Raw genomic sequence first — 72,089 nt, 5'->3', positions numbered from 1 at the left:
GAAAGCTCCATCTGTTTCATGTTGCCTCAGGCACTGTCCAGTTCCCTCTAAGCTCCCCATGCACCAGTCTCCTCTTGCTTGCCTTAGAGCATTTCACTCTCTCACACATATCTGGTTTAGATGATTCCTCCATATTGTCTTCATCTGACCATGTAGCTTCTCTACCTGCTAAACTCCTTTCAATTTAGAAGAGTCTAATTAAAGAATCTAAGACAATATTCTAAATGCGTTTAGCAATAAGGAATAGAAATGAGTATGCATGTTAGCATTCAGAAGTGATGTATTAGAACCCTTTTATTGCAAGCATCACTAGTGCATAGACCCCGAAAAGCTATACGCCAAAACATAAATTGCACATATAACAAAATCCTAATATAAAATAGCATGAAAACAGATATTAGTCTATCTCTCAGTAGCCACGTTAAGAGGCTGAATAGTCTGTGATGACAATGATAGACTTGTAATCATGAGCATTTGTCACCAGTCTACAGATACAAAATGCATAGTTCCTTTTTTGGCTTTGCCATTGACAGTTCTTATGTAAGTAAATTAACCTCTGTGACACATGACTTGCTACCTTTCTGTTTCACGGTAAGATTTTAAAGATTTGGATGAACATAAGTTAGTAAATCTTTGTTTATTAAGTAGCTAACATTCAAAAATGGAAGATAGAATATAAAATAATGCATTCCCAAGTGTGATAATCAACTATATTGCATTCTTGATAATTTTGCAAAGTAGTCATTGATGGCAGAATTTTTTTAAGTTTTGGTTACTTATTTTTTTATTATTTATTAAAGCAATTCTTTATAAATATCTGTATTCCTTTATTAACAGATCACATTGGATAATAAAAATATTCTGTTGAATTTGAATCAATGTAGTAAGAAAATAAGTTTTTACCTAAAAAGAACTAGCATTGATTTACATTTATAGTTAAGTACGTCTATTGATATAAATTTGCTTGGCAGAAAACATTTTGTGTTTTATCCTGATCTTATATTTGGAAATTTGTGTAGATCTACCCTGAACCTTATTTAGGTTAAGTTTTATTCTTCAAAGTTGTAAATAGCTTCTTTCAACCTGTATATTCAAGGTTACTAGGTGAAAAATTTAAAACAAAATCCATAAAATATTTTCTTCTACAGTATAATAAATAGAAAGTGGGGGAAACATATTTATCTCTAAATATAAAACTTTAATTAAAAGTGGTCATAAAGGTTTTATTTAGAAAAATATGCAGAAAATTATTCAATGTTGCCACCTTCAGGACAAATTTTAAAATAGCAGTGAAAAGCATAGGACTTAAGTTTTTTTTTTTCTTTTTGTCATGATTAAGTATTTGCTCTACAATATTGATGCAAGGTTAACTACTTACGCTTTTTAAGACAGCGAAACATCTGACTTTTAAAAACTGTTCTCATACTCAAATATGTGTCTGAAAAACTTCAACTAAAGTATACTTATCTATTAGTTCCCTGCTGATAGAAATTTATTTAATATTTAAGATATATTGTTTGAGTATTTCTATGTATCAGGCACTGTGCTAGGTGCTGGAAATACAAAGATGACTTAAACATTTAAAAATTCCCAAGAAGTCTACATTCCAAGAAAGGGAATCAATAATACATAAATAGAATATTCCACCAGCACGATAGGTGTTCTGATAGACATAAATAGACAATTTTGGGGGAACATGAGCTATACACCTCAGCCAGGAGAGTAAACAGAGGGACAGCAGGAAAAGTCATGCTGCAGGTGACAACCAAACTTAGTCTGTTATTACAATAATTTTGAGAAATAATTTAGAGTAAAGTTATTTAAACTGTTTTCCATTTGCTTATTTCTATTAACCTAAAGAAAAGAGAGGGAGAAAAAAAAGAGTGCTAAAACATAGAATAAAAAATAAAAAAATAAAAAATTATCATGGAGATGACGTTCACTGAGGTAAATTATTGCATAATACCTGATGTAGTTATTTTCTTACTTTTTTTGTTTCCCTTTGCTGTTCTTTAACACATTTCCAGCAGAGTCTTCTTCATAGAGCAATCCTGGGGAAAAAATGCATTGTCATTTTCCCAGTTCATATTCTAACTACAGACAATACAGCAGAATTGTAGGTTTTGAGTTACTGATTTGCAGATATGTCTTTCTCAAATGCTCCACAAACAACAACATTTTTTTTCTAAGATACAGTATGATATCAGCATTTTTTTCTGTAAGAAAATCTTTTGTTTAAAAAGAAAACTTGGTAGAAAATTTCTATTCCTACTATGTTAGTATTGTTTTACATCTATGCATATATAATTGTTACATAAATAATTGCTTTATGTATACATATATGTATATATGATCTATGTATAAAACAGGAAAATTATGTAGCATATGGAGCCTGTCAAATATCCTTTACCTGAAAATTTGCTATACTTCCATCACACAAGGCAGATTTTGATCTACTTTTGACTATAATACTTTCTCAGAAATGTCATTGCAAGATTTTTAAATTGAAATTATCATTATTATTACTAGAAATTGAGCTATTTATATCAGAGAAAATTGTAATAGTAATGTTGGTTGAAGAAATTACATTGGTGGATAAGTCCTTAAACTCACTATAGGAAACAAACAGCCTAATTTAAAGTCATTTCTACTCAAATTCAAACTAAAGGAGAAAGAAAAGCAGGGTACAGTGCTGAATTATGTCTCTCCTATTTTGGTAGAACAAAAAATAATCCAAATCTGAATAAAGTAATCTATATATATCCTAGTCAAACGTCACCAGGTATGCTGATTGAAGTGCAAGCTAGTTATTTTTTAATTAGCTACTTATGAGGTTTCTGTTCAAGTTTTAACACTCTAATTAAAAACCTAATTGCACATGTAAGCAAACAATGTTCCTCTTGAGGTACTATCTCTGAAAGAGTATTATGGATGGATGTATTTTTATCCTGGATTTAGCTTTGTCTTCCATGTGACCATGTCTTTCCTTCTAGAAATATTTACTATAGGAATAACTTGTGCTCCAGTTTTATATGGCAAATGATGTAAATAATTTAACTTTAAAAGTCAGCTTACACTGCCTCAGAGACGACAGAAAAATTACAATCATTCTATCACTTTATTAATGAGAAATCATAGTTTTAGAATTGAATGGGTGATATGTGGTTCTAAATTCGGCTTGTGTTACAAAAATAATACTATTTTTTTTTTTACCATGATATTATAAGCAAATAAGTTTTAACCACCAAAAATGTAGAAGGTATGTGATTTTAAATTAAGGATGTCATGTTGAATGAAATAAATTTACCTTTATTTAAAATTCACATTTTTCTATTAACTTTACCGCAACTCAAGAGAAAACTCTCATGGATAGGGTTGGTCTGTGTAAGACCCGTGAGAACCATGATCCATTCCAACTCTGCATTTCCCCGTGTCAGCATTCATCTGACATTTCTGCTTAAATGCTACTTGTTTATAATAGCCTCTAATTTTAATTTAGAAAAGATGCTTAATATTAAAAAATAATGGTTTAAAGTTTATTTCAAGTATTTTCCATGTTTGTTATCAAGAAGATTTAATTCAAATCTTAGTTGAAGTCTCAACTTTGTAAGTTTAAAATATCAACTTTGTCCATTTGAAAAATAGAAGTAAGATCAATTCCATCAGAAACAAGATGAGGCAGATACGTATATAGAAATAAATGACATAATTCCATTCTCAAGATTCAGTTTAATGGGGAAGACAGAAAAATTATTTAATATCTCACAAAGATTTACTTAGGTTATATGTGATCAGATTTCAGAAGCATTTTACAGACCTTCAATTCTGATTCGAAGTTATATAATTAATGTTGCACAACAACATATGCAACAATACTGAACAGCTTAAAACACTTGCTGTAGTCTATGAATCTCGTTTATCAGTAGTATCCAAGCAAAGTATAAATACACTTCCTGTTTCCTCCTACTGCCCCTGTTCTTGGCACATAGACAGAAGTAAGTCTCCTTAGAATCCGAGCCTATTGACTTTCCTCTTTTACAGTTACAGCTCTTGGTGGCAATGATCTCAGGAAGATAAGTTATGCATACAAAGTCACCACTCCTGCTCTTGAGCTTTCAGAGCTCCCAACACCATTTCCTGCTACTCACAAAACTCATGTTAGCCTCACAGCAGACCAGAGCCCCATAGCCTACTCACAAAGTGAGGCAAGTCTCCTCCACCAGATCATTTTTAAAGTCAGTTACTTGAGCCCCCAAACACTGGGTTCCTTCTTATCCAAAGTCTTCAGAACTCTAACAAAGGAGCTCTTTTCAATATTTTTATATTATTATTTATTAATTTTATTACACATACAGAAAATCATACACAGCATATATGAACAACTTAAAATGCAAATAAAACATACACCAGCCTCCTGCTGGGTACATTCTATACCTCCAAAGTCTGTCCTTTATAGGACTATATTCTGAGATAGCTCTTGGCTATCTCTCTCCCAATGAGGAAAGAAGTTTCTAGGGCCAAGAGAACATTCTCACCCGAAGCCCAAGTGTCAATTTCTCTGGGCACTCAGAACCCTACAATTTCTTGCCAACGTGTTTTAGGTTTTATGTAGATTTTCTATCAATTTTGCTAATTGTGTTCAGCAGGAGAGTTGATCTCATGCAAGCCAAACTGCCATGACCAAAAGTTAGTATCATATTTGGACTGAAATTTCATAGTGGATGACTTTCATATTTCATCGATTTTGCTAGGCCCTCAGTGGTTGCTTCAATATGGAACCTCATAGTTCTCCATTCACTCGTTGAATAACTTTTGTATAATGTCCTCCTCTCTATTTTCTATGTTTATCTTTCTGAATCTCTTGTTATTCAAAAGTTGTACATTCTGAATAGGTCTTACAGTTTTCTACTATTTATTATTTATTTATTTATTTATTTATTTATTTTAGTTTCCAAGAATTGTTTTTTCTTCATTTTTAAATAGTATTTTGTTTTATTAACAAAATAAGTTGTCTTGTCTCTTAAAAATATTGCTAATAATTATTCTTTTAGTTTTTTTTTTTCTGCCAATTTGGGGTGTATGTGTGTGTGTGTGTGTGTGTGTGTGTCTGTGTGTGTGTGAATCTTTCATAACTGAAGCTATATTCAGAAGTCTTATCATCCCTGGCTCATAACAAAGAGTGAGATAACTAAAATCTCATTTGTAGTTTTGAGCACGTAGATTCAATTTGTCAACTTTGAGTTTCAGTAAAGTGTGGAGTAGCCATGTAAATCATTGTCTAAAGTTTTGAGATTAAGGAGACACTGTTCATATGTCAAAACAATATGCATAAACTAGGACTATACTGGACAAATCAAATTGTATGTTGCTTTATTTATTAGAGAACTCCTAATCTTTTGTGATCTTCTTTGAGACTGGTGAGATTCCTCAGATAAAAATCTTTATAAATCTTGCCTAGAGAGTCTGATTGACTGTACAGTGGGGATATAGGAACAAAAATAAGGCTGACAGGTCTTTAAATTCACATTCAGCATGGGTGGGGGGGGGAAACATTTCACTTTCCTGTTTTGGAAATTTCACCCACAATCTAAAGTTTGTATCATGACCCAATTCCTTCAATTCAGAGACCATGTGATGAACTTTCTCTTTCTAGTCAAACTTCAGGTTTTTATTAGGGATTATAAAGTCAGAGAATGTAAGGATTTGACTTCTCAAGTAGCTTTCACTCTAGTGCTCTATATTTTACCTCATACCCAATTCATTTCAGTCCTATATGCTTGGTTCCCTTAGTTTCTGAGACTTTTGCTGATCCTACAGTGTAAATCAGGATGATTTCACCTCTCCGTATTGCCATTATGGAATTTGGGTTTGTTTGGGTGCTATGCCAGTTAATCCTCCTCCATTTATATTATCTAGATATAAATTTTGTTACAGTCACCACTACCCCTATTCTTCTATCCTTGTCAGCGTATATATTTTTAAATGTTCTCACTGTAGCTTTAGTGGAGTACCAAAAGAGAAAAAAAATTCAAAGTACACTCAATCTATGACCTTTACTTGGATACGCTCTTTCCAGGTTCATTGCTGATTCTGCCTCTCAGAATCTGGATATAAATTTGAGAAACATAGAACATATCGCAACCTGATTAAATAATAAAGTTCTTCATTAAAACATTCACTAGCCCTCTGACATTGAGTCACTTCATTTGGGCTCATTTGCCCTCCTTTTAGAATTAGTACTTTCTCAAATCTAACCTGACGTCTTGTCAAGTAGTCCGTGATATACCCCCTACACTCTTCAGATATGCAAAAGATTAAACACAGTTGAGGCTACAGCGAAGATCTCTACTTATTTTAGCAAAGTGTTGTTATACCCATAATTCAGGTGATTCTCCTACACAAAATTATTAATTCAGAAGACATTTATTAAGGGTTTCTTATGGAAACCATTTCATTGATATCCATAACTCATAGTGTTTCTTCATATATTAGCAAGTAAACAAACTACCGTAAAGCTAAGAATTACTTGGAGACAACTACATCTAAGGATTAGAGTCAGAAGGATGCCAAGGACTACCTAGGCTTCATTTTACAAGTGAGAAAACTAAAACACATTCAGCTTTAATAATTCAGAGAGCTGCACCCTTATTGGGAGTTGATGAAGTGTCCTGGGGGATTTCTAGTCTGGTCAACCCAAATTGAAAGTCAATGGAGTAATTTAGGGAAATTCTACATTAAAGTAGAAAATCAATTGCCTATGGTATATGAGCTAGCATCTTGGGTAAAATATAATCCTCATGTTCAAGTTAGTCATCAAATCAGTTTTGAACACACTCCAAATGCCTTATTCTAAGCAGCTGCAGTCAGTGCTGTAATAACACCACTCCTGCTGCATTAGCCAGAATGCAAAGGCTCACTTTAAAATTGCTCAGCCTTAATGAAAATGGCAAAATGTTTAAAGTTATGCTATACATTAGACATGGACAAAATTTCACTGCAATTTTGCCTGATTGAAAATTTAGGTAAGAATATTTGTTCTACCTTTTTCTTGCAATCCCTAAGTCGATAAGTTTCAAGCCACATAATGTTCATCTGTTTCCTTAATGCCACCTTCTGATACCAGGTACCTTGTTGGATAGCCATAGTGTTGAATAAGTGCCACTATTCACAGAGGTGATTCAGTGCCATACACAATAGCTCCTTTATTAATGTACAAACAAATGGATACCATGAGGCAAGCATATTGTGCAGAATATGCTGGCAGAGGGTAAGATCTTTGAATTGGATGATGTCTAGGTCACTTCCAACTTTCAGCTGTAAGTTTCTCAGAGAGTATTATAATGTAAATGAATATTATGAAGTCCTAGAAAGAAGTTAATGATGTGCTTTTCATTAATGCTTCATTAAAATGTCTTTACAAATATATTGCTGTAGTATGTACTTCTTTTATATTATATCATGCCATCCTAATAAATTTATATTATACCTACATAATAAATTGTGTGCTATATATCTGCACAGCATGAATGTATTTAATAGTAATATGAATTGAAAGCAAATTTTGTTTTAGCACACAAACCTACATATTCCAAACATCATGGATATTTTTATAAGGAAAAACAAGTTCTGACAAAGTTGAGTTAATAAATAAATGCAATGATGAATATGAGAAATAGAGATAACCCAAGGAATGGTTCCTTCCCTCTAGGATTCCATGACATAGAATGAGAGGCTTCCATTTCTTGTAAAAGTAAAATCACTTGACTTGAAGTAAAGACAAATCCACAGTAAGCAGTCAATCCCTTGAGTGCACTTCACAAAGTCAAGCTCTCGTGGCTGAGGGGTAGGTAGATGCCAAGTCAGCATGAGACAGGAGTTTAGTGACCTTTAATTCCATGGGCACAAAAGACTTGCAGCTGGTTTCCTAACTCCATGGTTTTTAGAAATGAATGTGTGTTTTCCCTTCTGTGTACCTCAGCTGCAACCAGAGCCATTATCTGCCCCTAGAATATAGTTTTAGACTTATTGGACAAAGAGTAAAACAAAAAAAGAAAAGAAAAGAAAAGAAAAATATCCTAAATGTTTCCATTGCAATAGCTAAAAAACAGTTGGCTAATGCTCTTTTAAATTATTTTTGCTGCACCAAAAGTTTTGAGATGTTTATAATTATGAAACATCAGCCGGGCGCGGTGGCTCAAGCCTGTAATCCCAGCACTTTGGGAGGCCGAGACGGGTGGATCACGAGGTCAGGAGATCGAGACCATCCTGGCTAACACCGTGAAACCCCGTCTCTACTAAAAAATACAGAAAACTAGCCAGGGCGAGGTGGCGGGCGCCTATAGTCCCAGCTACTCGGGAGGCTGAGGCAGGAGAATGGCGTAAACCCGGGAGGCAGAGTTTGCAGTGAGCTGAGATCCGACCACTGCACTCCAGCCTGGGCGATAGAGCGAGACTCTGTCTCAAAAAAAAAAAAAAAAAAGAAACATCTGCAGAAAAAAAGTCACATACTATATTTCAGTTTATAAAGTACAAAACAATCGATCAATAAATGTTAGCTAATTTGTTAATCATCATGTACAAATGGTCAGGTTAATTTCTCAGCAGGATAGAATGCCATTTAAGCAACATGGACAAAGGAAAACAGAACTGACATGACAAGATAATCAATGAATTAGGGATGGTAGATGCTCGGTGAAAGAAGATATGAAAAAGGGAGTTTGAAAGATTGAGCAAGTTTGAGGACCCGAGTTTTGTTTGCCAGAAAGGAGAAACATCATTAGAGAGCAGAGGTGAAAAAAACACAAGGGCTTTGTGATGGGCAATGAGGGAGGAAAGCTAAAAGAGAACAAGAAAGTCTGAGGGAACCAGAGTCTCCATGTGTGCAAACAGCAAAAGGTAAGAAGGAAAAAAATGAAAGTGAATTGGCATGTCCTGACCAACCAAGGACATTTTTTGGCAGATAATGTGATACCATTAAAAAGTTTTCACAGAAAATTTAAGACATAATCAAAGCTTTGTTTTAGGAAGTTCATCCTACTAATTGTGTTTAAAGAGGAGTGTATGAAGAGGAATTGACGGGCAAAGAATAGAAAAAGGAAGCATATCTAGAAACCCCTGCAGCATTTCAGATCTCCAGGAACCAGGGCTTAAACCAGAGATATTTTGTGTTTGAAGACACTAGAAGTTATTGGTTAATGGCACTGTGAGACGGCACAGTGAAAATTGACATTAAAGATGACACGGAGATTTTAAGTCTTATGGATTTATAGAAAAAAATAAGTAAAAAGAGAAAAATGTTATGAAAGGCAATGTAAAATACTGTTTACAGTCATAGGCTCTAGAGTGGAAAAGAGCTGAGTTTGAATTGCAACTCCAGAGCCGACCAGCCCCATGATCTTAAAGAACTTATGTAATATCTCTATGCCTCAGTTTTTCCATCTATACAAGAGGGCTAATAACGTGCCTACCACAAAGGGATGGCATGAACACAAAAAACAATGTATGCGAATAAACATTGCCTTATACAGTACAAATATGAGTCAGCGTTATTGGTAATATTATACTATTTCAAGCAATACAGATTATATTTCTTAATGTTAGGGAACTTACTAGTATTAAATAGGTGATTAGAATTGTGGCATTCGAGCTCTAATAGAAAGCAGAGAGAGATGTACAAATATTTGAAACTCTTGAAGTCGACTACAGGATATCACAGGATTCTCATTTTCTAGTCTCTGAGACCAAACTTGGGCATGTTGTTTGAGTCTCTGGTAGCCTTGCAATACCATATAAATTTGTGTATTTCCAGATTCTCAGTTTATTGGATATCTGACCCATGTGCACCAATCAGAGTTTTAAAACAAGAATTCAAAACTGATTTGAAATTGGAGAAATCTTTGAAAATCATAGTCAGCTATATAGGGGTTCAACAACTAATGACAGGCAAACGTACACATTTTCAAAAAGAAAGAATATTGTAATTTGAAAATTACAAATAATAACTTTAATAATAATCCTTAGGAACTTTGTACGAAGGATAAACAGAGGATTAGTGTGTGTGTATAAGTGTGTGTGTGTGTGTGTGTGTGTGTGTGTGTGTGTGTGGTTATTTTAATCATTAGGAGCCTGCATAGGTTCACTAAGAAAACAAATTTCAGACTAACTAACATCACTTGAGAATTTTAATGAAGTTGTATAGGAAATTTGAAATTTTTTCATAAGCTGACATATTTGCAAGACTTCATCAGACCCAAAAGAGTGATGCTTTTTAGTAATGCTTTACTAAAAAGAGAAAGGTTGCAGTGTGAAAACAAACAAACAAACAAAAAACAGGAAGAGAGTTCAGGCAAGCATTAGAGTTCCAAGAGATGCCACATATGCAAACTCTACAGCAAACTTGTCCAACCCATGGCCCATGGGCCTCACTGTGGCCCAGAACAGCTTTGGATGTAGCCCAACCCAAATTCATAAACTTTCTTAAAACATTGAGATTTAATTAATTAATTAATTTAAAATTTATTTTTCTTTTTTCTTTTTTTTTCTTTCTTTTTTTTTTTTTTTTTTAGCACATCAGCTATGGTTAATATTAGTGTATTTTATGTGTGGCCCAAGACAATTCTTCTTCCGATGTGGTCCAGGAGCCAAAAGATTGGACACCCTGCTTTACAAGGTCCTTTTCAACACACTCAAGGCACTTCCTATCTTTATTAAACCAAGATCTTTGGAATAAATCTTGACTTCAGGAGAACTGGAGTCATAAATTGCCAGGACGTCTTTTTAATCAAATAGTTAAGCCAAGCTGTCTAACTGCTTGTTCTGAGTGAAAAAAATGAACAAACAAAATAGCCCAGGGAGTCACCAGAATATTTCAGACTTTAAATTATACTCTCCTTATTTTAACTAAGAAGTAACGCCAAACATCCAGGCAACTCTAAAGTCTAGAGAGTTTTCCAGTATAGCGCATATCAACTCTATCCTACACACAGGTGAGAGGAGTTCACACATGGAGAATGTTCTAATTTCAATGATAAATTTGATGTTGTGTCATATTAAACTGTTATAAGCAAGATGAAGAAAATTCAATGAGATAACACTATGATTAGTCTGATTTATAGTTGGAGGGGTAAGTTACCCAAAAATGTCAGTTAGTGGAGTAAAATTACCTAGGAAGTTAATCCTGTTAAGCAGTGAATAAAGCCAGCAAAACAAAAACTGTGTTTTACAAATATAAAGTCTATGTTTAAAACACCTTAATTATTTGCTAAATAGTTAATGATCAAATCAACAGGACAGTTTATGTGAGAGAAAAAAAAAATCTCAGTGCTTTCAGTGAATCAGTAGGTTCAATTTAAGTAGATATGACTTTATTTGAACACACACATCCCTATTTTAGGCCTAGTATAGTATGCAATTTAGGAAATTATTGGACCTACTCCACTCTGTTGTGGTTTGTATGGGCAACTGGCTCTATTTTTGAATGTCAGAATCATAACATTATGGTATCATATTTATTCAATACCAGAGTAGGCTAGTCTAGACTAGGAATCCTTCACTGGATAAATATAATACTCCTTTAAAACTAAGTATCACAAAATTTATTGAGCATATTTTAAAAGATAAAAATAAATGTACAAAACTAAGTAGACATGAAAGGTTACACAGGGAAGTTTGTCTACCTAACTTGTGTTCCCTAGTACCCACAGTTTTTCTGCCACCACTGTCTAGCTTCTAGTTACTACCACCACCACTGCCAGAGAGATTTTATGCATATACAATCAAATGCACATTTTGAACAAATGATCACATACTATATGCGTTATTCTGAATCTTTTTTGTCAACATTTCAGTATATGTTGGTTAGTTTTTCATTATCAGTACATAAAAAATTGGTCTCATTCTTTTCAAGGGCTGCATAATATTGCATTGTATAGATGTGCTGTAAATAATTTGACAACACCTATTAATAGACTTGTAGATGGGTTAAAACACTAAAAACAATGTTTCAACAAGGAACCTTTATAAATATTTCAAGCATGTTTCAGTTTATTGAATAATAATTTTTCTAAGTAGAATGTCTGGGTGAGAGTGAATTTTATCTTAAAATTCTAATCTGTATTTCCAAATTGTTCTTGTCATTGTTTTTACCCTTTTTTTTTTTTTTTTTTTTTTTTTTGAGGCGGAGTCTCGCTCTGTCACCCGGGCTGGAGTGCAGTGGCCGGATCTCAGCTCACTGCAAGCTCCGCCTCCCAGGTTTCCGCCATTCTCGTGCCCCAGCCTCCCAAGTAGCTGGGACTACAGGTGCCTGCCACCTCACCCGGCTAGTTTTTGTATTTTTAGTAGAGACGGGGTTTCACCGTGTTAGCCAGGATGGTCTCGATCTCCTGACCTCGTGATCCGCCCGTCTCGGCCTCCCAAAGTGCTGGGATTACAGGCTTGAGCCACCGCGCTCGGCCTGTTTTTACCCTTTTATATTATCACGAGCAAAGTACACAAATGCTCACTTTCTTTCATCTTGGCCAGTAGAGTGTTTTACAAAATTTCTCTTTTTCAAAGTGGAAAATTGAATCTTGTTGCATTTTTAATTAATGTTCCCCATACTTTCATGTGTTTAAGACATGTTTGTATATTTCTTTTGTGAAATCTCTTTATTTGCAGTGCTGGATGAACAAGAGGCAAGGGAGAAAAAGGAATACACTGATTCAGGTAGTGGGAAAAGTACAAGTATAAAGTGTATGCAAAAGTCACATATATGTCAATATTTTATAAACATTAAATGGGAAAAGAATAGTGGTACAAAATGAGGTTAGAAGCATGACAGGCATCAGATCATGGAGAATCTCATGTGTTTACTAAGTAATTTAGACCTTAGATTTAGCTGAGAGTTTATTTCTAAAGAACCCCTGAGATGCTTTTAAAGTAGTCTCAGGATACTGCCCTCAGGATTATAATTCTACAGGATTAATGCAAAAAGCAAGAGCCAAGGTCAGACAGTGGTCCTTTATAAGGTCTGCAAATCAATTCAGTGGGCTTACATAGTAGTGTTTTGGGTTTTTTCTTTGCCTGTTGTTACTGAAAAAAAGAAGAGAAAAGAACAAAATAGAAGCAAAAAGAACAGGAAATAAAAAACAGAGGGAAAAAGAATGGAAGAAAGAAAAGGAGAGAAAAGAAGAAAGAAAAGAGAAGATGAAAGTGAGGAGAGGAAACTAAAAAGAGGGGATAAAACATTACAACACATTGCTGAATACATGACACTGATTTCAATAAATATGTATGTTGACATAGTGAATATGGGGTTTTGTCGACTGGTGTTCTAAGAAGTGATGAGAAAATGTAAAATGTAATTCTTGCTGTGATCCATGGCTTAAAAAGTTTAAAAAGGACTACATTAGCCTAGGTGGTACCATTGAAAGATTTTAAACATATGAATGGCATCCTCTTTGAATTTTAGATTCATCTGTCAGAAAGCCTTTAACACATGATCTGAGATTTTCATTTCAACATATTGAAAGCAAAATTCTTTAATTTGACATGCAAATGAGAATGCATATTTTATACATATAAGAATGGCAAGTTTCCATGAGGGTCTTTTCTTATTCAACATTTAATTAATTCATTTACGTAAATATATTTATCTAGTACCTGCACTGGTCGACCCCAAGCTGCTTCAGCTCTACTATCCCAGTTGTAGCCACTATGTCACTGCAACAGCGTGAGGCACTCAGAGTCAGGATGATCCAACAGAGCCCTTTCTGAGAGTCTGGCTCAGAGACCACATGATAGTTAATAAAATGATTATGCTTACTTTGAGCTACTAATTTTTGATGTGATTTGTTAGCCAGCAATAAGTAAAGAGTTATGCTGACAAACCAATAAATATATAATCAAATCATGATTAAGTGCTAAGGAAAAAAAAATAAAGAAGAATATGGCTAAGAGGTATAAGAGAAGTGGGGAAAAAAAGTACCATACCATAATAGCTAGTCAGAAAAGACGTCATTGATAAGGTAATATCGGAGCAGAGTAAGGAAGGTAAAGGAGAAGCCCTACATAGATTTAGGGAAAGAATATTCCTGAGAGAAGATGCGGTAGATACTAAAGCTGAAGCCCAGAATGCTTGGTATGTTAAAGGAACACCAGAAAAGAGTGAATAAGAAAGAGGGTATGTTATTAGTCTGTTCTTGCATTCTAAAAAGAAATACCTAAGACTAGGTAATTTATAAAGAAAAGAGGTTTAATTGGCTCATGGTTCTGTAAACTGTACAGGAAACATGGCAACATCTGCTTCTGGGGGGGCCACAGGGAGTTTTTACTCATAGCAGAAGGCAAAGAATGAGCAGGTGTCTCAGATGGCAGAAGCAGGACCAAAAGAGAGAGGAAAAAGATGCTACACATTATTAAGTAACTAGATATCATGAGAACTCACTCACTATTTTGACAGAGTACCAAGGGGAAAATCCACCCCCATGATCCAATCACCCCCACCAGGACCCACCTCCAACACTGAATATTACAACTCCAAACAATATAATTCCACTCCTTACCTCTCCAAATCTTATGTCCTTCTCACATTTCAAAATACAATCATCCCTTCTCAACAGTCCCCCAAAGTCATAACTCATTCTAGCATTAACCAAAATATCCAAAGTCCAAAGTCTCATCTGAGACAAAGCAAGTCCCTTCCACCTATGAGCCTGTAAAATCAATAATAAGTTAGTTACTTTCAAGATACATGGGAGGTATAATCATTGGGTAAATATTTCAATTCTAAAAGGAATAAATCAGCCAGAAAGGAAGGGCTACAGGAACCAGTGGAAGTCTGGATGAAACCCAGCAGGGCAATCACTTAAAACTCCAAAATCTTCTTCTTTAATTTCATGTCTCACATCCAGGCACACTAATGCAAAGGCTCCCAAGGCCTTGGGTATCTCTGCCCCTGTGACTTTCCAGGCTTCAGCCCCCACTGCTGCTCTCATGGGCTGGTGCTGAGTGCCTATGGCTTCTGCAGGCAACAGGTGCAAGCTGTGGTGTACCTACTATTCTGGGGGCTGAAGGATGGGTGCCCTCTTTTCACAGCTCTAATAGGCAGTCCCTTAGTGGGGACTCTGTGGTGGGGCTCCAACCCAACTTTTCCCCTCATCACTGCTTCACTAGAGGTTCTCAAAAGAGGGGTCTGCCCCTGCACTAGGCTTCTGCCTGGATATCTTTTTTTTTTTTTTTTTTCATACATCCTCTGAAACCTAGGTGGAGGCTCCCAAACGTCATCTCGTGCCTTCTGTGCACATGCAGGTTTAACAGCATGTGGAAGCCACCAAGGCTTATGACTTAAACCATCTGATATGGTTTGAGTCTGTGTTCCAACCGAAATCTTATGTTGAATTGTACTCCCATAATTCCCACTTGTTGTGGGAGGGACCTGGTGGGAGATAATTTGAATCATGGGGGTGGTTTCCCCCATGCTGTTCTCACAGTAGTGAATAAAGCTCATGAGATCTGATTGTTTTTATCAGGAATGTCCAGTTTTGCATCTTCCACATTTCCTTTTGCTGCCACCATGTAAGAAGTGCTTTTCACTTCCTGCCATGATTCTGAGGCCTCCTCAGCCATGCAGAACTGTAAGTCCACTTAAACCACTTTTTATTCCCAGTCTTGGGTATGTCTTTATCGGCAGTGTGAAAATGGACTAATATAGCAAATTGGTACCAGTGGAGTGGGGCATTGCTGAAAAGATATCCAAAACTGTGAAAATAACTTTGAAGCAGAGGTTGGAAGAGTTTGGAGGGCTCAGAAGAACACAGGAAAATGTGGGAAAGTCTGGAACTTCCTAGAGACTTGTTGAATGACTATGACAGAAATGCTGATAGTGATATGAACAACAAGGTCCAGGCTGAGGCAGTCTCAGCTGGAGATGCGAAACTTGTTGTGAACTGAAACAAAGGTGACTCTTGTTATGCTTCAGCAAAGAGACTGGCGCCATTTTACCCCTGCCCTAGATATCTGTGGAACTTTGAACTTGACATGATTTAGACTATCTGGTGGAAGAAATTTCTAAGCAGCAAAACATTCAAGAGGTGACTTGGGTGCTATTCAAAGCATTCAATTTTATAAGAAAAGCAGAGCATAAAAGTTTGGGAAATTTGCAGCTTGACAATTTAATAGAAAAGAAAAACCTATTTTCTGAGTAGAAATGTAAGCCAACTGCAGGAAAAAATTGCATAAGTAATGAGGAGCCAAATGTTAATTGCAAAAACAATGAGAAAAAAATATCTCTGGGGAGGCCAGGCGCGGTGGCTCACGCCTGTAATCCCAGCACTTTGGGAAGCCTGAGGCGGGAGGATCACGAGGTCAGGAGATCGAGACCATCCTGGCTAACGCAGTGAAACCCCATCTCTACTAAAAATACAAAAAAAAAAAAAAAAAAATTAGCCAGGCGTGGTGGCAGCACCTGTAGTCCCAGCTACTCGGGAGGCTGAGGCAGGAGAATGGTGGGAACCTGGGAGACGGAGCTTGCAGTGAGCCCAGATCGGGCCACTGCACTCCAGCCTGGGCGACAGAGCAAGACTCTGTCTCAAAAAAAAAAAAAAAAAAAAATATCCGGGGCATGTCAGAGGTCTTCACAATAGCCTCTCCCATCATAGACCTGGAGACCTAGGAGAAAATGGTTTCATAGACTGGACTCAGGGTCCCCATGCAGTGTGCAGTCTAGGGACTTAGTTCCCTGCATCCCAGCTGCTCCAGGCATGGCTGAAAGAGGGTTGGGCCATGGTTTCAGAGGGTGCAACACAGAGCTTGGACTGTGGCTTCAGAGGGTGCAAGCCCCAAGCCTTGGCAGCTTCCATATGGTATTTAGTCAGCAGGTCCACAGAAGTCAAGAACTGAGGTTTGGGAACCTCTGTCGGGATTTCAGAAGATGTATGGAAATGCCTCAATGCTGAAGGGGCAGGGTGCTCATGAAGAACCTCTGCTAAGGCAGTGCAGAAGGGAAATGTGGGGTCAAAGTCCCCCACAGAGTCCCAACTGGAGCATCACCTAGTGGAGCTGTGAGAGAAGTGCCACTGTCCTCCACACCCCAGAATGATAGATTTACTGACAGTTTGCACCGTGTGCCTGGAAAAGCCTCAGACACTCAACACCAGCCTGTGAAAGCAGCCAGAAGGAAAACTATACCCTGCAGAGCCACAGAGGCAGAGCTAGCCAAGACCATGGGAACCCACCTCTTCCATCAGCATGACCCAATGCAAGAAATGGCATCAAAGGAGATCATTTTGGAGCTTTTATATTTGACTGCCCTGCTGGATTTCGGACTTGCATGGGCCTGGTAGCCCCTTTATTTTGGCCAATTTCCCCTATTTGGAATGCCTATATTTACTCAATGACAGTACCCCCATTGTATCTAGGAAGTGACTAACTTGCTTTTGATTTTACAGGCTCAAAGATGGAAGGGACTTGCCTTGTCTCAGGTAAGACTTTGGACCATGGACTTCTGAATTAATGCTGAAATGAGTTAAGACTTTGGAGCACGGTTGGGAAGGCATGACTGGTCTTGAGATGTGAGGACATGAGATTTGGAGGGGCCAGGGGCAGAATAATATGGTTTGGCTCTGTATCCCCACCCAAATCTTATCTTAAATTGTACTCCCATAATTCCTATGCATTGTGGGAGGGTCCCAGAGGGAGATAATTTGAATCATGGGGGTGGTTTCCTCCATACTGTTCTCATGGTAGTGAATAAGTCTCATGAAATCTGACGATTTTATGAGGAATTTCCACTTTTGCATCTGCCTCATTTTTCCTGCCACCTCCATGTAAGAAGTGCCTTTTGCCTCCTGCCATGATTCTGAGGCCTCCCCAGCCATGTGGAACTGTAAGTCCAATTAAACCACTTATTCTTCCCGGTCTCTGGTATGTGTTTATCAGCAGCATGAAAATGGACTAACACTCCCTCTGAAGCAGCAGCCTAAGGACCTGGTACCCTTTGAGCCATGGCTGGTGCTGGCATGGCTGGGATCCAGAAAGCAGTGTTTCAAGGCTGCACAGGGCAGCAGTGGCCTGGGCCTGGTTCATAAAAGCATTCTTCCCTGTTAGATCTCCAGGCCTTTGACGGAGGGAGTGCCTGGAAGGTCTCTTAAATGCCTTCAAGGCCTTTCCTCCGTTGTCTTGCCTATGAGCATCTGGCTCTTCTTTAGCTTATGTGAATTTCTGCAGCCTACTTGAATTCCTTCCCTGAGAATGGGCTTTTCTTTTCTACCAATGGCTGGGATGAAAATTTTTCAAACTTTTACACTCTGCATCCCTTTTAAATATAAGAGCTCCAGTTTTAGGTCATTTTTGTGCTCACACATATCCCTTTTAAGTATAAGAGCTCCAGTTTTAGGTCATTTTTGTGCTCACACATATGAGCATAGTTGTTGTTTCAAGCAGCCAGGGCACAGTTTGAACACTTCGCTGCTTAGAAATTTCTTTTGCCAGATACCCTAAATCATCACTCTCAAGTTCAAAATTGCACAGATCCCTAGGGCAGGGGCATAATCCGACCAAGCTCTTTGTTAAAGCATAGCAAAAGTGACCTTTACTTCAGTTCCCCATAAGTTCCTCGTTCCCATCTAAGACTTCCTCAGCCTGGACTTCATTGTCCATCCATCCCTATCAGAATTTTGGTTACAACAATTCAACAAGTCTCTAGAAAGTTCCAAATTTTCCCTTATCTTCCTGTCTTCCTCTGAGCCGTCCAAACTGTTCCAACCTCTGCCCATTACCCAATTCCAAAGCTGCTTCCACATTTTCTGGTATCTTTATAGCAATGTCCCATTCCTCAGTACCAATTTTCTGTATTAGTCTGTTCTTGCATTAGTGTAAGGAAATATCTAAGACTAGGTAATTTATAAAGAAAAGTGTTTTAATTGGTTCATGTTCCCCTGGCTGTACCGGAAGCATGGCAGCATCTGCTTCCGGTGAAATATCAGGGAGATTTTACTCATGGCAGAAGACAAACTGGGAACAATCATTTTACATGGCAGGAGCAGAACTGGGAGAGAGGGAGGAGGTGCTACAAACTTTTAAAAACCGGATCTCACAAGAACTCACTCACTACTGAAACACAGTATCAAGAAGGAAATCCACCCCCATGATCCAATTACCTTCCACTAGGCCCCATCTCCAGCACTGAAAGTTACAATTCAGTGTGAGATTTGAAGGGGGACACTGATCCAAACTGTATCAGGGCAGCAGTATGAGCTCACAGAGAAGGGAGGATGATGGGGAATGGGGAAAAGCCAAAGTACAAAGAGCTTTGTAGGCTATATTAAGAATTCCTACTTTCACTCCGGGTGAGATGGAAAACTTTGGAGTACTTCTGAAAAGTGACGTGATGTTTTGAGTGATCTATGTGGCTTCTGTGTAGAGATTAGAGGAGGCAAAAGGGAAAATGCAAATTAAAAATGAATGGCTTAATTCTCTGTTGAAAATAAGAGAAGAGTCTCCTCCTCCTTTTCTTGTAGCATTTACTTTAGAAATCTTATTACTTCTCTCCCTGCCTCTTTAAAATACACATAAATCCTTTTAAAAGCTAAATAAGCCTATTGCTAGCTTTACAACCCCAGAAATGTCTTTCTCAAGGACCTCAGGGTCACCTATGTGAGATGCAGTCATCATATATACATATACATGGCACTCTTGTCTCCCAGTTTCTGTGGGAAAGCAAAGACTAACTCTTCAGGGACTCATTCCAAGTTGTAAAACAAACTTTTTCATGAAGATACAAAAACTTCATTATTTCTTTGGATAAAGGCAATTAGCTTACACAGATGGTCACCCCAATTATGAAATGAATTTAGAATGAACTATGCGTGACAAATGGTGCTGTCAAGACCTCTTATTTGAGGCCTAGTTATTGTTTATCTTGAGAACATTTACGTAACGAGTTATAACTGCTTGGTTAAATAAAAGGGTGAAATTTTTTTTCTGTCATTTTCAGTCTCTTAGTCCATTGCCTGTGGTACATATCACATTCTAGTTTAATGCTTATTTAATAATCTGTTACTTTCTCTTCTGCAATTGTGAAGAGGTTTTTTGAGTTAAGAGGATATTTTGTTTCTAATTATATTTTCCAATGAAGAGAAAGAGCAGAATCAAATAAAATAGTTAAGAAATTACTGTGGTATTCCAAAAGACCAATAATGGTGAAGTGTGTTGTATGAAGCAGTGGACACTAAAAATGTAAGTTTCATGAGTGCCAAGGCTGTGTTTTCAGCAACTAACAATGTGTCATGTGGCCAAAGGCATCTATGTGTTCATTTATTCATCTAATTAGCATTTATATAATTTTTTACTATCTTTCAAATATGAGCCTAGACTCCAATAGAAATTAAAAGAAATTCTACTTTTGTTATTTGTCAAATTTCCAAGTTTTTAATTTTTTCTGATAATTATTACATAACTTCTTAATTATTCTAAGCTCTCAATCAGCATACAAGATACAGAGCTTATTTATTCCATTTCATATAAATTTTTAGAGTGTTTTCTTTTGCAGGTTATTCATCAAATCAAAATATACTAAACTTAACCATTCCGAATGGTGTATTTAGCAATAAATTCCATGAAATTATATATAAGTCTATATTAGATATTAAAATAATAAAAATGACAATTATCTTAAAATAATAAAACAAGATTTAAAAACAAAGTTTATTAAAGTTTGTGTGCCCATTACTTATGTAGTTGGTGTCTTATTACCTTTCTTTTTTTTTTTTTTTTTTTTTTTTTTTTTTTTTTTTGGAGAAAGAGAAAAATAAAAAAAAAGGAAAGCGTCCTGGATAATTTTTCCCATAATAGAAAAAATAGGATTAATTGATGATGATTTCCAATCTCCTCACATTTTCTGACTAACCTGTCTGATATGACTTAAAGGGAGACACTTCTACTGGAATTTTTGAAGGGTAAAGGGAATATGTACTCATAATTTGAAATACAGAAAAGTTCAGGCTTATCTAAAAAGAAAATAATGGGCCGGGCGCGGTGGCTCAAGCCTGTAATCCCAGCACTTTGGGAGGCCGAGATGGGAGGATCACGAGGTCAGGAGATCGAGACCATCCTGGCTAACACGGTGAAATCCCGTCTCTACTAAAAAATACAAAAAACTAGCCGGGCGAGGTGGCGGGCGCCTGTAGTCCCAGCTACTCCGGAGGCTGAGGCAGGAGAATGTCGTAAACCCGGGAGGCGGAGCTTGCAGTGAGCTGAGATCCGGCCACTGCACTCCAGCCTGCGCGACAGAGCGAGACTCCGTCTCAAAAAAAAAAAAAAAAAAAAAAAAAAAAGAAAAGAATGTAAAAAGAAATACTAATAAGAGTATAAAGTGAGCATCATTGAAACCAATAGGTATCAAGAGCTGCTTGAGCATTTTGTTTAGCATAATGGTCACTCCAGAGAGTTTCTTTGAATGCACTCTGATGGGTGATATTCCAGTATAACTCTCAACTTCTTGAAACAGGGCAATTTAATTTTCTCAGAACAAGAAAATGAAAATATCCAACTTGTTTCATCGACTTCTGGGCCACCATTGGGACTAGCTCTCAGCAGGCCTAAGTGTCCCAAACATAAAGGAATTATTTTTATCCTCCTAATTGGTTTTATTTTATTAACACAAAACACATTCCATTATGTTAAGAAATAAGAAATTTAAGACAAGCAAATCTAAGCATCTACGTAATCAAACCAAAACATGAAATAATTGTGCATGCTATTTTGGCCAAGGAAAATACCACATTGTAGAAATTAGTCTGAGTTCTTAAATCACTTTGAAGAGCAGTCTAAAAAATTGAATTTATTAGACGTTTGTTCAATTTTCTGGCTTGTGTTGATTAAGCTAAGTAAATGACAATGCTTTTAAGTAGAAAAAACTTTTTGAATTTGAAATTAGAATACTCATGTCCTTAATTTCTACACATGTAAACTTAAGCAAGTGAGGTAACATTAAATTGAGTCTTTCCTCCTCTGCAAAATAGAATTAATTGTAACATTTTTCCCTGTGTAACACTGTTAGGATTGGAGGATGCAATTAAAACATGTTTGACAATAGTAATCTATTTCTAAATACAAGGCATGTTATTATTTCCATAATTAGAAATGTTAATTATTGAATGATATTACAAATGTACAAAAATGTTTTTACTTATTTTATTTGACTTTTAGAAATTTTATGATAGTCTATAGCTATTAAAAGCGCTCCAATAACCCAAGTGCTAATATCACTGGGCAGATGAGGATCCAGGTTGGTAGGAACAAAATCTGAATTGTTTATGATATATACCTAATGCCTACATGTTAGTAGATGATATACTCATCTGGAATAGTTAATAAGTAACATATTATATTCTTAGCACTTTAGTGTCCATGAGTGGAGTATCTTGTCATCCCTTTGCTTGAAGGAAGTAACAAAGAAAATTATGTGCCTAAAGGGAAGGAGGGCATTAGAGAAGGTAGAAACTACATTCACACTCCTTTCCTAATTAAGTTTTAAACAAATATTTATTGATTTCCTTTTGTTGCAGGCATGGGATAACTTTGATATAATATGTCCTAAAAAGGACAAGAGAGTAGAAAAAGGTAAAAGACACATTTGTATGTATTTATTTATTCATTCAACAAAAATTTATTGTACCCAGGGCCATTCTAAGTAAAAGGGGCACAGCAATAAATAGAACCTTATACTTGTCCCACAAAACTTACAGAGTGATCAGTAAACAGATGTTTACAGTAAGGAAACCTGATGTGATTGGTAAATGCAGAAAACACGAGAACATTAGCCTAAACTTGGAGTCACTGAAGTCTGAACGAATAACAAATGTATACATTGATACCTGAAAAGTGACTTAGACAAACTGAGAGATGAAGAGTGTCCTAGGAAGAGCCACTTCTTATATAAATATATGCAGACAAGATGAAAGGAATCCCTCCACCCCACTCCTAACCTGGGACTGAGGTTCTTCATTAAACACAACCGTTATCACCCTGCAGTTCTAGAACACTCTTCACATTTACAACTATTTATTTAAATGGCTATCTTTTCAATATTTTGTGATCTCCACAAAGAAAGTGAAATAATCTGCTTTGGTTATCACTGTATCCTCACTTCTTATTACAGGGATGATTATTTTTTTAAAGCTCAATAAATAAAAGCTAAATACAAAATAAGTTTTAAAAAAAAGTTTAGTGAAGGTACAGCAGAGAACACTAAAAGTAGTTCAGAGAGAAAATGAGATTGAAAGTATGGCCAAAGGTGAGATCTTTATTTTAATTTAATGATAAAATCACTGAACAGTCTTATGGGGAGACTAAGCTGATCAGAATTGTGCATTTTGGAATATCACTTTAGCTTGACAATAAGAGGAATTTGGGAGGGATCTCATCAGGAGAAAGAAATACCAGTTAAGAAACTGTTGCAATAATCCTTATGATTGATAATTGTAGTCTGGTACAAGGTATAGTGATATATATGAAGAATAGTAGATGCATTCTGGAAATATTTGGAAAACTAACAAAAAAGGAAAGAAAGAGGCAGAGATCACTATTTCAATTCTGCCTTGACTAATCTCTTTACACAATAAAAAATATATTTAATATCTAATATAAATTCAAATGTGAGTGTATAGGGAAGCTCACATCCATAATAAGAAACCATTATAATACCATAGCACAAGGGCTATAACAGAGTAAGTACAAATAAAAATTATAGAAACAAATAAGGAACTTCACTCATTTATTCAACAAATATTAAATGATTACCCATTATGTACCAGGTACCATGTTTGTAACTGCCTTCAAGAAACATACAGTATTGTGGGAAACTCAAAGAACTATAGTATAACAGTTAACTAGTGACAAACAGCTACAATTTCCTGAGTGCTTACTAAAAGTGAACCATGGAGCTAAATGGATTTATTGCTGTATTTCTCTTAATGCTTCTGAAAAACTTCTGATGATAATGATTTAATGACTGTTATTTATTTATTTATTTATTTATTTATTTATTTATCTATTGAAATGGAGTTCACTCTTGTTGCCCAGGCTGGAGTGCAGTGGCACAGTCTCGGTTCACTGCAACCTCTGCCTCCCAAACGATTCTCCTGTCCCGGCATCCCATGTAGCTGGGATTATAGGCATGAGCCACCCATGTTGGTCAGCCTGGTCTCAACACCTGACCTCAGGTGATCCACCGACCCAAAAGTGCTGGGATTACAGACGTTTGAGCCACCATGCCTGGTGGTAATGATTGTTCTTTCTGTCAGCTTTGTTGAGTTATCTTCTCCTCAACCACTTAATGTTGAACTGAGTCAAGGACTCAGTTCTTGATTCTCTTCTCATCTATATCTACACTTATGTGCAATGTGATTTTATTCCTTTCAGTGACTTTAAATGCATGTATTTGCTGTGACTCCTACATATAGATCTGCTACTCAGACCTTGCTCATAAACTCCTAAAGTTCTCTATCAACTGCCTACCAGAAATGTCCTCAGGTAACAAAAATGAAATGTTAATACCTGCTTCTTTATCAGCTTTTTCCATTTCAGTGGATGGCACAGTCACTTCCAATGGCTCAGGGCAAAAATTGGGGATCATTTTGCACCCCTTTCTTACTCTCATACTGTATAGCTGATTTTATCAGGAAATTCTGTTGGTTTAATCTTCTAAAGATATCCACAATCTGACTGTTTCTTACCTCTTGCATGACCACAAACTTGGTCTGAGCTACTATCATTCCTTACCTTTGTCACGACTAATAGGTCCCTACTTGGTCCCTCGTCATCTGCCATTGCACCCCTGTAGTCCAATCTCACCGGAGCAACCAGAGATATCTTTTTAAATTAAAAGCTAGATAATGTTACTTGTCTGCTAAAAGACCTGCAATAGCGCCGGTTTCCACAGAATTCAAAAACAGGGTCTTCTCAATGGCTTATGTACTTCATTGAATACTCCTCCAAAAGGGCATGTCTATCTGGAATATTGAAGTTTGACTTTTTTTTGAAATATAGTCTTTGCAAATATGATAAAGTTAAGATGAGGTCATTGTGTATTAGAATGGGCCCTATTCTCATGACTGGTAGCTAGGAAGAGCAAAGGAAGGATATTTCTCTACAGCTTTGAGAGAAAGCTTGGTGCTACTGACATCTCGATTTTGCATTTATAGCCTTTATAGCCTCTAGAACTATGAAAAAATAAATTTATGTCATTTCAAGCCATCTAGCTTGTAGTAATTTGTTACAACCCTATGAGTCAAATATAGCTTAGAAGGTCCTGTGTGATCCACACCATCCACTCCCCAGACTCATCACTAGCTTATTCTACTGTAGCCATCCACAGTGCCGGCTACTTCTCATAAACAACAGGAATAGTTGTACCTTGGGCCAATTGTACTGTCTGACACATTGTCCTGGAATGCTTTTCTGCTGAGTATCTGCACAGCTATCTCATGTCTTTCAAGCCTTTGATCAACTAGGAAGGTCTCAATGAAGCTTGGCTTATCACACTATTTGAAATTGCGATTAGTCGCAAGTTACAAAAAGCAAATAATCAAATTTTATTGATACTGTGGGCTTATCACGTTAGACAAAATGTATTGGTAGAATGCCTTGCAGGAGTTTAATGTACCATAATGGAAATAATGAACCTCACTTATCTCTTGTGGACACCATAGCATATAAACACAAGAACTATTTTGAGCATAAGTACTAAAGTGAATGGTGTGGGTTCTTCTGATGAATAAGAATTCACATCAAAGAAGATCTCAGCAGGAACAGGACACATGAAAGATGTTTGGAACTGTGAAACTTTGATGGGTCACTTAACATTTCTGGATATATATTCCTCATGTTAAGAATGGAGTGATGAAACCAGATGATGTTTAACAAATCCCTCATCCTTAACAATTTATTATCAACTCTACACATGATTAAACAAAATCTTACAGAAAAAGGTGAGCTAACTGGCTATATCATTTTGCTTATAATAGTTTGCTTTCGCCATTAGCATTTGATTACCTGATGAGTACACAAATGCTACCTTCACAGGCAGCAATATGAAAACCACAAATTCCCTAAACTTCTAAAAAAATGCCATTGTTGACAAAATTATAGAAGTTCATTGGCAATATATTTGTGTTTTATCATCCCCAATCTAATTATGAAATTATGAAGAAAAAGTTTGGTATTGGGGGAACAGTGAAGACTACAGTATTATACTGGGGATATAAGATATAGTCAATCTGGTAAAAGACGGAAAATATTGAAGAAAGGATCAAATGCTGAAGAAAGAGGCTACTAAAATATATCAGACAGTAATATATGTGTTTATATGAGAAAACTACAGAAAGCATGTATCAATAAGATTTAAAATTAGAAGCTGGAATAACAGTCTTAGGAACAACAACAACAGACAAAAAAAGAAAAAAAAAAACACTACTACTTGGAAAACTTGAAATAGCAACAGGAATTTCCATAGATAAGTATTTTTTAAAATAAAGTTTGTCTAAGTCAGATCCACTTTATCCTTCAATTAACTGCCTGTTCTTCGAAATGATGAAATAACGATCTCAGAGTGCCCAAATAATTGAGTGCTCTTGAATTATATGAATAAGATTACATTCTTTGTTCTTTTACCCTCTACTGAAATTGGTGTAATGCTTGTAAAAAGATATTCACTTGACAGTTCTAAACATGTAAGCCCTCTATTAACCTAGAAAGCAGGGATAGAATACAAAGGAGATTCCAACAGCTTCACATGAGCTGTGTGCATGCTAAACACTGCTCTTGTTGGACCACTTGTAAAGTGAGAGGTTCATAGTTCATAGACCATTCAGCTCTTTCACTGTTGCTGGCGTATTCAGAGATGAAGCTAATTAACCACATATTTGTAAAATTATTTCAACTCAGAGAGAATCTCCAGAGATATGTTCCTCAGTTTAATGGTGAATTTGCCTCCATTCTGATATTGGCTAAAGAATGTTAATTCATTTCACTCAAGTTAATAAAATAAATGGACTATTCAACCATCCTGTACTCTTATTTTGCCTTAAGCGATGTATTTTTATTTCTTTGTTATACAGTTGTATTATTTTTACTATGTACGACCTAAATACCTAAGGTGGGAGAAAGATGTACTCTAACCTGAAAATTCCAGGTTATGTAGGTGACATTATAAAAAATTATCTTAAAAGCTTCACACTCAACATCCATGAGCTAATGTTGAGACCTGCAAAGTGGGTGAAATATTTGAAATCATATCAAATAATATTATATATCTTTATAAACTTGATATGTTGACTGTAGCTAATGTAAAAAAACTATATATATACAATTTAGAAAATCTAAGCACCAAATTCATTATGCACTAGTACTTCCCAGGTATAAACAATGTTCCCTTATACCAAAAGTTGTCCTCGAAGTGTTGTTCACATTCCTGCATTGGCAAAAATTGCTAAGAATTTTATCAAACTGTGAAATGTAACTCCACAGATAAGAAAAAAAGACTCTATATGATAAATCCCCATTTTTCATTTAATATATGTCAGTTTTCCAAGTTGATGACCCAGAAAATTTAAAACTCAGAAGAAAAATTCCATCAGTTTACAATGTGTGATAATATTGAGAAAAGCTATACAAAATTTGAAAATCAAAAGAATGAAGTCATATCGAGAGTATGGCACGCACTTTTAAAGTCATACCAGGGAATTACTTAAGAATCTCTACGTGTGTTTGCATTTATTTTTCAGTTAGAGGTCAAACATTTATATGTTTCATCTTCAATTGTGGACTTACATCTGGTAGAAAAATTAATTCCAAAGATTTTTTAATATTGCCATAGAGCAAATTAACTATTTAACACTGCAGTCTTATTTTAGCATTTTTTCCTTCAAAATAGGTATAGACAAATTCTCAATATAATTTTGTCCGATCTTTACAATATTAAGTATTTTGTTAAGAAGTAATGAATTAAATTAAGATCTGTGGCATGGGTTTATTTATTTAAGAATCATATTTTAAACTACTTGAAAATTATGTTTTGATTATAAAACGTTCATGTTAAATAAACTTCAGTTTCTAAACTTTCCAAGTCACCTTCCTTGTTGCCTGATCCTAGGCAAACTATTTCATTCATAAATCTCACTTTCCTAATCAAAATAAAGAAACTAATAAAATATAATTTTATTCTAATCAACAGTAACATATTTCTTTGAAGTACACATGGATATTCTCCAGGATAGATGATATTTTAGGCCACTAAACAAGTTTTAATAAATGTTAAAGGATTAAAATCGTACAGTGATTCTTTCCTGATCACAATGGAATGAAAATGAAAAACAATAGTAGAAGTGGGAAATCCACAAATATGTGTAAATTAAGCAACACACTTTTTCTTCAGTGACACGTTCTTGCTTTAATACTTGTTGTCTTTTTCTGCTTTTGAAACAAGCTCTCAATTACAAAATACCAAACTACACTCAAAAGAGGGTGTAGAAAAAGCCGGCCATTGGCACAGCATGGAGAAGCCCACAAGTAAGCACAGATAGCAGCAGCAGGTGGCAAGAGGTGGGAGATGACTGAAGCAGTGGTTACCAATGTTCACAGGAAGCTAAAAGTATCCAACAGGTTGTACTCTAATGTTGGCACAGGTTAGACAGGTTAGACTAGTTACTACCTTGCTGGGTTGCCTCAGTATGTTTGGGTTCAGATTCTACACAGCAATACAGTTTCTTCCAGTTAAGAATTCTTGGCTTGCACTGATCACAGCATGATTGGAAGGTAGTGGACCAGTCTTGTTAGTTTTTCAAAATGCCATCCTAGACTTGATGAATGTATTGAGACTTCAGGAGCTCTGCACTTCAGTGACAGCATATAATGGGGGTTTCCTGGGTGGATACGCAGCTCAGCCAAAATCCAAATGCCATTAGTGAGCTTCAGGGATTTGTACAGCATGTCCTGCCCTTCCACATTCCTCTTGGCAATGGTATAAACATTATTGTTTTGCAACTTGCTAGAAACAGTGTCAGCATTTAAATGACATTCCTTAATCTAAAACTGAAGTTCATTTCATTGGGAATATCCTTTCCTGCTGCAAGGAAGACCTGGTGCTCCATTTTGCTATCTTCTAAAAAGCACACTGAGTGGGGTGAGGTGGCTAAAGTAGAAGACATCAATATTGTTTTTCACAGCCACCAGCAGGTTATTCAGAGTTTCCATCTTCATGACTGCACCCAAGGTGTTGAGAGGCAGGGAGACATCAATGTTCTGGTTTGACATCAGTGGTGTATGGGTGGCCATTCTTGTTAAACTAGGTTGCAAAATCTGTCATATGCTGCAGAGCTGTATTGGTGAAGTTCATTTCCATAAAGATGTGCCCTTGGTGGTGAGTCAATGTTCCTGAAATCTCTAAGCCTTTATCCTTTAATGCAGGTAGCCAGAAAAAGCCTTAGGAGCCACATACCCACCAGGTGCCATGCCTGTCCCTGTGGAGACTTCACACAGGTCATTCACCTGTTGACCGCAACAGGTGTAGGTGAAGAAGCAAAGGTTGCAGACATCCATGATAGGATGAAGGATTGTCCCACCAGACTATCTAGTCCTCCTCCCAAGAGATCTACTGCTCCCATCTGCATGGAGGACACCTGTGGCACATTGACTGAGGTCAAGTTTTAAAAGATGCCCTAGAAGATCACCTTAGGAGGCGATTACCTGAGGTTGTTTCGGGTTAGTTGCAGTGGTGGTACCAACAGGGCTGTCACCCGAATCAGTGCTCCCATGATGAAATGGCAACTGTTTACAATGGATTCCATGACTTCCTTCCACAAAAATATTTGGAGACTTATGATACACAGAGGCCAAAGAACCAATGTGGCACATGAGCTCTCCAGTAGAGTTAGGTTAATAAGGTCTGTCTCCTCAGAGATCAGTGACTTCTCAGACAAGACTACTTGTTTAGCTGTGACTTGGTTGGTTGAGATAACACACCAATAAATATAGCCCATGTCTTGAAGGTCCGGATTATCAGAATTCTGTACAGCACTCTCTTAAACAACAAGTGGATCAAAAAAGAAATCATGAGGGAAATTATAAAATATCTTGAAACTGATAAAAATTATAGCATAACAGACCAAAGCTTACAGGATGCAGCAAACACAGTGTTATGAGAAAAATTTATAGCTGTAAATAAATGTTTATATTAAAAAGGAAAAAGATAGCACATCAATAAGCCTAAAATTACACTTTAGCAAATTAGAAATAGAAAAACAAACTAAATACAAAACTAGCTCTAAAAAGGAAATAATAAAAATTAGAGCAAAGATAAGCAAAATCAATAATAGAAAAACAATAGACATAACAAAGGCAAGAGTTGGTTCTTTGGAAAGTTCAACAAAATCGATAAACTTTTAGCTAGATGGACTAAGTAAAAGAGAAGATTCAAAAAAGTAACATCAGAAATGAAAGAGAGGACATTACTACTATTTCTAAAGGTATGAAAATATTACAAGAGAGTACTAAGATAAATTGCACTCCAAAAAATTTAATAGCTTAGATGAAATAGACATGTTCCTGGAAAAAAAAAAAACCTACCAAGACTGAATCATGAAAAAGTAGAATGTCTGAATAGACCTATAACAAATAAGGAGATTAAATCAATAATCAACAACCTCCCAACAAAGTAAAGCCTAAGACTAGATAGCTTAATGGGTAAATTTTCTCAAACATTTAAAGAATAATTAACACCCATTCTCCTTAAACTCTTCTGAAAATGTAAAGGAGAACACTTTCAAGCCCAGTCTGACTAAAGTATTAAACTGATACCAAAACCTAACCAAGAAAATACAGAAAAATAAATCTATAGACCAATATCATGATAAATGAATTACTCACCAAAAACATATTATCAAATTGAATTCAATAGCTCATGTAAAATATTATACACCATTACCAGTGGAATATATTCCTGGAATGTAAGAATGGTTTAATATATAAAAATCAATCAATGTAATACATTAACAGAGTGAAGGGGAAACTAAACCACAAATTGATATAAAAAAAATCAACAACGTGATAAGTTCAACACTATTCCATGACCAATCAACCAACTATGAATAGAAAGAAATTATTTCAAAATAATAAAGTCCATGTATGAAAAACCCAGCTAACCTCATACACAATGGTGAAAAACTGGAAGCATTACCATTAAGATTAAAAAGAAGACAAGAATACTCACTTTTTGTCATTTCTATTCAACAAAGTACTGGAAGTCCTAGCCATGACAATTAGGCAAGAAAAAGAAATAAAAGGAATTCAAATTGAAAAGCAATAAGTAAAATTATCTCTGTTCACAAACAGCATAATTTTATAAGAAGAAAACCCTAAATGTTTCACAGATACACTTTTAGAAATAATAAATTCAACAAAGTTGTGGGATACAAATTTAACACAAAAAATAGTTGCATTTTTATACACTAACAATGAACAATATAAAATAAAAACTTTTTCACTTAGTATTGAAAGGAATAAAATAAAATTCATAGGAATAAATTAAACCAAGGTAGTGAAAGACTTGTACACTTAAAGTATAAAACATTGTTGAAAGATATTTTTAAAGACATTAATAAATTAAGGCATACTGATTTCATAGACTACAAAGCATAATATTGTTAAGATGTCACTAGCCCAGAGATATCTACAAATTCAATGCAATCTCTATCAAAATACCAATGATGACTTTTTTCCAGAAATTGAAAAATCTATCCTAAAATTTGCATATAAACTCAAGGAATTCTGAACGGCCAAAACAATCTTGGAAAAGATGAATTAAAATACTTATCTTCTACATTCTGATTTTAAAACATATTACAAAGCTATGGCAATCAAAACAGTGTGGCACTGGCACAAAGATAGACATATGATTAATAAAATAGAGTAGGGAATCCATAAATAAACCTTCATATATATTTTCAAATGACCTTCAGCCAGATTTCCCAGACCATTTCAGTAGAAAAGGAAGCCTTTTAAACTAACTTTGTCAGAAAAATTGGAAATCCACATGAAAAAGAATAAAGTTGGAACCTTAACCCATGCTACATTAAAAATTAATGCAAAATAGATCAAGGACCTAAACAGAAGCCCCAAAACTATAAAATTCTTAAAAAGAAAACATAGGAAAAAGCTTTATGATGTTTGACTTGGCAATATTTTCTTGGCCATGACAACAAAGGCACAGGCAAAATAAGTAGGCAAATTAGACATCAAAAATATTTTTTTCTTTATGCAAAGAAAGACACTATCAACAGAGTAAAAGGGCAGCATGCAGAATTAGAGAAAAAATACTTGCGAATAACTTATCTGATAAAGTGTTAATATTCAGAATATATGGAGAATTTCTAAAACTCAACAACAAAGAACACAAACAATCCAATTTTAAAATAGACAAAGTAAATAAATAAATGTTCCTCCAAAGGAGATGTACAAATAGTAAGTACACGCATATATTCTCAACATCATTAATAATTAGGGAAATGCAAGTTAAAACCACAATGAAATACCATTTCTCACCCATTAGGGTGGCTACTATGAAAGAAACAGGAAATAACAAGCATTGATAGAGATGTGTAGACACTGGAACCCTTGTGCTTTGTTGGTAGGAATGTAAAATGGTATAGCCACTGTAGGCAACAGTATAGCATTTCCTCAAAAAGTTAAACATAGAATCATTCTGTGATCTACCAATTCCACTTTGATTACATACCTCCAACAATTGAAAGCAGGGACATGAAGTGATATCTATACAACTATTTTTATAGCAGCATTATTTGCAATAGGCAAAAGGTAGAAGACAGTCAATGGATAAACAAAATATAATTATATACATACAATGAAATACTATTTAGCCTTAACAAAAAATGATATTCTGGCACATGCTAAAACATGAATGGATCTTAAGGACATTATGCTGAGTGAAATAAGCCATTGACTAAAGGACAAATACGAGGATTACACTTAGATATCTAGAGAAGTCACATTCATTGAGGTAGAAAGTAAAATGCTTGTTTCTCAGGACTTCTGGGAGGGGGAAATAGGAAGTTATTATTTAATGGACACAGAGTTTCAGTTTCACAAAATAAATAAAAATTCTGTGGATGCATGGTGGTGATGGTAGCACAACAATACAAACACACTTAATTCCACTTATCTGTATACTTTAAAAGGGCTAACATGGTAAGTTTTATGTTATGTATATTTTACCATAAATTAAAAATAAATATTGAAGAAAATAAAACTATAAAAGTTGGATAGAATAAATATATCTGTGTTCCTCCTACAATATCATCCTTAATCTAGCCTTTGAGGAATATAGTGCTAGTGAGAACTCCACAAACTGAATACATGGTTCTTGAAAGACTCCCACAGAAGCAAATTAACAAATTTGCCCTTGTGACTCCTTCAGTTACTAAATCTTCTTGAAGTATTCCTTTTTGTTTAGTGGGAGTATAATTTTTTTCTATAAGCATGAACATATGTTCTTCACTCTACCTTCACCCTAGCATTTCCTAGCATAGAAATTCAGAAACATAACATCCATGCTATTCTCGTGTTGAAGATCCAATATTTGCAACAGGCAGCCCTGTACATATGATCTTTTTCCTTACAGTGTCTGCAGACTCAATTTCCTGAACTTCTCTCTGCATTGCTTCAAGTGGAAAAAGCTTTTTCTAGGTCGCTATGAACTGAATTGTTTCCCTCCAGAATTCAAATTTTGAAGCCATAACCTCAAATAGGAATATAATAAATAAATAAATAGTATAATAAATAGTATAGAATGAAATAGTAAAAATAGTATTTGAAGATAGAGCCTATAAAGACATGATAAAGGTTAAATGAGATAATAAATTGTGGCTCTAATCCAATAGGGCTGGTGCCCTTTATAAGAAGAGACACCACAGCAGTCTCTTTTCCAGCACCCAAACAAGAGGTCATGAGAGCACACAATGATATCATGACCATCTACAAGCCAGGAAGGAAACCCTCACTAGAAACTAAATGCTGTTGAACTGTGATCAGTGAAAATATATCTCTGGTGTTTCAGACACCCAATCGATTGCATTTTGTTATGGCTGCCTGAGCAGACTAGGACATAGGCTCTTCTGGCCTGATGTTCTTCTTTTTCTCATATTACCACAAATGAAAATCAGATTCAAAAGATTTTTAAATTGGAAGTATCTTTCACGGAGTTCCCGAAGCCCAAGTGCACAGAGCTTTAGGGAAAAACAGAGATCCTCAATCATGCTCTGTTTTTTTTTTTTGTTTTGTTTTGTTTTTTTGGTTTTTATTGAGATGGAGTCTCCTCTATTGCCCAGGCTGGAGTGCAGTGGCACGATCTCTGCTCACTACAACCTCCGCCTCCCAGGTTCAAGTGATTCTCATGTCGCAGCCTCCCAAGTAGCTGGGATTTTACAGATGTGCACCACCACTCCTGGCTAATTTTTGAATTTTTAGTAGAGACGGGATTTCACTATGTTGGCCAGTCTGGTCTCAAACTCTCGACCTCATGTGATCCACACATCTCAGCCTCCCAAAGTGCTGGGATTATAGGTGTGAGCCACCACACCTAGCCTCTATCATTCATTTTTGCCTAAAAGTTCTATGTTAGATTTCTGTGTTTTCCCCGAGTTTCTCCTAAGGCACTATCAAAGACTCTTTTAAAATTGATTACATACTTCTTTGAGGCTGTGATAATTTTCCCCAGTAATAGTTTTTGCTTATGAATTATGTCCTATAATACCTGCATTCCATGATCTTCTAACAAAGATTCTTAGAATTTTTATAAGAAGATTTAGACACACCAAGCAGTTTAGGCAGAGACTTGAAAACACACATATGCAAACATACATACATTCACACACCTTTGAGTTCGTGATGATTGCATTCAATTTTTATCTCTTCACATTAGCTTAGGAAATCTTTCCATGTAGTTAGTTCACCACATGAAATCTATTTTTTGGTAAATTTTATCACTCACCCCCCCATAATTGAATCTACATCTCAGAAGTCTTCATGTATATAGTTTTCTAATATTCACAGGAGCCATCTAGTCAAGACAGAAGGTGGCAAGTCAGGTTGTAAATACCTGGTAGTCAATAAATCACCAAGGGCTGGTCTTCTCCATTAGGTTGTTCCGTTTTGCTTTTTAAATTTACTGTTAACAACATAGAGCAGACAAACAAGAGGATTTGATTGAAACAGTGTGGTTGTGGCTCTTCAAAAAGCTTTTAAACAAAACGCAACAATTTCCAAGTTAGTTATTAGACAAATCATCCCTCCAAATTTGCCAGAAAAGGTAATTATTTGCTCTTAAAACTGAGATCTTAACACAGGCTACCAAAGATTCCAAAGCCTGTACTCTAAAGCCATGTTCTGCCTATTTGGAAAAGAGAATTCCTGGCCTATAAAGGACTCTATACCTTTTAAGTTGCTGCTTATAATCTATTCAGGCTGTACCAGTCAAACTGGGATCCTTGCTCAATGTAATTTCTCCTTTTTGTGTGAGTCTGTATGTTTAGTCCAAATTCGTTAAGTGTACAGTCGTCAGCTTTAGGCCTTCTAGGCAAGGTTGTTGTTAGAAGTGAATGTGTCCGTAATCCTTTCTATTCAGGTACCATCACCTGCCATGCTTGATTCTTAAAGAATTTATGGAAAAGGAACACTCCAAGCAAATATGTACTCTTTATTCTTGTAAGAGCTCCTTCCAAAAATCCTTAAGTGGTTACCTATTCTTATTAAGGGGACTGGAAATGGTGTAAACTCAATAATGCCTGGCCTCTTGCAGCCTAGAAGTTAGTTTGCCTTAAGCAATTGACCCCAAAGGCAGCACTTTTTTTTTTTTTTACCATGATCCTCACTCTTATCTGCAAAGGGCCTTAGTAACCACCACTAACTTACACTTACTATTCCAGTTCTGCGAAGATAAGAATAATGAATCTTTCATAATAAAAGAATGTTGGCCACTTGCATTCAGTATCTGAAAGTTTCATCCCCTGACATTGTTACCTAGAAAAGTTTTAGACTACAGTGCCATATGGAGAATGCATTGAAAACATTGGCCTAAGGACTTTTCTTAAACCTATAAACCCAAACTTCTAGACCAGGGCTATTTTAATGTTGTCTGTATTGCATTTGTTTGTTAGTGAGAATGGGAGAGAGAAGCCAACCATACTAGAAGCTAAGTTACAAAGTATTTTTGACAATGTATTGATGTCATGATAAATATTAATAAATATTAGTCATTAGTGCTTATTTTATTTTATTTTCACCCAGCATGTAATTTTGTTCCTAGAATATAGTAGGCTCTAAGTAAAACTGTGTGGAGTGAATGAATAAATTCCTAACCAGGTATAAAATATCTGCTAATTCATGGCTAATAAACTGTTAAATAACTTAGCCTATATGAACTTCTACTGGAATTATCTTTCAAAAATATTTATTCAGTGCTTATAGTAGAGTAAAATGAATGAGTGAATGAATGAATAATAATAACATAAAATAGTATATAACAATATATTTAAATATATTAAAAGATATCATTTTTAAATCCCTACCTTTACTGGGTTTATAGCCTGGTGTTAGAGGTAAGCATTAAGCAAATTAATAAGTAAATATCTAATAAAATGATATCAACTAGTGACAAGAAATTTTATGAAGAAAAATAAAGTAGAATGAGGGGACAGAGAATGTGTTCGTGCCATTCTTCATAAAATAGAGGAGGGACAATGGGGCAAATACTTAAGGGAAGGAACCACAGGCATAGCGGGAAAAAACAACGCAAGTAGTTTTAACATCGTACTAAACAAGTATAATCCATACATATATCTTATTCAAGAAACCTTATTTAATATATCTGTGGTCTCTTGGAGAAAATGTTAGTTAAAGACATTTTAAGATAAATTTTAAAAATCAGTACAAACTTTCTCATTGCTGGTAAATATTAACTATATAGCATACATATGCAGTAAAGAGTTCCAAACCCTAAAATCTTAACGTGCTTTTAGCATGGTTGCACCACTTACTGAGCATGTCATTATAATATACAGCTTAAGCAAGTGTTTGGAGTCAGAAAGCATGAGCTCAAATCCAAGTTCTGTCTCTTCTCGTAATTCAGTGCATGTATCTCAATTTGGATTCAGTTTTCTTGCCTGTAAAGCGAGGAAAATGATCTCTACCTCTAACTTCAATGTTTTATATTCATTAATTCATTCACTCATTTGTTTAGTCATTCAACACATAGTCGATAATTGTTTACAGTATGGCAAGCATCATCTGACCATGTGGATACAGGGCTGCTGTCCTAGACTTTGTGAAGAGATCATCAGGAAATTATTAAACAAAGAAATTTGTAATGTGTCAGGTGGTAATAAATATTAAAAAGAAAAACAGAACAAGAGAAGAGAAAGTGCTTGGGACATTCTACTATTCACAATGATGTCGTAAGGAAAATTTGTCTTACAGCATGAGAGAAATTTAAAGGTAATGAGAGACCCACCCTTGTGGAATCATCTAGGGAAAAATGATCCAGATACAAGAATATAAGTTCAAAGGCCCTATGATTGATCATGCAAAGAGACAGGTGTGGCTATAGCGGAATGTGTGAGGGGCCAAGTGATAGAGCAAGGAGGCAGGTAGATAAACTGGAGGCATGATTTAAAGACATGTAAACCATGATGAGCATTTTAAATGTAATTCTGAGAGGGATCAGAAACGGTTAGAAAAGTGTATAAGATGTGGGAGAAGGCCGGGCACGGTGGCTCAAGCCTTAATCCCAGCACTTTGGGAGGCCGAGACGGGCGGATCACGAGGTCAGGAGATCAAGACCATCCTGGCTAACACGGTGAAACCTCGTCTCTACTAAAAAAAAAAACACACAAATAACTAGCCGGGCGAGGTGGCGGGCGCCTGTAGTCCCAGCTACTCGGGAGGCTGAGGCAGGAGAATGGCGTAAACCCAGGAGGCGGAGCTTGCAGTGAGCTGAGATCCGGCCACTGCACTCCAGCCTGGGCGACAGAGTGAGACTCCGTCTCAAAAAAAAAAAAAAAAAAAAAAAAAAAGATGTGGGAGAAGAATGAACCATACAATGGCAAGGTTAGAAGCAAGGGGATTAGCTGGAGGTTGTCCTTGAATCCAGATTACAGTGATTTCAACAATTTGGGGTCAGAGAAGGTGATAAGAAGTGGTCAGACTATGGGTACATTTCAAAAGTAGATTTAGGGCTGGGTGTGGAACTTGTGCCTGTAAACTCAGCACTTTGGGAGCCAAGGTGGGAGGATGGCTTGAGCCGAGGAGTTCAAAATCAGCCTGGGCAACATAGTGAGACTCTGTCTCTATAAAAATTTGGAAAACTGTAGCCAGGTATGGTAGTGTGCACCTGTAGTCCTAGTTACTCAGGAGACTGAGGTGGGAGGATCACTTGAGTCCAGGAGGTCAAAGCTGCAATGAGCCATGGTTGTGTCACTGCACTCCAGCCTGGGTGATAGGGCAAGGCCCGGTTTCAAAAATATATGTGTATACATGGTAGAATTTGTTGATGAATTGGATGCAGTTTGTGAGAGAAAGAGAGCAGTGAAGAATGACTCCAAGGCATATAGTCTGTTATAGGCTGAATTAATTGCTGAATTAATGGCAAAAGGGATTTAGGAGTTGAAATTAAGTTAAAGATCTTGAAATGGGGAGATTATTTTAGATTTTCATGGCAGGCTCAATGTAACCAGAAAAATTATTTTAAGGATGACTCAGGAATCATCAGAGAGGAAGAGGGCTATGTGATCACAGAAACAAAGGGAGAAAATGCTGTGTAATGTATGGTAAGGAGCCAGGAATAAAAACAGCCTCTAGGTACTGGAAAAGGCAAGAGAATGAATTATACCTTTGAGCCATTAGTACAAACCAGCCCTGACAACATCTTGATTTTAGCCTAATAAAACTTGCTTGAGACTTTTGGTTTCCAGAACTGCAAGAGAATACATTTGTGTTGCTTTAAGCTATAAAAATTGTCCTAACTTGACACAACAGCAATAGGAAACAAATGCAGGGTTTAAGTAACTGAAAGGATAGAGAAGAATGGAGGAAGACAGGAAGAAGCAGATTTAGGACTGTACATGAAAATCAAGGAATTTGGATTTGAATATGACTATTTGAGATAACTTTAAAATATCAAGGTGGAAAAGTCAAATAGATTGGTGGATACATAAATCTATAATACAGAAGAAGGTTCCTAGCTGGATAAATAAATTTAGAAGTAAGCAGCATATGTGTTTGGTATGTAATTCATGAGTCTCAGAAGAATAGTCTAGGCTGTAAGTATAGTTGGAGAAAAGAAAGAAAAATGCTAAAACCAGCAGTTCTTCAAAGTTTAAAGACAGAAAACTCAAGGTAATTCAGGAAAGCAGTGGTCAGCGAAGTAAGGAGAAAACTAAAAGCTAGTGTTTTGAAGGACAGATAGAGAAAGTATTTTAAGAAAAAGTGAGGATTAGTTGTGTCAAATGCTGCTGATAGAATAGAGCAGACTGAAAATGCACCATTAAATTTAGCAGCTTGTGTTCATTTATAACTTTGATGACAGCATAAACTATAACCTTAATAAGACCTGCTTTGGTGGAAGGAGGGGGAAAAGTCAAATGATCTCTGGAAAAAAATAAGTGAAGAGAAAACGGAGACCCTGGTCAGAGTACAGCATCCTTGAGCTTCAAGAAGGAAGGCACTCCAGTTTGCAAGTCAAGGAAGGCACATTAGATAAGAATATAAGTAGTCCACATATTGCTGTGAAGATTAATGAGCTAAAACCAAAGGTCCACATATCTGCACAAAATAGTTACTCAATTCAATGTGGGTATTATTATTAACATAAACATTATTCCCAGAATCTGATAAATTGTGTTAGTAGGATGTCCACTTTACAATCAAAGAAATTAACTTTTAGCTAAATTAGCTGAATTTCCCAGGTGTATTACTCCACCTCACTTTCCAGAATACCTTACAATATGAGGAAAGTTGCATAATGAAAAAAATTCTGGTCATGAAAGACAGAGAACTTGGATTTGAAAAACTTTTCTGTTATGAAATATTTATTAATATTGTGGTTTTAAAAACTTCAATTCTTCATGTTCATAATAGAACGAATGATACCTTCCTTACGCAAGGTTGCTGACAGGATTCAATACAATTGTTCAGATTAAAAATTTTTATAAACTGCCCGACATTTTGAAAAGGGTATCACAAAACTGAGACAAATCTTTTCTCTGTTGGAGAAATATTCTTAGAGTAAAGAAATCTGAAAAACTGACTTTCATTGAAGACTGAATGCTGGCAGACAGATGAAGAAAGCGACTCAAACATAGGAGAAAGCATAAAAGAAATTATTTGACACACTAAGGAAAACTGTATTTATGTTTGAGCACCAAACGTGAAAGTCAAAAACAATAAAGAAAGGCATAAAATGCCAGACCCAGGTCGTCGATTTGACTGTTTGAGAAACTCAGAAATGGTGAGGGAGTGGGGAGATGCAGCAGTTGTCATGAAGGTGTCATCCTGGAAGTTTAGTTAATGATAGATTGAAAATGAATGGAGGCCAGTGGTTCATACATTAGACTCACAGGTAAAAAAAAAAAAAAAAAAAAAAAAAAAAAAAACCAGGGCCCATGTGAGATGGAAATAAATTCCAGTAGGATGGGGTAAACTACAGAGATTTAGTCGGTTGTCAATCAAGGTGACAATTTCTTAAATTCTCATCAGAAAATACTACTTTTACTTTCGTAATTAGACTCTTTCCTTTAGTGATCTCACTTACTATAGACCTTTCCTCCAAGCAAAAACAAGAAGAGTATAGATGTAAAGTAGCCCTTCTGCTCATTTGACTTCTGGTAAATGTTTTTTGTAAAAATAAGATAATTGGAAATAATTAAATAAATACAAACGAAGTAAGTGTACACAGAATCACACATACACACACAAAATGCTGGGACCCAGGCAATCAGAGCTCGGAGAAATACAGATTAAGCTCAGGCAATGGAGAAGAGGAAATCGATTGGACCAGGCTAAGACATTTCTTTAGTTTAAGGTATAAATGGAATGCAGTAAAATTTCAGGAAACAAAACAGAAGAATTAGTAGTTTCTAGGGTTTTCTTTATTATTCACTTTTATTTATGTAAAACTTAGATCAGATACTTAGTCATATGCATTCCAAACTAAAACCATTAGACCTGTATGTTTCCTGATAAAGTTTGCATCATTGCTCTAATCATTCTCCAAGTTATTATCGCTCATATTCTAAAGACTCTGTACTTCATTTTTCTCCACAGTGATGAGTACACAAAAGTTACTAACATGAGGAAAAAAAGGCTAACCTTTAAGGGCATTTTAAAAATAGGTGTTGAGAATATTTTGTTAGTAATTTAAATAATTCTCAATATACAGAATAAAAAGAGATACATCAGCTTTGTTTCCTTCCAAAACATTAATAATGTGCATAGGAAGGCAATGCTGTCATTCTAAAACTCTAAATTAAACTGTCTGTTAATGGAACCCACCACAAGGCAATTGTGAGAGTCAAATGATAAGATCTACGTACAAGATAAGCATAGTAGTTGTTCTATAATAAGGACTCAATAAAAGTAGAATATGTATTACTATCAAGATATATTATTTTCTTAAAACAGATGTATCTTTACTGCAGAAATAATAATTACTTTGTTCCTAGACATGCTTCATTAATATGAAAGCAAAATTTGATGCTTCAGTGTATCATTGATTTTCTTAAATCTAGTGTTCTTTTATTTCCCTCATTAATACAAAGGAAAGCTTCATGTATATCCATCTTTGCTATTGGATCTTTAAAAGCTATAATGCTTACATTGTGCAAATAGTATATTTCATAAGACTGAGAGTATTGTATGGATTAATAAAGTGTATATAATTCATTAATAGATTTTGTTTTAAATTATGGAACTCCAGGATGCATAATAATTTTTAAAAGGAGCTTAAACTGTTCTGATGGCTTAAGTTAAGTATTTCTTTTCTGAATTATATTAACCTGTCTATAGTAATTATACTAAGTTTATTTTAGAATTTTTAAAAAATGCATTAACTATCTCAAATGTGTTTTCTGGTGTATTATCAATAAAGAAAGTTTTTTCTCCTCGCAATTGTCATCAGAGGAGTATCTATTCTTCTCAATAGAAAAAAGCATAAAGCAAGTAAACATTTTTAAAACAAATTTCAGGACAACTTGAGAAGTGTTTACTCAGAAAAAAAAAAAATGGGTAATGCATTAGATTAAAAATGAGTCTGTAGCATCCTTGCCTATAGGCATTTCCATCTTATCAGTTTGGTTTGGCAAAATCCCACAGTTTTACTTGATGCTGGTTGTGGACTCAAATCAGGGCAGGTTAGAAAAGCAAGTAGAAATTCAGTGGGAAGATTTAGAAGCGAGAAAGCCAGAGAAGAACTGAAATAATAAATTTTTTCAAATACAATTGGCTGGCAGCTAAAATAAAAATGTATGAGAAACCCCAGAGAGCTCAGTGAAAATTGAAAGCCTGGGGAGAATATGAACTTGCTGAACCTTTGCATATAATCCTCAGCTCACATATAGCTGGGGTGGTAGGGGTAGAAAACTTACGGTATTACTTTAAGGTGCTTGAGCACATCCTTTGCTAGAATCACTAAGTAATGTCGAACTATGCAGACATAGGGGAGATTCCAAGGGAATCAGAAAAAAAAAAAAAAAAAAAAAAAAAAAAACAGAGCAGATACATGAGAGGCTGTGATATGGCTTCGATGTGTGTCTCCGCTCAAATCTCATGTCAAGTTGTAATCCCCAATGTTAGAGGTGGGGCCTGGTGGAAGGTGATTGGATTATGGGAGAGGATTTCCCTTTTGGTGCAGTTCTCATGGCAGCTAGTGAGTTACACGAGATCTAGTTGTTTAGCAATGTGTATTATCTGCCACCTCACCCTCTTCCCCCTGCTTGGGCATGTAAGAGGAGCCTGCTTCCCCTTCACCTTTCATTATAACTGAAAGTTTCCTGAGGCCTCCCAGGCCATGCCTTCTGTACAGCCTATAGAACTGTGAGCCAATTAAACCTCTTTTCTTTGTAAGTTATCCAGTCTCAGGTAGTTAGTTATAGCAGTATGAATATGGACTAATAAATGCTGCATAACATAATGGAGACCTATTTCACAATTTGAGTGCAGATAATTGACTACTAAAATAAACAAAACAGCCTTCAGGAGAACAAAAGAGTGACCAAAATTGATATATATCTGTCACGTATAATTATTAACCAAATTGCCATTTATGAACTAAACAAAGAAATAGGAAAGGGAACAATAACCAAGAAAAAAGAAAAACAGCCAGTAGAAATTGGCTTCAGGTGGATCTAGACGTTAGAGTAGATATATTTTATAATTTATAAAGCTAGAGATAATGTACATATTCAAAGAAATGAAGAAATCCATGTTCAAATAATCAAAGAAAAATATGCACCAAATAAATCAATAAGAAATCTCAATGGAGGTTGTAAATTATAAAATAAAATTGTAAATTGTAAAAAAAGATTGTAAATTGTAAAAAAAAGAAATGAGTGTAAATTAGAGGACTCAAAAATGTAATAGCTAAAATTAAAATCTCTGCTGTTTAATAAGCGACTTGAAATAAATCAAGAATTTGTAAGCCTAAAGATAAAACAACATAAATTTTAAAATTCAAAAAATGGAGAGAAAAAAATGAAAAAAAAAATAAAAAAACAGATATTTTGTGGTATGTGGAACAAAAGGAAGCATTTCAACATAAGTGAATTGGAGTTCTAGGAAATGAATAAAAACATAAGGGATCTGAAAAATATCTGTAGTGACAGTGATTCCAAATGCTCAAAATTTGATGAGAAAAATTAACTTACAGATCTAACAACTTCAATGAACCCCAAACAGTAGAAACAGAGAGAGTATCATACCTGAATATATCAAACAGCTGAAAGCTAAAAACAAAGAAAATTATTGAAAGTATACATCAAATAAACCAAATGATACAAGTAATGGCTGACTTCTCACTAGAAAAAATGGAGGAAAAAAAGACATTGAAATAACATATTTGAAATGCTGAAGGAAAAAAAAACTCTACCAATTTTGAATTTTCATATTCAGTGAAATTAGGTTTTAGAAATGTATTTGAAATAAAGGTTTTTCCAAATAATAAGAAAGAATTCAAGACTAACACAAGTTCACTGCAGGAAATACTAAAGGAGGGACATCAGGTTGAAAGAAAGTGTTATCAATGTATAGTCAAATCCATAGGGAGGAATGAAAAGCACTAGAAATGTTAATATAATAAATATAAATAAATAATTTATATTTACATATAAATAATTTATATTTATATATAAATATATATTTAAATGAATATATATAAAGTAAATATTGATGTAATACTCTTCACTTAATTTTTATAAAGGGCATATAATAGAATAGGTGATTGCAAAAGTAATTGCCAGTTTTACATTGTTGGAATTTGCCATTTGATATTGGAATACATTCTTAAATAAACATGCTTATGTTATACATTGTTTTAATAAGAATTTCTCACTTTATGTTTCTTTGTTTGTTTGCTTGTTTTTACTAATGATTTATCACCTGCTGTCTATTTTATGTTTATTTTAGACTATGGAAATGATGTTAGACAAAAAGCATATTCCAGCAATTTTTCTTATTTGAATTCAAAATGGTTCATAAGACAGTGGAGACAACTCACAACACAGTTTGGTGCAGGAACTGCTAACGAACGTATAGTGCATGGTGGTTCAAGTTTTGCAAAAGAGACAAGAACCTTAAAGATAAGAAATGTAGTGACTGGCCATTAGAAGTTGACAATGACCAATTGACAGCAATCATCCAAGCTGATCTTCCTACAACTACATGAGAAGTTGCCGAATAATTCAAGGTCTACCATTCTATGGTGGTTCTGCATTAGAAGCAAATTGGAAAATATAAAAGTTCAATTAAGTGGGTCCCTCAAGAGTTGAGCAACATTTTTTTAAAATATGTAGTTTTGAAGTATCCTCTTCTCTTATTCTAAGCAAGAACAATAAACCATTTCTTGATCGGATTGTGACGTGTGATGATAAGTGGATTTCATATGACAACTAGTGATGACCAGCTCAGTAACTGGACTGATAAGCAGGTCCAAATCACTTCCCAAAGTTAAAGTTGTGCCATTAAAAGGTAATGGTCACTCTTTGGTGGTCTGCTGCCAGTAATATCCAATACAGCTTTCTGAATCCTGGTGAAACCATTACATCTGAGAAGTATGCTCAACAGTCGATGAGATGCACGAAAAACTGCAGTGCCTACAGCTGACATTGCTCAACAGAAAGGGTACAGTTCTTCTCCACCACAACACTTCACCTGCACATCAGACAACCAATGCTTCAAGAGTTGAACAGATTGGGCTACAACGTTTTGCCTCATCCATCATATTCACCTGACTTCTTGCCAACCGACTACCACTTCTTCAAGCATCTTGACAACTTTTTGCAGGAAAAATGCTTTCACAACTAGCAGGATACATAAAGATCTCTTAAGAGTTCATAAATTCCCAAAGCATGAATTTCGATTCTATAGGCATAAACAAACTTATTTATCACTGTTGAATATGCGTTGATTGTAATGAATCAAATTTTGATTAATAAAGATTTATTTGAGCCCTAGTTATAATGATTTAATATTCATGTTCCAAAACCACAGTTACTTTTGCACCAACCTATATTATGTAAAGATTATAGAGATTCCCATTCAAGGTGGTAGACCAGAAGCAACTAGTGAGCTCAGCTCTCACAGAGAGGAAGCAAGATGATGAGCAAACACTAGCTCTTCTAGTGGACCATCTAAGCCCACGTTGGGATTCAGCAAGGAAGCAACAGAATCCATGGAGAACAGAGAAATGCAAAGCTAGGCAGCTGCCCACCCAGGACCAGTACAGATCCAAGAGAAGCTCCCTAACATGGGGAAAGGGAGAGTGAGAGCCCCCAAAAGACCCACACTTCTGCCATGGACCTTTGCAGTCCTGGCCATCAGAAAGCCACCCACACCTCTTCCCACCCAGGCTTCCAGACAGACACAGAATACCACTTGATTCTGCAGATGCACCGCTCAAGCCCATAAAGAGGTCCATTAGCCTTGAATTCCTGAACACCTTAGTGCCACCTGCCTTATCCCCACCAATAAGAGAGGACAGGCTCTTTGCAGGCCCCTAGGGTAGATGCTGCATCGCTGGTGCTGAGAAGTGAACAGACTACAGACCTCGTCCCCACTTCTCCTTGCCAGCCAAGGGCCACAGGCTTGGGCCCCAGGGCAGATGTTCCATCCAGGAGATAATTGGCAGGCCCTTCTCCAGAGGTAACTGACAGGCTAGGGAGAGAAAAAAGGGACTGACAGCTTTCACAGGCCACAGCCTGCCACAGCATACCAAAGCCACAGTATGGAGAGGTAGCCAGATTGCTTACTACAGGACTCCCCCTCCTCTGCTACTCCCTGCCTAACAGGGCTTGTTGCCTTCTGGCATCCTAGCTCCCTCACCCTTCCCCCACATGAGCATTTCAGCTGTGGCTCAGAACCTTCTTAAAACCCTACACCCACAGGCCTGTGGTCTTCATTTGGATTCACACCACTGAGGCGTTCTGCCTACCTGTGCCTGAGAGTTTGGCCAGTGACTTGGGGACCAGGCCATCTCCCTCCATCACAGCCAGCACCTGAACCCTGGGCTGACCAAACCCCCATCCAGCCTTATAAGGATTCATATAGGCTGCCCAATGGGCCATCTAGGGGCTGAGGAATTGGGAAACTACTTATCCCATTTCAACTCTGCTGGCACCTGACCACTTTCAGCGCCTCAGGGTCTGAGGTTAGGCCAACTTAACAAGCTGCCACCACCACAAGCAACACACACTCACAGGAATCCAAAGGTGGACCCCTCCTGCTTTACATAAAGCTGCAGTGCTACCATATCAGAGAACAGGCAAACCATAATGCTATCTGTATCAGGCTGAATGATGAAGTTCTTTTCCAAAACCACTCCTGCAGAGAGTTACAAAATAGGCATTTCCCAAGACTCTCAACCACATCGTGATCTGGAGCTACACTACAGTGTGCATCTCAACTAGGAGTCACAAGCTCTGGAACAGGGTTCTGATAGAGTAACCGTCCATGTTCCTGATTACTAGGATGAGGAGCCACTGCAACCCAGCAGATACTTCAGTGCATTTCACCACAAGCTCTTCCCAGTCACCCTCGTTAGGGCAGGTGCCTGCATCGCCATAGGGGTGTTCGTAGCCAAGCCAGGAATTTTAGCTCTGTCCAGCTGTGTCCCCTAACCCTTTGAAAGAGAAAGTTTAGGACACCTAGCACTCCACTATCCCACCCATCACCTGAAGCAACAGAGAATACCTCACAGTAAACAAAGATCAGGTACATACCATCTGCTTGTACCACAGCTGGTTTTTACTTGTAGGCACTATTTACTGGGCTATAGGTAGAACTCCACAGCCCAATGTAAAATCTGCTGTCAGACGTGTTAGGCTATAAAAGCAAAGCAAAAAGACTCTAATCAAAATACTCTACAGTCATACACCCTAGGTGGGGAGAAGAAGGGGATTTTTTTACAAACATAATAATATAAAAAAAAGAAGAAAATTATTTCTTACACACAAAATGAGAAACGCCAACATCTCTAGATGAAAAGGAACCAGTGCAAGAATTCTGGCACTGTGAAAAATCTGAATGTTGTGATACCACCAAAGGATAACATAAATTCTGCAGAAAGAGTCCCTAACCAAAATGGAAACTCAGAAATGACAGATAAAGAATTTGAAGCATGGATTGCAAGGAAGCTAGTGAGATTCAAGACAAGGTTAAAAGTCAACACAAAGAAACTTCTAAAGCAATCCAGAAAATGAAGGAAGTGATTTCTCAAAAAGAAATCTATCAGAGCTTCTGGAATTGAAAAACTCAAGAAATTTTGAAGCACAATTGAAACTTTTATCAATAGGTTAGACCAAACAAAAGAAAAAAATTTAGAGCTTGAAGGCTGTTTTTGTTGTTGTTGTTTTGTTTTGTTTTTTTGTTTGTTTGTTTGTTTGTTTTTTAACTAACAGAATCGGGATAAAAAGAGAAAAAAAAGAAATTTTTAAATTAACAATGTATTTGAGAAATGAGATTAAATAAAATGACTAAACCTATGAATTATTGGCATTCTTGAGAGAGAAGGGAAAAAAAGTAAAAAACAACTCAAAACATATTGGAGGGAATTATTATTTTTTTAATTCCCTAATTTTGCTGGAAAGGTAGATATCTAGATACCAGAAATCCAGAGAACACCTGTAAGATATTATACAAAATTCACATCACCAAGATATATCATCAACAGGTACAAGGTACAATGTACAAGGTACAAGGTAAATGCTGAAGGAAAAAAATTTTAAAGCAGTTAGAAAAAAAGATCACATAACTTAAAAAGGAAACCCAATCAAACTAACAACAGATTTCTCAGCAGAAACCTTATAGATCAGAAGAGATTGGGGAACTATTTTTAGCATTCTGAAAGAAAAGAAATTCCAATAGAGAATTTTGTATTCTGCCAACTAAGCTTCATAAGTGAGGGAGAAATAAAATCATTTTTTAGATAAACAATCACTAATGAAATTAATTATTACTACAGAAGCCTCACAAGAGATCCTTAATGCAGTTCTAAGCATGAAAACAAAAGAATCGTACCTGTTACCACAAAAACACACTTAAACACACCATAGACCCTATAAAGCAACTACACAATATAAACAACTAAGAAACAGCCTAACAACTCCACAGTAGGATCAAAACCTCACATATCAATATTAACTTTGAATGTAAATAGTATAATGTGCCCCACGTAAAGGGCTCAGAGTGGCAAGTTAAATTTTTTTAAAAGACGGATTTGTCTGTTGTCTTCAAGAGACCCATTTCACATGTAATGTACGTTCACAGGCTCAAAGTAAAGAGTTGGAGAAAGATCTATCACACAAACAAAAAACAAAAAAGGACAAGGGTCTCTATTCTTATACCAGATAAAGCGAACTTCGGGACAGCAACAATCAAAAAGGACAAAGACAGGGCATTACATAGTGATCAAGGGTTCAATTCAGGAATAAGACTTTACTATTCGAAATATATACACACTCAACATTGGAGCACCCAGATTCGTAAAACAAATACTTTTAGACCCATGAGCAGACTTAGACCACCACACAATTATAGTGGGGAACTTTGACACTCAACGGGCAGTGTTAGGTAATTCAGGCAGAAAACCAGCAATGAAAATCTTGACTTAAATTCTACACTTGAAAAATTGGACCTATAGACATTTACAGAATACTCCACCTGTCAACTACAGAATATACATTCTTCTAATCTTCACACAGAACATACTCTAAGACCACATGCTCAGTCATAAAGCAAGTCTCAATAAATTAAAAAATGAAATTATATCTACCATACTGTCAGACTACTATGAAAGAAAAAGGAAAATCAATCCCAATAAGATCTCTCAAACTCACACAATAACATAGAAATTAAGAAAAACTTCTAAATAACTTTTGGGTAAGCAAAAAAAATCAGGTAGAAATAAAAAAAGAATTTGTAACAAATGAAAACAGGGACACAAGCATCAACATTTCTAGGATTCAGTAAAAGCAGCATTAATAGGAAAGTTTATAGTGCTAAATACAAGTTAGAAATATCTCAAATTAACAATCTAATATCACACCTAGAGGAATTAGAAAAACAACAAACTAACCCCAAAGCTGGCAGGTGAAAAGAAATACTAAAGTAAGAGCAGAACTGAATGAGATTGAGATCCAAAAATCCACACAAAAAGATTAATGAAACCAAAAGTTGCTTCTTTGAAAGAATATACAAGATTGATAGACCAGCTAGCAAGATTAACAAAGAAAAAAAAGAGAGAGGGTCCAACTAAACAAAATCAGAGATGACAAAGGTAGTATTACAATCAATCACACAGAAATACAATCTCCAAGTACTATAACAAACAACTCTCTATATACAAACTAGAAAATCTAGAGGATATAAACAAATTCATAAAAACAAAATCTCTCAAGATTAAATCAGGAAGACATTGAAACTCTGCACACACCAATGTTGAATTTCAAAATTTAATTGCTATTTTTTTTAAAAAAAAAAAAAGAACTACCAACTAAGTAGCCCCAGAGCAAATAGATTCACAGTCAAATTCTACCAGAATTTTACCACAAAGAAGAGCTGGTACCAATTCTACTAAAATTATTCCAAAGAAAATAGGAGAAATAACTCCTTCCCAACGCATTCTATGATGCCAACATTACTATAGTAAAAAATCTGGCAAAGCCACAACCATAAAAGGAAACTACAGGCCAGCATCCTTGATGAATATAGACACAAAAATCTTTAACAAACTAATAGCAAACCAAATCCAGCAGCACATCTAAATGTTAATTCACCATGATCAAGTAGGCATTATTCCTGGAATGAAAGTTTGGTTCAACAAATGCAAGTCAATAAATGTGATTCATCACATAAATAAAATTAAAAACAGAAAGTATATAACCATCTCAATATGTACAGAAAAGGGTTTTGATAAAATCCAATATTGCTTCATGATAAAAACCCCTCACCAGACTAGGCATTGAAGGAACACAACGAACAATAAGAGCCATCTGTGATAAACACATAGCCAACATCATACTGAAAAGGGAAAAGCTTGGGGCATTTGCCTTAAGAACAGGCTTAAGACAAGGTTGTTCCACACAGTACTGGAAGTCCTACCCAGAGCAATCAGGCAAGAGAAAGAAATAAAAATCATCTAAATAGGAAAAGAAAAGGTCAAATTATCTCTCTTCACAGAGATATGATTCTACACCTAGAAAATTCTAAAGACTGAGGTAAAAGGCTCCTAGAACAGATAAATGAGTTCAGTAAAATTTTAGGACACAAAATCAATGTATAAAAATCAGTAGCACTTATACCTACAATAATATTTAAGCTGAGAGCCAAATCAATAATGCAATCCCATTTATAAATGCCACAAACAAAAATAAAAAGGAATATATCTAACCAAAAAAGGTGAAAGATCTCTATAATGAGAATTTAAAAACACTGCTAACAGAAATCAAGGATGAAAATAAACAAATGGAAAAATATTCCATGCTCATGGATAGGAAAACTCAATATTATTATAATGATCATACTGCCCAAAGCAATCTATAGATTTAATGTTATCCCTATCAAATTATCAAAGTTATTTTTCACAGATGTAGAATAAACTGCTCTAAAATTCATATGGACCAACAAAGAGCCTGAATAGTCAAAGTACTCCTAAGCAAAAAGAACAAAGCGAGATGCATCACATTATCAAACTTCAAACTATATTCTAAGGTTACTGTAACCTCTGAAGCATGATACTGGTACAAAAACAGACACACAGACTAAGAGGACACAGAAATAAACCTTAACACCTGCAACCATCTGATATTTGACAAAGTCAACAAAAATAAGCAATGAGGAAAGGACACATTATTCAATAAATGACACTGGGATAACTGGTTAGCCATATGCAGAAGATTGAAACTGGACTCCTACTTTTCACCATATACAAACATCAATTCAATATGGATTAAAGATTTAAATATGATAGTTAAAACCATAAAAATCCTGGATGAAAACTTAGAAAATGCCCTTCTTGACATTAGCCTTAGCCCAAAAGTTTATGGCTAAGTTCTCAAAAGTAATTGCAACAAAAACAAAAATTTGAAGTGGAATCTAATTAAAATAAAGAAATTCTGAACATTAAAATAAATTATTAGGAATATATAAACAACCTGTAGAATGAGAGAAAATATTCTCAAACCATGCACAAGATAAAGGTCTAGTTCCAGAATTTATATGGAACTGAAACAATTCAACAAGCAAAAACAACCCCATTTAAAAGTGGGCAAAGAACATGCACAGACATTTCTCAAAAGAAGACAAACATTAGTGGCCAAAAAAGGTGAAAAACTTCTCAATATCACTAATCCTCAGAGAAATGCAAATCAAAACCTCAATAAGATACCATCTCACTCCAGTAAGTATGGCTATTGCTTTTTGAGTTTTTGTTTGTTTGCTTTGTTTTGAGATGGAGTCTCACTCTGTCACCAGGGATGGAATGCAGTGACATGATCTTGGCTCACTACAGCCTCCACCTCCTGCATTCAAGCAATTCTCCCACCTTAGCCTCCCAAGTAGCTGGGATTACAAGTGTGCACCACCATGCCCAGCTAATTTTATATTTTTAGTCGACATGGGCTTTCACCATGTTGACCAGACTGGTCTAGAACTTCTGGCCTCAAGTGATCTTCCTGTCTTGGCCTCCCAAAGTAGAATGGCTATTCTTAAAAAGTCAAAAAATAATAGATGACAAGGTTGTGGAGATAAGGGAATACTTATACACTGTTGGTAGAAATGTGAATTAGTTCAGTCACTGTGGAAACCAGTTTGAAGATTTCTAAGAACATAAAACAGAGCTACCATTCAACTCGTTCATCCCATTACTGGATTTATATCCAAAGGAAAATTAATCATTCTACCCAAAAGATGCATGTACTATTACATTTATGTCACCACTAGTCACAATAGCAAGGACATGGAATCAATCTAGGTGCCTATCCACAGTAGAATGAATAAAGAAAACGTGGTTCATATACACTGTGGAACACTATGCAGCCATAAAAAAGAATGAAATCATGGTCTCCTGCAACAACATGGATACCACTGGAGGGCATTTTCCTAAGCAAATTAACGTGGAAACAAAAACCAAATACCACATGTTCTCACATATAAGTGGGAGCTAAGCATTGGGTATACATGGACATAAAGAAAATACTCGATGTGGACTACTCAAGGAGAGAGTAGGAGAGGGGCAAAGGGCTATAAATTTAGGTATTATGGTGATTTCCTGGGTGATAGGATAATTTGTGCCCCAAACCTTAGTGTCATGAGATATACCCATGTAACAAATCTGCACATGTACCCCCGACTCTAAAATTAAATTTGAAAGTATAAAAAATTATAACATCCATCATTGGATTTGTAACACATACATATATAATAGTTATGGCAGTAATAGCATAAAGAAGTGGGATCTGGTGCAATATTTCTATGTATTTTTCTAAAAGCAAGTTAGTACACAGTGTATGATAAGTCAAAGATGCATATTTTAATTTCTAAATGAAACACTTTAATCAGTGTGAAGAAATTGGTATTAATTTTGCAAAGAAATTGATTGTGGTAATAGTTACATGACATTTGTCAAAACTCACTTTTTAAAGGTAGATTTTATTGCATGTAAATTATATCAGTGAAGCTGATTTTAAAAATGAAAAATGAGCTTTCCCAGACCTTTTCTACAAAAAAAGGAGGTCTTATTTGAATACAAACGATCTTAGGAACAACTCAAAATTGCCTAAAACTGGGAAGATGTAGGAAGCTGTGATAGTTAAACAAACTCAGAATAGAAAAAAGACAATGTTTTCCCTCCATACTAAACTGTACACCAATAAACAGCATATTGAGGAGAGAACATTTTTTAAAATAATGATTGAAATATGAGAATTTCAAATAAAGTAGGCAAATGAAATACAGATTTAATTTTAATCAAATAGCAGAATGTCATAGAACATTTCTTTCTTATTGAATATACAATTTGTGTGAAATATGGCAAAAGTTTGTCAAAGGCATCAAGGAGAGTGACAATGTTAATGCTTTGATCTCTGCAATGACACTAACGATTCTAATCTGAAAGTATAGCTTTCATATATCAATCTTAATTTAGCAGCGGTATCAACTAAATAATTTAGTAAACACAATGCTTTTTAATTCAAGATTTACCAAAAGCAGTACCCATGGTTTTCTTAAGGAAAATCATCAAATGGTAAAAATAACAGGCTCCTGCCATGAGTGCATCTTTCCTCAGTTCAGCAGATATACATAGCACAGGCTTTTTTTTTTAAGAAGTATTTTATTGTTTTTCCACTTTTCATCAGGGTTCTGTTGCCATGGCAATAAAGTAGGCTATCTTGTTGGCTTTCACCTTTACTGTCTTGCTTCATACGGTTCTGTCTGCTCAGAGCAAACATGGTGGGTACCGCACACATACAAATGTCTGATTTTGTATTTCCTTCTTGAGAGTGCTTGGCAGCTCTTCTCCAGAGACGGCTGAAACAGCAGTTCACAAAGTGGCATTCATCCTTCTCTCTAATGGCCTCCATCATATGTCTCACTTGTTTTGTGATCTCTCTTTCAAGAAGGACACAGCTCCTCTTGAAAGATTTATTTTTCCCATTGAAAACAGAGGTCTTCTAACATTTCAATTAACTTAGTTGTCAGATCAGCTCTAAATACATTCCCTGTTTAATGTTACCCATTGTTAGGGTGTGAAATAAAAAAGAAAACTCAAAAGAGCATATAGGCTCACCACAAATACAAGCGAACAGATTTATTCAGTGCACAAACACTTTAACTTTTAGTCTCTTCTCATTTACCTATAGCAATTACCAATTCTTTCAAGTATCTAAATGTAAATCATGATTCCTGTTAAGGGCCCTTTTAGTCTTTGAACAGGGCAAAACAGCATGCATTAAATATTTGTTGAAGAGATGAATAAAATAAAACACGTAAGTAAAGGACACACATGCACATAGACACACACATACCAAATATTGTTGAATTAAAACCAGAAAGAAACTCTAACAGGGATTAAACCTTGTGCTTATTTTTTCTGGGAGAGGGGGAGATTGATTGGAAAACAATGTAATATGTTCCATTTAAAATTTTGGTATATGGCATTTTCTAACTTAGGAAGCCACAGTGTTCTTGGCCCATCATGACATTGGGTAGCATTAACTGTAAGTTTTGTGCTTCCAAATCACTTTGTAGATTTTAAGAATTTCTTAATACTCTTGTAGCCTGCCTTGCATTTTGATCCTTTATTCTATTTGTCAGGTGCACAAGATTACCTTCCTTTTTTAACCTTCTGTCTCGTCACCAGCACTTCTACTTGGTAGCCATGTACTTGGAAAAAGGCCACATGATCTTTCCTGGCTCCACTCAATGTCTAAGGCACCCTGCTTCCTTTGCTTGCACCCCACAGACTATTTCCCTCATCCTATTTACTGTAGCAAATCTCCCCTTAGTTGATGAGATTGTGTTTATCTCCCTTTAAAACCCTACCTATCCTGAATGGTCTGCCATTGTCTACCTTTAAAATCCTTCCTCTTTCTTCTTCCTCTATTCTCTAAATAATGATGGGGCTAAGTTATACCTAAAGGTCACTTTAACAAAATATTTCCTCAGTACTTTGCAGAAAACACCAAACAAAAATGTCATTTTAAAAGAGGTGTATTTTTTCTTTTAGAATGTAAGTTCCTCAAGAGCAGGGACAATGATTTCTGTATGTTCTGTTGTGCCTAGTACACTGTAAATGCTCAATAAATTTTGATGATGGGAGGCAGTGAGTCTTGATGATAAGGGTGAGAAAGTGAAATCCCAAACATTGTTTTGTTGCTTGTTTTGTTATGACCTCAGATTAAATTGGGAAATATTGGCCCTTTTGAATAATTGTCCCAAATATTACATTCAAATAAAAGTGCAATGGGAAAAAAATAAAGATACAGGGAGTCCTTCCACACCACCAGGCTTTTCCCTTCTGCCAAAAACAAATATTTCCCCCCATATTTTCTACCTATTTTTTATTTCCTAAGCTTAATGTTAACATATTTATTTGCATCTTATAGCCAGTGTTCTTCACTAATATTTATTCATCAGGTTTTTTGGCTTGTAATTCTTTCCGAAGGAAATTTTTAGTCCTATTACTTCCAGATTAAAATATAACTTTTATATATCATTCATAAGACAGATTTCTATGAATTTAAGCAAAATTTATAAAGAGAAAATGGTAATTTTTTAAGATTTCATAGTTCTGAATTTTGTTTAATTTTGTGTTTGTAGTCAGCATTGTCTAGATAATTCTTACCACATTATTATTATTAATCTCACACTTTAAACATTGTTCTGTCTTAAAAATTGATGACTTATTTTATTTAAGCAGTCCCTTTTTGCATCCAGGTGCATAGAATGTTCATCCCATATTTTCTAAACGATCAATACTATGTATTATGGGACTATCATTCGTTCTTGTTGGCAGTGCTATTTTTTTTTCTGCCTGTCAGGATTTCCCTATCCTTTTTTGTCTAGTTCATTTGCAGAATCACTTCACTGACTTCCCCGTTTCTGAAGCATCCATCCATTACAGTACTCATTTCCAATTCCAGGAACAGTCCTATGTCCCAGGTTGGCCAGAGATACCACCCCTTCTCCTGAGTGATTACTTCAGGAATGACTATATTACCCCTTCAGAGACACGGAGTTCTTAGAGGAGAAATCTCTGCATAAACAATGTAGATAGTTAAGTAAAGGTATTTATTGTGAGCCATCTTGCTCACAATATAAAGTTCTTCTCTGTGGAATAATGCCACATAGAGAAAAGCTGAGCGAAGAGAGAGAGTGAGACATGGAGGTGACTATGTGTATATCTAAAACCAGCTTTTTACATAACTGTTTCAGTTATATGTCCTAATATAGACCACTTTTCTTAAACTCAGGTAATACACAACTTCAGAGAGGCCTTCCTTGCCCACAGTAAGTAAACTTTTAGTTATTCTTTTACTACATAGTTTTATAACAAGCATAATACTACTCTGATCTGAATTCTCTCATTTATTTATTTTATTTTTGTAGTCTCTTTGCCCTAGTATAACATAAGCTCCACTTTGGCAGAACCTTTGCTAGCAACATGCCTGGCTTTCAATAAACTGTTGTTGAATGGATAAATGAATGAATAAACCTTGTTTGAGGGGAGTTTCTATAACTAGAAACTGAAAGAACCTGACTAATGCATAGTTTGTTTTTCTAGGTTATAGCAATAACATAAAAATCTACATATGGTTGACCCTATTTTATTAACTTTTTGCATTACTTTTTCTTCACATCATTATGGCTTTTGTCTAATTTTATTCTCTCAAAGGGGTTTTCAAAAGAGTCTTCTAGCAGCATTTTCTGTACCTTAGCTGAACCCTTGGTTTTTGTCTTCATACTGTCACCAGAGTAATATTTATGAGAAAAAAAATGATTATATTAACTCTGTGTGCTCTGATTTTCAGCAGAAATCTTCCAATCTTCAGGTTCTTCAGATGAAATCATATTTCCCGTGGCTTCCACATATCCATGGATAGGAATTAAGAGGGATCCAAGAGCTCTATGTACTTCAAATTAAACCTTGTCTCCTGCAAACTCCACATCCCCACTAACAAGTGAAAATCATGGAACTCTATGCTTCTGGCAAGACTCACACCCTCCCTTTCGAATATTCACACCTCACCTCCACCTGATTTGAGACCAACATTTTATTTTGCCCTTTATCCATTTTCAAATCAGTCATCACAGGACATTCAGAACTCTTAGTTCACCCTTTCCTCTAGATTCTAAACAACTTGATGCCTCCATAAGCAGAAGTACAACAGTCTTATTCTCTCCCCACACCCAGCAATCTTTAAATCACTTTCCTGCTCTATTTTTATTCTTAGAATATACATGTATCATATACTGTCTTTCCTGACAAGAATGAATATAAATTTTCTATCATTGCTTCCCTATTTCTCTAATCCTTCCATTATCTTCTTATAGTCTGGTATAGACACCAGACTCAGACCTGGCCAAACATAGTACTTCATTCTCCTTCCCGAAAGAGATGGCTGTGTATGGTTTGCCTGCCAAAGTTGCCTCTGTTCTAATTCCTGGAGCCCATTAATGTATTGTTCTATGTGGCAAAGGGGAAATAAGGTAACAGATGGAATTAAGCTTGCTAATACATTAATCTTAAAATAGGGAAATTATCCTGGATTATCCAGGTGGGCCCAGTGTAATTGCAAGGGTCATCAAACATGAAAAAAGGAGACAGAAGAGTTCGATCCATGCAATGTGAGTATGGCTTTGAAGATGGTTGAGGGGCCATAAGCCAAGGAACATGGCAGGCTATGGCAGCTGGAAAATGCAAGGAAACAGATCCTCCAGAAAGAAGGTGTCCTCTTGACATCTTGATTTTAGACAAATGAAACCCACTTAAAATTTCTGACCTCCAGAATTGTACATAATATGTGTGTGCTGTTTTAAGCCACTGTTTTTGGTAATTTGTCAAAGCAATTTCTTAGTCCATTTGCTTTGATATAATAAAAAAGTACCTTATTTGTACCTTATAAGATAAAGTATATACTGTATTATGTTATGAACAAGAGAAATGTATTTCCCACAGTTCTGGGGGCGGGAAAGTTCAAGATCAAGGTGCTGGCTTTGACACTGACTCAGTGTCTGGTGAAGGCCCACTTCCTTATAGATGGCACCTTCTTGCTATATTCTCACATGGTGAAGGAGACTAGCAAGCTCTGTGGGGTCTCTTTTGTAAGAGAACTAATCCCATTCATGAAGGCTGTGCCTTCATGACCTCATCACATCTCAAAGTTCTCACCTCTTAATATTATCACCTTTGGGGTTACGTTCAACATATAAAGTTTGGGAGGATAAAAAAAATCAGACCATAGCGAGCAGCAATAGGAAACTAATATATCATGTGGCCCCAAAGGGCCAGTGTTTCATGAAAATATTTATCATATTGATATATTGATAATGTAAGAGAAGAGAACTCTCTTGAGTAAGATCCCAAGATGTAAGAACTATAAGGCTGAAGCCACCAGGAACCTTTTTCCACCACAGGAAAAAACAAATAAACTCATTCAAGAATTTAACCCACACAAGGATGTCACATACAAGAGAATAAGCTCTGAGTAAATATTTTGTGTATATTGGACTTTTTCCGTTACGTGAGTCAATGTGTCTTTTTTATCTTAAGCTAGTTTGAGTCACATTTTTGCCAGTTTAACACACAAAATAATTATTAAGGAATATAATCTTATACTTCCTTGATTATGCCTTTTATCTCCTAAAATATTTCTATATACACATAAAGATTTTGCTTGACTCTCCTCTCTCAGTAAGGTTTCCCTGACTCGCACAAGTAGATTTATCATATTGATATATTGATAATGCAAGAGAAGAGAACTCTCTTGAGTAAGATCCCAAGATGTAAGAACTATAAGGCTGAAGCCACCAGGAACCTTTTTCCACCACAGGAAAAAACAAATAAACTCATTCAAGAATTTAACCCACACAAGGATGTCACATACAAGAGAACAAGCTCTGAGTAAATATTTTGTGTATATTGGACTTTTTCCGTTACGTGAGTCAATGTGTCTTTTTTATCTTAAGCTAGTTTGAGTCACATTTTTGCCAGTTTAACACACAAAATAATTATTAAGGAATATAATCTTATACTTCCTTGATTATGCCTTTTATCTCCTAAAATATTTCTATATACACATAAAGATTTTGCTTGACTCTCCTCTCTCAGTAAGGTTTCCCTGACTCTCACAAGTAGATTTATCGCTACTCTGTGCCTACAATATAGCTACATTATTAAACTTATTATATCTTACAATGATTTTAGTGAGAAAGTGAGCTAAGGTTGTCCTTACACTCCCTGCCATGCCTTCACTCCAATGAGGAAAGAAGACTTGAACATGGGTCTTAATCACAAGAATGTTTCCTAATATAAGCCAGAGAAAAAAAAAGAATAAATTAACAGTATAAGTCCAGTATACTAGTTCATAAGAAATAAAGCCAATGTCACATGAATCACAGGGATATGTATTTTTCAATGAAACAAAATGAAATGTTTGGAAAGAAATTTTGACCGCCCTTGAGTAGATATGTTTGATTTTTGTATACATCAGTGTAAAATCAGTGTCAATATCAGCCAAATATCTTACTTGTCCTCTCGATAATTCTCTTCACCCATAACATTATAGTTCAGAGCATGTATAAATGTATGCATGCAAATGCACACACACACACACACAAACAAACAAACAAACAAAAAAACAAACAAACAAACAAACAAAAACGCAGTGCCTTTCCTGATAAACCAGTGGACTGAAATAATACCCTTTTCCCCTGCAATAATGTGAAAAGACTATGAGGTATTTTTTAGTTTGTTGGTTTTGTTTTTTCCAAGAGTTTTCAGTATATGGGAAAGGAAAAAAAAAAAAATGTTACATAAAGTAGTGTAAGAAGGTAGTGATAGAATAGGTAAACCAGTTTCTTTCAATTTCCTTGACTACCAGGCCTAGGCAGTGAGGTTCTGTACTTTCACATTATGGTAAAGTAGCTATCTCAGAGACATCATACCCAGTGTCCTACTACCCCTCATATCCATTCTGTATAGTCTTTAAACAACCATCAAAATTTCAAATTCCTTTAATAAATAACAACTTAAACCTTCAAAAGTATCAGGGTCACATTAATTTTAGGAAAAAAAAAAGAGTTTAGAACAATATTAGATCAGTAATGTACATTCACATTATTGTGCTATAGATATTCAGAACTTTTCATCTTGCAAAACGGAAACTCTATACCTGTTTAACAATTCCATTTCCTCCTCCCCCCAGCCCCTGGCAACCACCATTTTACTTTCTATTTCTATGAGTTTGACTATGTTAGATAGTTCTGTTATGGTTTGAATGTTCCTCCTAAAGTTCCAGTGCAATAGTGTTGGGAACTGGGGCCAAATAAGAGGTGATTAGGTTGTTAGGGCTCTGCCTTCATGAATGGGTTAATGCCATTATGTTGGGAATGGTTTAGTATCATGGCAGTGGGTTTTCTATAAAAGTGAGTTTGGGCCCTTCTTGTCCTTGCTTGAGCAATCTTGCCCTTCTGTTTTCCACCATGATATTATGCAACATCTTGCCACATGTAGGTTCCTCAATCTTGTAATTCCCAGTCTTCAGAACGATAAAAAATAAATCTCTTTTATTTGTAAATTAGTTAGTCTCAGGTATATAGCAACACAAAACAGACTAAGATGATTATGTGTGTGTGTGTGTGTGTGTATATATATATATATATCTCAGCAATGTTCAAAAGAGTAAGAGAATCCCTCTGCTCCTTGTAAAATCAGGTAGTAGCAGTAGCAATACCATCACTGTAAAGTTAAAGTATCTCTCTTACTGTAAAGTAAAGACTCAGGGAGTATCTATGGATGGCTAGCAGACATCAATGGATAGTATGTACCTAACCTACTGGTGAAGGAACAACTGGAGAGGTACTTGGTTCAATGGGTTTTTAAACTCTTCCTGTCTCTATCGATAAATAATATTTGTAGATAAATCTTTACAAAGGAAAGAGAAGAGTTCTAGCACCCAGATATATTGGTTTACATCTCTAACTCTCCTAAAGACTATAGGCTCCTTGAGAAAAAAAAAAAAAAAGACAGAGTTTATTTACTTTCGAGATAGAACCAGTTGGCAGAGAACCTTAGAATAAGTGTTAAATTTTTTTTTTTTTTTTTTTTTTTTTTTTTTTGAGACGGAGTCTGGCTCTGTCTCCCAGGCTGGAGTGCAGTGGCCGGATCTCAGCTCACTGCAAGCTCCGCCTCCTGGGTTTACACCATTCTCCTGCCTCAGCCTCCCGAGTAGCTGGGACTACAGGCGTCCGCCACCTTGCCCGGCTAGTTTTTTGTATTTTTAGTAGAGACGGGGTTTCACCATGTTAGCCAGGATGGTCTCGATCTCCTGACCTCGTGATCCGCCCGTCTCGGCCTCCCAAAGTGCTGGGATTACAGGCTTCAGCCACCGCGCCCGGCCTAAAAATTTTTATTAAATAAAAACTGGAGAGTAATTATAATGAGTAACAGCAAGGGAGACACACACACACACAGAGAGAGAGAGAGAGAGAGAGAGAGAGAAGAAAACAAACATGTTTAGAAAATAATATTCAATTCCTCAAATTAGTAACAAGCATAGCCAGAATTAAAACTCTCCTTTTCAACTTCCTTGTCATAATCTGCCATTGTTTACTGTCTCTTTCCAAATTATCACTTGGTGAGTAACAGAAGATATTTTCAAGTCTCTTATAGGGCTTGTACTGAGACTTAAGGTTAAGAATATTCTTATTTCTTTTCACTTTCTTAGCAAGTTCATATTTCATGGATATAAGAAGCTGTATTCATAAAAGTAGACTACATTTCTTGTGTTCTTCCTATAAAATATGTATATAATCTGTTCCATTCTTGTAGTTTCTACTCAAGAGAATCAATATATTCTGCAAAATTAATAAAATTACTGAATCTATATTTTACACATATCCACATATCTTTGCAACACTTATTGTCTAATAATATTTAATATTATATTGCTTGTTACTCAATCAATATTAAAAGTGATTAAAATAAATCTATTCTTGTTTAGCAGTATTAGTTTACATTTTGCCCAACATACCCCAAAGCTCCTATTGTGCTTTTCTAAGCAGATATTACCTTCAGTACAGAAGGGGGTAGTGAATGTATTACTAAATAATGCCAAAACATTTGTGGATAGAAAATTCCCATTGATAGAACAAAATATTGATATTATTTCTAAAAGTAAGTACTGAAAATAAATACAAATAGTATTCAGAAAAACAAATACGAATAGTATTCAAATAAAAATTGCAGGGTTTAATAAGAAAAATAGTGAGGTAGTTTCTATAAATAAAGAGTTCATTATGGAACAAACATAAATTAACAATAAGTACAAAATATTAAATAAATATTCTAAGAACAGAAGATTAGGATGCAAAGATTTTCCAAAATAATAGATTTGCTCAAGATGACAAAGTGTACAAATGCTATAACATACCTGTGCATCCAAGATTTCATGAAATAAGGAAAAAGACTTCATACATATTTACATACATGAATGTATTTTCTATACCAAACATATGTAAACACACAATGGAGAATAAATCCACAATAGACAATAAAAAAAATTTAAAGTGTCATTGTATTACCAATGTTATGAGCAATACCTGAAAGACACAAAGTAAGTAGGATCAGATACAAAGAAAAGCAAGAGAAAAAAAGATATTGCAAAATAGATTCTGAAGCAGACTATTGCAAAGGTAAAGGCATTTGAGGTTCTGAGGAATGAAGCAAAGTTAATGAAGCAATCAGAAGAGTTTAGATAAAGCATCACTGATACCTTCAGAAACAGCTAAGGGGATATTGCAGCCATGAAAAATTTGCTAGACGTCTTGGCATTTAAAAGTTGATCACCTACACTGGGAACACTAGTCTAAATAGCAGAATGGGCATGGTTGAAGTATAAATTACTGGGCTAGAAATCTACCAAGGTATTATCTCAGACTACAGAGATAAATGCTAATGAGAGGGAAAGTGTAAGTGATGAGAAACGAAGTACAGATTCATAGGTTCCAATATATCTCTAAAATGAGTTCCAGAAGGAGAAGAGTAATACATGGAATAGAGTAAAGCATAATAATGTAGTAAAAAATAACACTTCCATTAACAAAAAAGGAATGAGTCTATAGTTTAAAAACCCACGTGAAGCAATGGTGAAATCTCAGAACATCAAATGTTAATGTTAATTGTGTTTTCTCAAAAATTCCTATGTTGAAGTCCTAATACCCAATACTCTAGAAAGTGACTGTATTTAAAAATGGGGTTTTGAAGAAGTTATTAAATTAAAATGAAGCCATCCAGTAGACCCTAATCCAATACGACTGGTGTTCTAAAAACAGAAGATTAAGATTCAATAAAAGACATCAGTGATGGTCCCTCGCAAAAGAAAGGTAATGTGAGGACACAGTGCGAAGGCAGCCATCTGTGAGACAAGGAGAGAGGGTTCAGAAGAAATCAAACCTGCCCACACCTTAATCTTGGACTTCTAGCCTCTAGAACTGTGAGAAAATAAATTTCTGTTATTTTAGCTACCAACTCTGTGGTATTTTATTATGGTAGCCCTGGCAGACTAATACACCAACAATTAAAATATTATTCTAAAAACATCTTGTAAGAAAACACAAGCAATCTAACAAAAAAATATCAGCTTAATATTATCTTTCATTTAAACATGGCTTCTACCTTTATCGTTATCACTCAAGGATAATTTTTTTTCCTCATAGCCTCCATATGTGTTTACTGGTGTCTATTCTCCTAATCCACCTATAGTCAATTCCTTACTATGCAGGCAAAATTACCTTGTGCAAATAAGATCACATAATGCCTTCTGTTCAAAACTCCTGATGGCTTTACATCCAAAATAAAATCCCAAAGAATCGAAGAATGTATTATGACCTACAATATATCTTTTATTGGTCTTTCTTTCCCTTTCACTCTTTATCAACATTGAACATCTTTTAGTTTCTGGAACAAACTAAGTTAATTAATATCTAACACAGTGATTTTCAACCTTGGCTGAGTATTGGAAACACCTGCAGAGACATTAAAATATTGATGTTTGATTTTTACTCCCTAGAGTTCTAAATGCATTTGGTCAGGCATTCAACCGTGGTATCAGAATGTTTTTTAAGCTCCCAGGGGATTGTTAGGGTCAGAGAAGTTTGGAAACCACTAGCCTAAGGAAGTCCCTGTTGCTCGAGTTTATAATCCATTTGCCCACACCTTCACCTGGCTCCCTTCTTTATTTCTTTCAAAAGAAGGCCAAATGTCTGATCAAATGCTCTCTGACATAAATGTCTCCTTAGACATCCTTTATGATCATCACATGTAAAGCACCTTCCTCTTGCCCCTCCACACATGTATTCACTCACTAAACATTTACTTTATTTTTTTGTAGTACTTATAACCACCTGACCCAATTTGTTTATTATCTGCCTTCTCCAACAGAATGTGAACGTCTTAGAGAACAGCCGCTTCTTACTCAACTCTGTATTCCCAATGACTAGTACATAGTAAAAGCTCATTAAATATTTGTTATTCAATAAATCAATTTGTCAATAGGTAGCAAAGTGGAACTTCAGAGTTCTAGGACAAAACTACTTTGAGTGTAAAATCCTAACCCAGCAAGTTAATATTAACCTAGGAGGGAGACGGTTAAACAGGGCCATCCAAAAGTACAAAGCAAGATAGGGAAATAGTGAAGAGATATTTAAATAGGACAGAAAGAGCATGAGAAAGCTGCATGTCTACAGTAATAAAAGACCTTGAGATTTCAATATAAGACCTGGGTTCATATAAATTATCTGAGTCTTGGTTTTCACAATGTTGAATTGCAGATATTATCTTCTTTAAGTTTTTTCAGGCCCTTTCTCCCAGGACTAAAGTAGACTGATGCAGTAAAAGGTTTTGGCACTTCAACAACCGCGTAATGGATTTTTAAAGTAAATTTAAAATAAAAGCCTTATATTAGTCTCCTCAGGCTGCCATTCAGAATACCACAGACCAGGTGTTTTAAACAACAGAAATTTATTTTCTCAGGGTTCTGGAGGCCAGAAGTCCCAAGTCACTGGTTCAGCAGGGTTGGTTTCTGAGAGGCTTCTCCTCCTGGCTTGCAGATGGCTGCCTTCTCACGGGTTCCTCTCATGGCCTTTCCTCCCTGCATAGACACTGATGGTGTACCTTCCTCTTCTTAAAAGGACACTAGTCCTATTGAATTAATGCCCCACCTTTATGAATTAATTCAACCTAACTACCTTCTTAAAGGCCTTTTATCCCAAATACAGTCATATTGAGGAGTTAGGTGTTAAAATATGAATATTGCAGGGGAGGGGACACAATTCAGTCTACACCAAGCTTCAATTAACAAATACATTGACAGCCTGGGCAGAGTGAGACCCAGTCTCTACAAAAATAAAAATAAAATAATTATCCAGGTGTGGGGGCATATGCCAGTAGTCCTGGGTACTCAGGAGACTGAGACAGGAAAGGGCTTGAGTCCAGGAGTTCCAGATATTGCAATAAACTATGATCATGCCACTGCCCTAGGTGACAGAGCAAGACTGTGTCTCTAGGATAACACCCCCCCCCCCCCACACACACACACACATAAATTGAAAGTTTAGTTAGGAAACTACAAGAAAATTCATAAAATATCAGCCGTAGATTGACATTCAACAGATACTTAAACGCTACGTAGTTTCTTATTCACTAGGTTTTGTCTGTGATGAGTAAAGCAATGTGCTAGCTACTTCTGGTTAAAGCTCAGAAACAAAATTAGAAAATCAAATTTGTGAAGAATATTTTCAAAACCTGAAATGTTTCACAAGCAGTTCTCAGTGGTAGAAGTTAGCATTTTAAGACAGAAACTAGTGTCATTACGTCTCTTTCTTAATATAACAGGTTAAGTAGTATATTCTGCAGAACACTAACTCTTTAAGAATTTTCTCAAAAAGTTTCAAAATCTAGAATTTTGAAAAATATTTTGATAATATACTACTTTCTAAAGATTCAAAATGTGAATTAGTATATTTTACTAAATGAACAGATGCTACAGAAATGATATATTTTATTTTGCTTATTCCAGCACTTCCAAAGTTATCTGAGTCTTTTTTCAAACATTCTTTAAAACCATTAGATAATAATGTCTTGGGGAAACAATAACGAACACCTGTGTTTATTTAAGAATAAAAATGAGAAGGGGAGAGAGGCCCAGAGTAATTGATCTTATAAAATATAATTCTAAAGTGGCACAGCTTTCTTTCCAATTAGAAATGCTGGGTAGAAAAAGAAAATAGGTGTCCTTCGAAATATTTTTAGTGGAAATCTTGAAAATAAAAAGTAACAAGAAATGAAACAAAAAACACTTAGATTTTACATAAAAGAAATTTCTGTTTTCAGGATCTGTCTTAAGTTTCTTAAAATGCATATGGTCCACTTATTTTAAAGTAGCAATGTACATAACTTTTCTATTAAGACTTCATATGATGAATGATTTATAGATACAAAATAGTCATTACTCTCCCTTTAAAATCATATTTTCTCTTTCTTATCTAAAATGACATAGATGTGAGGTGGCCACTTGAGTTAAATTACTAATGGCATTAGATACTGTAAGTGGAATAGAGTCTTATTAAACAAATCCAGGAGGATCTTTTCCTCTGCACTCTCTAGCCTGCTTCACCAACTCTTTCTGTTGCTTCCCCTTCTCTGCCCTTTCTCAAATGGATTCATTTCTATGCAAATGCTTGTCTCTCTGTAAGGAGGAAATGTGATAAGAAACCAGGCTTTTCCTATAGACAGGCTGCTTATTGAGTAATTTATCCATCCTTTACTCAAACAGAAAATCTATGACTATCATCATTTATTCATTCACAAGAGTATTTTCCCACCTGAGGCAAGGACACTATTTTAATTTTGCTTTAGAGCTGGTGGGCACATTTCTGTTCTATTATGGTCAGCAGCTCCACTTTGTATGTATGTTCCAGGGGCAATCTCCCCTCAGAACCTTCCAAATATTCTTAACTCACAGAATGCCATTAATCTTCCATGTTTTCTGATTTGCCCAAACCTAGCTGTCTTTTCGAAAGTGCAGCCTCTTTGGCTGTTGCAACTCACCTTTATGTCATTAATCCGTATTATACAAGTTAACACTTAAGTGATTCACTTTTCTTTGTCTTGTAATCTCCCTAAAACAGATAAGAAATTCCTTGAACACAAATAATACTTCTAATGTGCTTTCTGTTCTCAACACTTATTATAATATGCTTAGCCCATAATAGATGTTCATAAAGATTTGCTGAATTAAAATCAGTGGGGTTAGTAAGAAAGATGAATTAAAATCAGTGGGTTGGGGGTGAACTTGGTTAAAGGAGGATAAAGACCTGTAGACCTAAGTTAGTGAAGTTATATTCTCTCATACGTCCATGTCTTCAAAGTGTGGAAGTTTCTGGTTGCACTTTGTGATGATTAACTTTATTTATCAGCTTGAGTGGGATATGGGATCCCCAGATTAAACATTGTTTCTGAGTGTGTTTCTGAAGGCTTTTTTTGGTGAGATCATCATTTGAATGTGTAGACTCTGGTGTTCACCGCTCTCCTCAATGTGCTTCGGAATCATCCAATCCTTGTAGGGCCTGAATAAGACAAAAGACAAAGAAAGGAGAAATTTCTTCCTTTTTCTTCTGTCTCACTGTTGAGCTGGAACATCTAATTTCATCTTCCTCTGGCCTAGGACTGGGATTTACATCATCAGTTCTCCGGTTCTCAGGCCTTCGGACTCACACTGAATTATCCAAACAGGCTTCTGGTGTTTCCAGCTTGCAGAGGACAGACGGGAGGACTAACTGGTCCCCATAATTGTGTGAGCCAATTTCTCATAATAAATTTATATATTTTTATATATACTACATAAATATCTTTTAGATATTATGTATAAACACATATATAATAAATATACATATGAATATATATTAATTTATAATATATAAGATAGATCTACGTGTTCTGGAGAACCAAATACAAATATTCTATTAAGATCCTAGAAAGTTGCCAAATAAGAGGCTCAGATGAATTAAGATATATTACGTTTCAATCACAAATTTTCATGCCTTAAAAAATAGCCATGTTTTGGCTTTTGTTCTGTTTTGTCTTTTTAAACATTGTTTTGTTTTGAATATCAAATTCTACTATAGTTAATATTGCTTTCAAATCAATCATTTTCCTTACACATAGATCTACGTTTGAAATAACAACAACATCCAATTGAACTTGAGGGATAAATGTTATACAGAGATTTTTAAAATAATATATTGGCAAGAATAAAAAAAAAATCGCTTGCTTTTTTGTTAAGTTTATTTCCACAACTGTTTAGTGGTTAATACAAAAGTACATAATGTTAAATGTCCTGCATTCACTCAAAAAGATGGAAATTTTATCAAATGTTTATAATTTGATGCTTCCAGTAGCCAAATTAGAGTATGAGACAGTTCTATTTGGCAGTTACATGTCATATTTTAAAATAGATTTTCTTTTATTTTCTGTGCTCTCTCAGGCTATAGCTACAGAATTCAATGAATTATTACAAATCTAGTACGATAAACATCATTACTATTTTTCCCTCTACACACATTGAGTAGGCACTGGGTATAAAAACGTGAACACAAGAGACATGGTTCCTTTCTTTGTGGACATTATAATTCTATGGAGATGTATGAATAGCCAATAAAAAAAAATACACAAAAGGGAAAAAACAAGAAAAAGTAATAGGTCATCAACAACATATTTACACAGTAAATTCATGGAAAGTAGAGTTAGGTGCTGAGAAATTAGACAGTGTTTTAGAGATTTGTTTTAGAAAGTGACAGTTAACCTAAGACTTCAAAGATGAGAATCACCACAACAACAACAAAAAAATCCAGCTAGAAGAGAGAGAGGAAAAAAGAAAACTGTCTAAATCAGGGAAGGATTTTATAATATAGGGGAAGCAAGGGGGAGTAATGAACATGGTAAGGATGGAGAAATTGGCAGGGGCCAAGTTGTAAGGGGACAATAGAACAGGGTAAGTACAATGGAGAGCTGTTAAAATTTTCAAGCAAAAAAAAAGGGCAATATTAATTTAAGTTTTAAAAAGTTTATAAGCTGCTATGTTGAAAGTATTGGAAGGAAATAAGTGTGAAAACAAGAGGTACAGTTAAGACACAATTGTGTTATCTTAGAGGTAGATAAGAAATAATTTTGGCCTGACGGGATAAAACAGTGGACATATTAAGTGATACGAGTTAAAAAATATTTTGGTGGGAGGATTGAAAGAATATGAAAGAAGGGGAAAGGAGGGATTTGAGCAACTAGATGGATGTCTTAAACATTACCAGAATAGGCACTGTGTTAATTTGGATTATGTTCATTATTAGCGACAGAAACTCATCTCAAATTATCTCATGCAAAAAGGGTAATTTATTAGCCCAAGACTATAGATTGTTTTTAGGGTACCGCTGGATATAAGGCTTTAAGCTAGATGGATTGTTTTCTGCTTCCCTCTGTGTGTTCCTTTCATTTTCTTAAAGTCTTTCTCCACATGATGGGAACGGTGCCCAGTTACAGTAATCATAAGATTCAGCATTTATAAATCAAATTTTAGAGTGGAGCCAAGTAATCTCTTCTAGTTCGACCTGTTACACCATTCAGTTGACCCCTCCAATCAATGTTATATGAATGAAGTGTGTCAATAGTGGAATAAGACTGATGGTCCTGGCTGGGCATAGTGGCTCACGCCTGCAATGCCAGCCCTTTGGGAAGCTGAGGCTGGCAGATCAGGAGATCAGGAAATCGAGATCATCCTAACTGGCTAAGACGGTGAAATCCTGTCTCTACTAAAAATACAAAACAAAAAAAAAAAACAAAAAAAAATTAGTCGGTTGTGGTGGCGGGCGCCTGTAGTCTCAGTTACTCGGGAGGCTGAGGCAGGAGAATTGTTTGAACCCGGGAGGCGGAGCTTGTAGTGAGCCGAGGTGGCTTAACTGCACTCCGGCTTGGGTGACAGAGTGAGATTCCGTCTCAAACAACCAAACAAACAACTGATGGTCCTTTTTGTTTCCTTAATTTTATTTTTTCTTGATTTTCATAATATCGATTTTTACTCAGTTCTCTTCACACTTCTGTATATTCCTTTTCTTTATTCTCTTACAGTCCTTGGCTTACACCTTAAATACTGACGTTTTTCCACCTCAACCCAATTCTCTACTGCTCATTCTTAGTATCTTTCCCTGAGCCTACACATCTATTATCACAACTTTTAAATTTTCTCATAATTACTCAGAAATTACTCATTGGGTACTACCCAATACCAGATATTATTCCAGGCACTATGGATATTATTAACGAAACATCTATTAAAGTATATCTATCGGCCGGGCGCGGTGGCTCAAGCCTGTAATCCCAGCACTTTGGGAGGCCGAGGCGGGCGGATCACAAGGTTAGGAGATCGAGACCATCCTGGCTAACACGGTGAAACCCCGTCTCTACTAAAAAATACAAAAAACTATCCGGGCGAGGTGGCGGGCGCCTGTAGTCCCAGCTACTCGGGAGGCTGAGGCAGGAGAATGGCGTGAACCCGGGAGGCGGAGCTTGCAGTGAGCTGAGATCTGGCCAGTGCACTCCAGCTTGGGTAACAGAGCGAGACTGCGTCTCAAAAAGAAAAAAAAAAAAAAAAAAAAAAAAAAAAAGCATATCTATCTACCTACTTGTCCATCTACTATCTATCTATCATTTATCTATCAGCTATAGATTGTTAACTGAAAAAAAAAAAAAAAAAAGGATTGACACAGAAATCAAAGGAAATAGCATTTATTTGTGAAACAAAGAAGAGACACTGAGTCAAAGCAGCCCTGAACAGTGTCCTGTAAGGTAGATGCGGGAGAGTTTGTTTGCAGGGGATTTTCACAAAGAGTTGTTTTTGGAGTCAGTTTATTGAGTGGGCAAAAATCCGAAATTACAAACCCATTCAGATTGGTCAGTTAATTAGAGTATTCCCAGCTAAGAGATACTGATGGCAAGTGGATGCTGACTTCAGTTGTTATCCGAATATACTGGAACATTCTGTGGCTTGACCTTCAGCAGGTGTCAGTACAATTTTCTTCAGACCCCACTTTAAGGCCGTTGTTATAATGACTTCATTTTCTTTCACACTGGGCTCCTTTCCCATCATGTGGAGAAAGCCTATTTATGTCATTTTGTCATCTCCTGACACTTCTCAAATCTATATTCTCGCCCAAAACTCTCTCATGAGAGATTCTATCTCCACTGAGTTTCAGACTGATATATACAACTTCCTGTTGTACATATTTGCCTAAACAACACACAGACACTGCTTAACTCAAAAGACCCAAACAAAAATTATCTTATCTCTTAAACCTATTTATTCTTCCTCATTATTTTTCATCTCTACAGTTGATACAACCATCCATTCAGACATCAGGGGGTCTTTCCTTCCTCTCCTCTACTTCAATCAGTCACCGACATTTTAAATCCAAATTACTGTTTGAGTTAATTCAAGCCCCCGTCATCTATCAGCTGGTCT

The 72,089-nt window shown here is 35.7% G+C and overlaps 1 pseudogene; it reads right to left on the bottom strand.

The window, feature by feature from the left end:
* Positions 1–28,805: 28,805 nt before the first annotated feature.
* On the bottom strand, positions 28,806–54,383 carry LOC104669571 (annotated as a pseudogene).
* Positions 54,384–72,089: the final 17,706 nt, after the last annotated feature.

This window comes from Rhinopithecus roxellana, chromosome 8 (assembly GCF_007565055.1).
Source record: "Rhinopithecus roxellana isolate Shanxi Qingling chromosome 8, ASM756505v1, whole genome shotgun sequence".
NCBI classification, from domain to species: Eukaryota; Metazoa; Chordata; class Mammalia; order Primates; family Cercopithecidae; genus Rhinopithecus; species Rhinopithecus roxellana.
Note: the sequence above shows the minus strand (reverse complement) of the source record. Positions and strands in the feature narration are given on the sequence as shown.